General features: G+C 47.1%; 1 protein-coding gene across 1 annotated transcript; it reads right to left on the bottom strand.

The window, feature by feature from the left end:
- Positions 1–57,147: 57,147 nt before the first annotated feature.
- LOC309404107 (cystatin-like) lies at positions 57,148–59,542 on the bottom strand. The gene is made up of 3 exons (XM_081998486.1): positions 59,279–59,542; positions 58,616–58,729; positions 57,148–57,480 (listed from the first exon to the last, which is right to left on the bottom strand). The coding sequence occupies exons 1-3, from the start codon at positions 59,510–59,512 to the stop codon at positions 57,403–57,405; spliced, it is 426 nt and encodes a 141-aa protein (XP_081854612.1). The 5' UTR covers positions 59,513–59,542; the 3' UTR covers positions 57,148–57,402.
- Positions 59,543–71,809: the final 12,267 nt, after the last annotated feature.

Below are 71,809 nucleotides of genomic sequence, written 5' to 3'. Positions count from 1 at the left end.
GGCAAAACATTGGGCTGTCTGAGGAGTTCTCTTTCTGTCCTTTCAGTCTTTTATTTTTGGTTTATTTTGAGGCATTATTAAAATATCCTTCAGAAAGATCAGCAAAGGCAATCTCACACCAGAGGCTTGCTCTTCCCAAGAAAAACAGCAATTCCAGAGAAATAAAAATAATAATTAAAAAAAAAATAAAAAGAGTCTTCAGACACCTTTCAATGCCTTCATTGGAATTCTGCATGCTTCTATGTGGAGCTGCTCATTTGGAAAGTTGGAGAACAAAGTCTCCCCATTCATACTGCTTATCTCATGCGGTCTTCTTGTCATGGCCCCCGTGGGAACAAAGCAAGTGCAGAGGGAAGGGCTCATGAGAGTCCCAGCTAATATTTACAAGCCCCTGCAGGCCCAGCCTTAAAAAGCACCCTGGAATTTGCTCAACCATAAAGTACATGTTGTAATACGCTCTGAGAGGAGATGGTACAACCAACGCTGAACATGCATGCAGGGATGATAATCCAAGGCAGGAGTCCACATTTGAAAAAATCCCCTATCTGTTCCTCTCACCAAGCTTCAAGTCACATTGCAGAGTGGCTTCGGAAAAAACTCAGCAGTTTTTTCATACAAAACTGGACAGGAAGATGTGCTCCAGGAAAGTAGCTCATGGTGACAAAGGAGACGTCATTCTGTCAAGGACTTGAGCTCCTCAGTGCCAACCACTTCACACCATAGAACCAAAATCTTGTTTGCATCTTATTTCCTTCTTTTGTGAGGATTTTATTTTCATCAAGTCAGCCATCAAACATGAAAACAGAGGCTCAGAGACATAAGAAAATTCCATCTTGGAAATATTCAAAACTTGACCATATACAGCAATGACCAACCTGCTCATCTTGGCCTTGCTTTGAGCAGGGGGAGCAGACCAGAGTCCTCCAGAGGTCCCTTCCAGTCTAAATTATTCAGTGCTTCACTTGTTTGTGTTAGATATTAGAAATCCATTCTGCCTTGAAAAAGCCCCATAGTTGGTGTGTCTTAATGATGGCTCTCAAAACTTCATACCACACACAAGACCTACAGGATTTCTCCCTCTTCATTTCATCTTTGGTGTCCTTATGTGGGTGTTGGAAATCCAGACTCATCACTTCAGCACATTTAATTAACTTTAATTGCACGGTTCTCATATTCTCACCAGTCTCACTGGCCCCATAAATTGGCTTAATGCCTTCACTGGAAAGATGCTCAAGGCAGAACACTGTGTGTGCATGGAAAAATACTAGTAGGAACCCTGCCTGGATCACTTGTTTTTCCCCACTTTCTCCCCAGCTGTTAAAAGCTAGAGGGAACCTTTTTTCTTTTTTCTCTGTCTTCATAAAAGCTTGAAACAAGAATGGAAAGAGTGACTTCATGGTCAACCCAAAAGTGCGTCTGATCCAGTACCATCTCTGGCACTGGGAATACAGATGACTCAGAAAAAGTATAAAAATAGGACAAACATGCAGCAGTACTTCCCACGAACCCTCCAAAGCCAGAAGTGTCATCTTTGTGCTCAATCACCCTCGAGGGACCTTCCTTCCCTTCATTCATCCAACATCATTTCAAACCCATGTGTACTGCATTTTAGCCAGGACACCACCAGCCCCCAAAGCCCCATCCCAGAAGTTTTGCTTTTAGGCCCAGCCTTAGATTAGAGGGGGATTTCCAGAGCAACGCAAATAACTGAGGTTCTTAACATTTACTCATGCATTGTTGGCAATGCCTACACCTAAAATTAAGAGTATTCAGACTCCTCCCTAACCAAAATAGTCTTAATATATCAAACAAATACCGAAATGTTTCTTTAAGTTCAGTGAAACACTGAAGCAGTAGGGAACAAACATTTTGCATTGCACAATTATTTTTCTCAATTTTTGTAAACAATGTATGGGAGCAACCAAGGAAAGATGCTTGGAATTAATGTTTCATTTCAAAATACCAAGAGGGAAATTTTCTTCCTATCTTACTTGTTTTGCTTCTGATATGATTAACTTGGCAGAACTAAGAGGAGTTTACCAAGTATGGTGGCATTGATGAATTTACTTTTCACCCTAGGGGAAAAAAATTCCAGCTGCAAAACCGTGGCAGAGTTTCACTCCAAGAAGCCCTGCTGGCTTCTGTTGCCTGTGCTTTCTGCCCAGTTCCCCTGTCTCCCTCTACTTCATTTATAATCCACAGGACACTCCTTAAAAAGCTTCCCAGAGCGTCTTCTCACCAGTTGGTCATAAATCAGCCACTTCTTTATCTTCTCCTCAGTGTTCCCTGCTCCAGTGGGTCTCTCCTCCACCATTCTTTCCTTGTTCCTCTGCTCCTCCTTGGCTTGCCTTCAAGTCATTTTCCCTTCATCATCATCCAGTTTTCAGCCCTGTAGGAGAGAAGAGAAAGAAATACAAGGTAAAAAAAAAAAAAAAAAATCAATGAACTGAACAATTGTAAATATATTTGCCAGGCTAGACCAGGAATGAGTCGTTAATGAAAATGAGGGGTAAAATTGTAACAAATGCAGGGTACGTTTTGCTTTTTTTTGCAGTTGAAAGTCTGCCTAGCTTGAAGCTAAGAATAATCATTTCATTATTTCTGAAAAAACCGGCAGGAGTCCAGGCCCAGAATTTGATAAAGTGTTGAGGACTGAGGCAGGCATAAAAGAGTTATTTCTCTCTCAATGAGATTTGATGTTCCACTAGAAATCAGCAGATCCTCTGCTGGAGTTAATTGGTGTCCGAGAACTCTTTTCTCCTGGAGCATCTCAGAGAGACACCAGCAGAGAAACTGTTTTGCTCTATTTCCACAGTCCCCTTCCTTCCCTTCACTTCCCAAGAGGGGGAAAATATTCTTAATCATGAATAACAGATGAGAAGCCTGGAGTTTACCACTCCTGAACAGTTGTAGGGAGCCAGGTGAGAAGAAATTGTTACGAAGGTCCAAATTTGCAGGGCATTTAGGCATGTGCTTAAATGAAGCCTGTGCTTGTTCAAGCATTCCCTTTCCTGAACCGAGCCTGAAGTGTTCCCATCACCCCAGCTGATAAGCCCAGGGAGGGCACAAGCAACAGTGATTTTAAATGCTCCCTTGTAACGCGCACCTTGCTCAGAGATGTCTGGTGGGTGAAATGTTTTTCACGAGGCAGACAAAATGCCTGGTTTTTGCAGGGTGACTCATTACTACGACAACCGGTACACTTCCTCCCCTTCTCTCCCCCTGCAGCACCGGCGTAAGAGGTCAGAGAGAAAATTCAGCTGAGTCTGCACATCACTTTCCCCACAGCTGTAGTGGCCATGCAGGCAATCCTGAAAGTGAAGTTAAATGGAAAATCAATCAATCAACATGCCCCACAAAGCCAAACGTCTGGACAGCTTCGCTAATGAAGCATCCACTCTGCTGGCTAGTAACTAGGGAATGAGGAGGGACCAGAAGAGGGTTTTTCAGCTCTGCGTGACGATGGCAAACAGCTGGACTTTGACGCAAAGCCAGAGCCCAGCAATTACAGTGCACAGAAACAGGGGAAGTTTTGCAACAGCACCTTTTCAATTTGGGGAAAAGCAGAGAGTTTGAAAGCAAGAGGCTAAGCTTGGAGAAAGTCGTGTTCATCAGGCTGTGCAAGAGTTTAATTTGCCGTTCAAGAGAACGTAAGCTTCTGAGGAAAATCACTTGCTTTCATAGCTGCAAAAATACAATTTGATTTGTTTTTAAGGGAGAAAAGCGTGCTCTTCCTCATTTCCCGTTACTGCCTAACAATTGCCAGGCAAAGCAAACAGAAAGCAGAGAAATAGCTTCACTTCAGACAACCACAGCTACAGCAGTATTTCACTTTTGCAAAGGATGCTGCAGCCTTAAATGGCTCGTTTTCCCGCAAAAGCAGCCATAAAGGAACATTTCTCACCACGAGACTTTGCTTGCCCTTTCATCCTGATCTTACAGGGTTGATGTTTGTTGGTCCATCAGCAACTTCTGCATTTAGGGAAACACAGCAGCCCGGATGCCTGCTTGTTTTCTAAGGTTCACTTTGTGTGTATAGATAGTCCCTTTCCTCCCCATGAAACTTGCAATGTGATTGCCTCCCACAGATATTCCTCGTGCCTACCTTGGCACTACCTGTTTCCTTGCACGGCTTTCCCCCATCCCCAGAGACCTCTGAGATCCAGATCTCGAGTGCTGGTGATTTGTGAGGGCTCACATCAAGCTTCCCACGAGAAGCTTTTCTCTCCGTCACGGCCCTGACCATGAAACAAGATTTTGGGTGTCAGCTGGATTGTGCCAGGCAAAGCAGAAAGCATTTCCAAACTGGTGGCATCAGCATTCATCCCTGGGATTCCTTCATCCCCCAGAAATGAAACAGGGTGGCTCTTCCCTCCGTCTCCACAGTACATGTCCATGGGTGGCAGGGCACCTGGTGCACCTCATGTGCACTGCTAGACTCTTGCTCACCAGCTTATTTCTGTGCCAGTTCTTCAGGGCATGCAGAGGATGTGAGTGGGACACTGGTGAATGCCTCCCAGCAGTTCTGAGGCTTACAGATCTCTAGAAAACATCTAGATATCGTTTTCACTCTTTCACTCCTGTTTGTAACCCTTTCTGCACTGTCCTGCTCACAGAGCTGATGGGGGGCAAAAAGATGTTAGCTCTTGAAATTCCACCAGCTCTTCCTCCCGGACTTGATCAAAAACACATGGGCTGTTACACATTCACTGCTCCCTGACAACGCTATCCAACATCCACAATTAGTCTCAAGAGGAGCTAATTGCCCACAGAGATTTCATTCAATTAATGAAGCATCACTTCTTCCATGGACACCAGAGAAAGGCAACCGTACTGCAGGCATGGCACAGTCAGAGAGGACAGTGGGACATTCACAGGGCCAGATATCCTGCTATCAAAACGGTGACCCTGGCTAGTAGCCGTCACGGGTGACAAGCATGGTTAGCAGGGAGGAAAGGGACAACAGGATTAGCAGGAAAAGGACACTAGCTAGCTACACAGACCCAGCCATGGTGACATTGGATAAGAGAATATTTCACTGCTGGGAAGGTTGTTTGTGGTTCCCAGTGCATATGATTGAATTTCTCTTCTCTCTACCCACAATTAAACCTGACTTAACTCAATTTTTTCAATTAATTTTGTTTGAGTGTAATGAGTATAATTAAACCTCCCAGGTTTCAGGATAGGTGGGTGGGAGACAACTTGACAAAAACCCTGTGAAATGGGGACTGGGTGTTTCTGCTGCTAATTCAGGAGTTGAATCAGCTTGGTAAAAAGTCCAGGCTGGTAAAAGTGAACCGATCCCTTAGTGTGTGCTGTCTGTACCGAGATGCTGCAGGCAACACTTGGGCCATGTTTCTGCAGTGCCTGGCATATGTAAGAGCTGTCCTTCAGGGCAAGACCAGTGGTCCAGCCAGCACAGTGCTATCTCCAGCACTGAAAACAGGAGACCACGTGTGTCCAGCCTTCCTGTGATCCATTGCCAGTACTTTCCAGCATCTGCAGGCATGGGCTGGGCGATCCTTGGAGAAAGAGTCCTGCCTGTTCCCTTCAGCATCCATTAACAGACCTGTTGTCCATCTCTTTTTGAACCTGTTGGTACAACAAATTTCAATGTTTGCTACCTGCTGCGTATAAAAGTACTCTTTTTTATCAGTTTTAAGCTGATCTCCTGCCAGTTTTCCCCTCTCCCCTACCCAGTTCTTGCATTGGGACATTTACTGAGCAATAGTCCCTCCCTCAGCTTATGCATTTGCTTTCACATTATCATCTCCCCCGAAATCACCCATCCCGCAGTCTGTCTCCAGTTCTGACCACCGGTAAAGCTCGCACTGACGCTAATAAAGCCACAGTCCTGAGAAAATAAAGCCCTTGCACACCTCCTGTCTGTTCGTTTACAGAGTCCAGCTGGATCTCAGTGCTTAAACATAGACTTCATCTGTCCAGCATCAGCGAGGCCCATATGAGAAAGCACTTTTTCACAACTCTCAATTTTCTCAGAAAACATCTGGGATGATCCTTACAGTAAAATGTAACTTTCTTTCTCAAGTCTAACTGTACGTTTCCCTAAAATGGTGCCAGTGTATCGCACCACCCTGTGCGTGGGAGCAGCACTTCTGCAAGGAGGACTGTTGACATGGTGAAGCAGGTTTTTTTCTTCCTGTTGTGCTGGTCCTAGTCCAGCCTGACATCACGTACCTTCAGCAGGGTGGGGGTGGATAGGAGCTGCAGGGCTTTGCAATGAAAAAGCAGAGATTTCTGGCATTAGTCGGAAAGAGATGCAGCCCACTTCCACACTCTCATCAGGACTTTCAGAAGTTTCAGAACAGCGGCTGTGGCAGGAGGTGTGCTTCGGAGAGGCAGCCTGTTTGCAAGGCATTTTGGTTCTGCTGAGTGTGGGATGGGAGTGGGAGCGGGAACGTGCCTCGTGCCTCTCCCAGGGAAGCAATCCCCCTCCTCCAGCAGCACCCTGCATCCCACAGACCAGCTGTCCCCAGGCCTCTCCACTCCGCTTGCCGCCAGCACGGGCACGATAGGTCCCTAAGTCGGGTGAGAAGGGAGGGGAGGAGAAAAGTGAATGAAATTTCAGGCACGCTTACATCAAAGACGGGCAAGACTTGAGCCCAGCAACATCTCACTGACGTGCCTGGAAACCAGGCTGTGAAAAAGGAGAGCAAGAAAGAGGGTTTCTCCCCCATAGCATGATGGCAGAGCTGCAGAGTGATGCCTTGACCTGTAGAGGACAGACTGGCCCAGAGCCTGGCCTCCGCAACCAGCTGCAGGAAGGCATGGGGACGCAGCTCTGGGCAGATGCTGTCAGCATGAGCGCACCAGGGCAGGGACCTGAGACAGGATCCAGCCTGGAAATGCAGGCAGGGTGGCTCGGGCTTTCCTGGTTGGTAACCAGCCGTGTGAGCTCGGCTCTGCACTCACGCCTGGCTACCACACCTTGGCCCTCAGCAGGGCTTGCCGGCTTGTGGTAAGACAGCCAGGGTGCTCCCCCACCCCGCAGGCTCCGTCTGCACTGCGTCCCTCCAGGCTCTCGCCACAACTCACGACAGGCATTAGACTTCAGAAAGCAGGCGGCCGGGGTTGCACAAAACCATTAAGTCAGTTCTTAAGTTCGAGCTCACCGCAACCGGAGGACAAGATTGATCCTCTGCACGCTCTCCCTGCTTCATCCAACCTCGTCAAAAAACGGGAAGGGGTGATTTCAGCAAGCTCTGCACCGGATCAGCCTGCCTCCTCTCGGAGCGCACACGTGCCTCTCCCCGCCGCTGCACGCCCCGACTGCTTCAGCAGGACTGCGGTCCTGCTCCAGCCAGGCTGCGTTGGCTTGGCATCGCCAGGTGACTGGGTGTTGTCTAGTTATTAAAACCCAACCATGATGAGTGAGAAAACACGGTGCGAGGCCTGGGAAATCTTGCTTTTCAAATGCTGGAGCGTCACTGATTCGGTTGCAGTATTTTATCGCTTTCCCGGGACTTGCAGGCTTCTCGGAAAGAGGCAGCAAGGAACAGTTGGTTCGTTTGCTAATTCCCCCCGGGCGTCCCAGGTGAGGACTCTGCTTTTGCAAAAGAGGGAGAGGAATTCAGATCAGATGTGAAGAGCTGTGATTTTAGTTGTGCTGGACCATATCCACATCTGGCAGGTGTCAGCATGTCAGAATCAGTGGGACAATCCTAATTTCTATCCATCTGTCCATATGGCTCATCACACTTGAAATACTGCATAGAAATAGAGCAAAATCAAAACTCTTACGCTCAACAGCTGCATGCTCTGATGATTTCGGAAAAGGGAGGGAGGGGTGAAGCAGTCTGCCTTCATGTAGTCACTCTGCCTGTTTCTGCGGCTGTCTACATCTCTGCCACCTCCCTCTGGCTTTTGAACCCATCAGCTTAAGGCCTCAAGGCGCAAAGGTTGCGATGTCAAGTTGGGCGTCACTCGCTTTCCCCAGCCTCCTGGTGTGTCGATCAAGGCTATCGCAAGCACACCGTATACACCTTCGGACAGTGACACAGAGCATGGTTACAGCCCAGTCCCTGCATATCATTAGGGGCAAAGGGACCCTGACCCTCAGCATCCAACACCCCGATCAATACAAGCTGATTTGTCTCACGTCTGTTCAGGGGAACAGTGAAACCCCACCTGCGGTCTGGATCAATCCCTCCAGGGGCAAAGGGAGACTGTGTGCCAGCTGGGAATATAAGGTGTAAAATCACAGATAAATGGGAAATAAAGTTGGGGAAGGAAGGGGAAGGTCTCGGCTCTGAAAAATAAGAGAGCAGGAAATAATTTCAGCCCTGCTCTTTGTTCTCAAAACATGGGCTGTCTCACAGAAAATAATAGTGTTTGATTAGCAAACAAAAGCTGCAGCCTGGAAAATTTAATCTCCTGAGAGGCCCCAAACCTGGCACGTGCTAAATGCACCCTGACTTTGTGCAGGGTGACTTGCAACTGATCGGCCAGAGTTTGGCTATCGGAAGTACCACTAATGGCTACAATGTGGTAGGTGAACATGCCAGGCAGAAAGGACTAAGACACTTCCAGACAATAAAGCAGCTACTGTGGTGCTTCAGAGCTCCATTAATCTGATTAATCAGAGCAAGATTGACCGCTGGCCATTGCTATCTTGTATTCATAATGCAAATTCCCAACATGCTTCAATTCACTAGGAATCACTCAGGAATTAGGACTACTAGTAAAAAATCTTAAGGGTCACATCTATATATGCACCTTCCTTGGCTGCTCTTATGAGATTTTTAGCTGTTTCTTAAAAAAAAACCAAAACAAAACAGTCAATGCAATTGATGAAACGTCAATCTCTGAAAAGCAAAAGAGAGCACTCCTAGGGCTCACATTATGTTTGCTTGTTCGTTATATACTTATTAGTGGTGTTTAGATCTTGGGTAACACATGAAGGAGAAAGAGGCAGATGATGCTAATTATTATTTGCTTTACTTCCCTCTTTGCAGTCTCTGCTTTGCCATGACCCATGCAAAGAGCATGACAGTCACTCTTACAGCCCTGTCCCTCATGCACTTGCAGAGCAGCTCCACGGCTCCAGGTGCTCCAGATGCCAGCAGTCCTGAGAGTGGCCAGAGGCTCTAACTGGCCCAGGGCTTCCTCCAGAGCACCTGAAGAGAAGGGCACCAGGAGCTTCCTGCTGCGTGTGCAGCAACTCCCATGGCAATTCCCATGTGCAGCAATTCCCAAGGCACGGCAAATTGCCATGTGCATGTGACATCTCCTTCTCCCAAGTTCTAAGAGAGAAATATACGGAGGTGAGTGAGCAGTGGTCATCTTTCAGGGTCTGCAGGGAACCTGAAGAAGTGGCTGTGGAAGCATCCCATTTCACGTGGCTAACTTGTTCTCCTTGGTGTAGTTTTGTTCTCCTTGGTGCAGCTTTGTTCTCCTTGGTACAATCAACCTTTCAATCTCCTTGCAAGATATTACTGACTCCAGAAGGGAGAACAGAACTCAAGTAAGGGAGCAGTTGTTCCTACAAAAACAGGGTTATGAGCACCAAAGGGGATTGTCTCCGTGCCTGGTTTCTGCTGGACATGTGCTTTTTGTTGGAAAACAGTCCTCATTCAGGAGTGGACACTTATGCTCTCTCAGGTGAGTTCTCTTGTCTAAAAAGGACTGACTACCCACTTACAGATACAATTCCCAAGAGTGGAACAGATGCTCCCTATGTTATACATATTTTAAGAAACCCTGACCTGTGCCTGGCTCACCTTACTGCAACAGCAAAGAGAGAACCCCTCGCTGCTCCACCATCATCGCAGAGGCCAGCTGGCAGCAGGATTACGGGTCCCATGGAGCCCACAAACACAGCCTAGTTATACCTACAGCAGTATGCATTCAGTCCAGCCCATGATTCTCTCCATCAAAAGCCTTAAGCTCAGAAATACACCCCCAGTGATATTTAGCATCAGGCCCACTGGATACAGACCACCCTTGCGGGACACCAGCTCAGCCTGATGGAGCTCCGAAAGGGCTGAGGACAAAGGGCAAATGAAGCTCGGGGTGGGACGGCTGGTGAGGTTTTGTTCCCTTGCTCAAACACCACACTGCAAACCTCCTTGGCTCGACAGCCAACATGCTGGCGTGGGTGTCCGGGCAGCAGGGGCACACACCGTACAGCTGGTGTCCTGGCTTCGTCCCCACTCAGAGACGAAGCTTTTCAAGTAAGAGTGAGACTCTGCCAAGCCCCAGTCTCTGCTGTTCCTCTTTGATTCACTGGCTCAGACCTTTCTCCACTCCTGTCCTCCCATGACAGGTATCACCATGCTTTGATCTTCAGCTATAGAGAGGCAAGAGGAGAAACGTGTTTCAGGGACTAGTGTCTGGAAAACCCTTCCTTACCTCATCCCATGCTGGACTGCGCATTATAATGGAGTATGTGAAGAGCTTTACCATATTCCTGTGGAAGGTTTCACTGTTAGAGAGCCTTTGCTCTCTAGCAAGACAGTACTCGTAGACCACAGTAAGCATAAATCAGATCTGCATATGTTCAAAATCCTTACTGAGCATCAATTCGCTCTGCAGCAATGACCTCTGTTCTGCTCATGCCAACTGATCTGTGAAAAAACTGTGCTGGGGGCAGAGCTGGTTATACTGCATTTTCAGCCTCAAAACCCAAAGGGCAAATAAGAGGAACCCCTGATTTATCGTCTTTTACAAGAGAATTAGCTTTGTGTCCATCTTACGAATTCGGGGCATTGTCTCCTGCTCCTTGAACTGGCAAGCTTGGCAGTGCTATGGTAAAAGAAAGTACATTTTAAAAATTCAATGGTACAATCTCTTTGCAGCATCTGTCACTCATCCTTTCCCCAGAGAGCCAGGAAACTGAGATGAATGTCTCTGCTGGAGTCATCCCGCCTGGGTTAGTGAAGCGGGACTTCTCCCCTGCGTGCTGATTGACTTCGATTCACCCTGGCTCTGTTTCAATGAGCCTTGTCCAAAGGCAGCCACCAGCCATGCCGCTGGGAAGAAGGAGGGGTAATTAGCTGATGCTTTGGGAATAGTCTTGCAATGAAGGTACAAAGAATGAGCCAAGGGCAAGGAGACATGGTGCTCTAGTATGTGCATATTCGTGTGCCTGTGCTTTGGCACGCGAAGTTCAAACAGTGGCTACTGTCAGTGCTTTGCAAAAGAAGAAAGTCAACAGCAACAACAACCTCTAGGAAGCAGCTGTCTGACAATCTGTCTCCAGTTAAAGTTTCTTCCAGACCTGAGTCCAGCTCTGGACTTCCCAAAATGCAGGCTCCCCATCTGCCTAGCCTTGACTCTTAAATAACATCCAAAACACAGTAGGAGCTAGAAAAATATGTGGTTTCATTCAGACCCTGTAGCAATGAAGTGGCTGTGCTTTTTAAGGAGTTAAAAAAAAAGATTACTTAATTTGCTATCTGCCATCTCCTGCTTTTGCTCTCTGCCCATCGTTCCCATGCTCTGTGGGACAGGATAGCAGCCAGAGCTGATCCCCCACCTCCACCCCACCGGAAACTTTCAAACCCCGAGTCGTGTCTGCCTCTGAAATAAGAGCTTCCCATGCTTAGGGTTTTTTCTTTTTCATTATGGATGTCTCACTTGCAACTAAAAGCAGATGTTTACCTCTGCACAAGAGGTACCAGGATATATGTCTTCAAGCCCTGTGTGCAGCCAGATTTAAGAAGGGACAAAGAATTTGACCTTCTGAGCATTACTGGGCAAACTTGAGCTGAAGGTGATAACTGACAAGTAACGGTCCTCTCATGAAGGCTAAAAATGGACACTGTACATCACATGGGCCAGAGGATGCGATGAAACCTGAGGGGCTGCTGGAGCCCTGGCAGGAACTCTGGTGGCCAGCACTTCTTCAGCCAGGTGCCACCACCAGAGGGGCAAGGAAAGCAGTGGCAACGGGGCTATGCTCAGGAACTGGGGCAAAGCTCCACTCTGGAAAGGATGTCAAGGGAAAACCAACCCACCCTCCTCCTTCCAGCAGCCCCTTTAGCGACACGGAACCTCACCTCTCATCTCGAGGCCCCCACAGGCTCAGCTGAGCCAGTGCTAGGGCAGTGCAGGGTAGCACACAGAGGTGCTTTCCAGAGCCACGGCACATCGGGGGAAGTGCCAGTGCGCTGAACTCAATTTAATGAGCCACTGGGCAGAGCCCTGCAAAGTGTCCCGGCCAAGGGTCCGCGCATTCATCTACTGCTGGCAGAGAAATGACGGCTGATGGAAAAAACACCGGGTGAGAACAGTGCTGTTAGAGCCACGGTGGGGCTTGTAGAGAAGATGCAAAATCAAGTATCTCCGCACTCCTGGCACAAACAGATACATACACTCCTGCAGATCTTGCGGTCCGGTTCCCTGCCGCTTCGGCATCACAGTGCTCGGAGCAGCACACCAATGCCACACAGAGCAGGGGTGAACATCCCCAACCAAATCCAAATCACATCCAACTGGCATTCTACTTTCTCCACCACAACTCCATCAGACTTCATTTCTAAACTTCTTAATTCACTGCAGTTTGCTATTTAATTATCTCCATTTGAAAAATAACCTCCCAAACCTCCAGTTCATTAGGAACGCTAACGCAGAAAGATCCTCACCTGACTGCAACATCGGTCCACCTTTTATTCCTTGAAGTCCTGATATTCGTTTTCTTGTTCTTCTGCTCTAGGAGCCCTCCAGCGATCTATGGGATGTTTTTCCGCAGCACTCTGTAACAAAACCTGGGAGACAGGTAAATATTGCCTTATGTAATTTTGTTTGGCACCAGTTCTCTTCGGCATTTACTAGCTGGTTTTTCATATTACCCTTGTTCTTATGTACTTCTCTGCTGCATTTCAACTGCAAAAACAAGAATCACTTTCTTGCCGGAAGGTCTCCCAATGCAGAATTGAGAGGAACAAAATAGGGCTGGCTGGACAACTTTTATAAGACGCAGATATGTTTCCAGAGAGGATTTTGACATGGGAGCTGTCTGTATAATTTGGCATACCTCCCTAATGACAAGACCATATATCAGAACAAGGTTTATGGCTTTCCTTAAAGTCAGGGGAGACCTTGGGAGATTTACACAGCTAGCTCCTGTAACAGATGTCGGACCTGGCCATCAGACTCTGTAGTGCGGTGCTACTCCAGCACCACAAGCCGGGCGCAGCTTCCCAGGTCTGTGGGGGATTCTCACAAGGTCTGCCGAAATATGGCAGTGCTGATCTGGATTTCTGCAGCTGGTCACAGGATCAGCTACCAGCAGGGCAGTGATGTCTCCTTCTGCTCACACTGAAATCATGCACGAAATCCTGCTGTCAGTCACTGCAGACTGATCTGTCCTTAGGAGGACCCCAAATCAGACCCCTGATGCCCAGCTCAAAGTCTTTTCCCCAGCAGTACCAACCCTTACAGCAGCACTTCAAACCCAAAACTTTTGTGATAGAAAATGGAATTGTGAAAAAATGGGCTTTTTTGAGTTTAAACATTTCAGTAGTTTTCCTTGAAAATTTTCAAAGCTCTTTTGATTCTCTTCTAGCTTTTATTTCAATGGGTTGTGCTCATGGCACAAAATATTCTCTTCTGGTTTGCGTAAAAGGTTTTACTTGGCCCAAAATTGTTTCATTTGTGTGGGGGTACTTTTCAGTTTGCCAGATGCATTCAGGGAAATCAGGTTCATCTGAAACTCTCTCACCCCATGCCCATACTCAGTTCTTTATAGCAAAATTAATATCAACAAATAATGACCATACCAGACTTTGTATTTGAAAGTTGAAGAGATCCTCTTCGAAACTATTTCTTAAGGAAGTGCTTAATTTATGCTTGAAAACATGAATTCTTGGAATAATACAGTACAAAAAAGTTGAATACAACCAAGAGCAAACTGTGCAAATGAAGGTATTTCCACCAGGATCCAGGATCCACCACAGCTGAGACCCCATGGTGTCTCTATGAGTTGTCTGGGACATCCCTGGTCTCTCCAGTAGCCAGCTCCACCAGCCATCTCCCTGCCAGGGACGTGCACACCACCTGGCCTGCCTCCTCAATGTCCAGAGATAGCTCACACATTTTATACTGGAGGTAGAAAAAGCTATATGCCATGAATATTTCATGGCCTTCTTGGGTTGGGCTGCCTAACTTGTCCTGCCCAAATCATCTAGACATACCAAATGAGCACCATTTTGAAGACACGCTACAATTAATTGCAAGCAAGGGAGAAAGACATGTAAATCATTACAGTCTCCATGGTACAAGATTGAATAGAAGTTCAGTGTCTTGGCAAAACATCCCACAGATGCCTCCACCTGCCAAGACAGCAAAAAGGAGAAAAACGCAAACAAAATCATCAACTGATGTCAATACATTAACTCTTAAAGGCCCCATCGTCCCCCAGAAACCTGATTTGCAGCCCTAGGTTTCCTACAGTGGTTTTTTCCATTTTAGTCAGGGACCAGATTCTGCCTCTTTTCCCTATGTTGGCTACTTTTCTTGATGAAAATCAGTGCTAAAAATAAAATGGGAGATTATTAGATAACTATTAAACATCTAAAAATGAATGCATCTCAGAGGAACCCATGGCAGAATTTTGTTCCCTTTCTTGGTTCTGACCTCAGATGAACACTTAATTTATGAGTTTACATGGCATGAGGTGATCAGAAGCCAATGTCATTTTTATGCATTGCATTTGTGCGTTATATAAAGCGCTTTCAGGCAGGAGGAAAATGCTTATTCAAATGCAGCCTCTACAACATCAGAAAACCATCTGGACACCAATTAAATTGCACTGTGAGTCCAAGTCCTGCTTTTAGCTGGGGACAATCAGAGCAATGCCAGGATAAGGCATTCTGAAAGCACACAGCTTCTGGTTACAACTTGAGGCTTTCATTAGAAAAAGATTTCACTTGGCCTTTCATTAGTGATATTTTCAGCTTTTGCTGGAAATCCTTGAATCATTCTTTCTCCTGCCTAATACTTGGCGGCTCTTTTTAAAAACATGATTGATGGCCTATTGTCAATAGCCATCATGCTCCTGCTGGAGAAGTGTGAGATAGGAAATAATTTGGTTTTCAATAATTCAAATGATGTTGCTAAATTTGAAAAACAGGCACCGGGAGGAATGGGGACAAGACAGAACTTTTTTGGGGGAAAAAAAGAAGATGTTGTCACTGAGTTTTAATTTCAAAGTGCAGTGGCACCAATAGACTTGTACTCCAAGGTAACATTTCTCCACCACCAGTTTGAGTGTGGCAACTAATCACACAGGGAACGCATAACCTATTAAATTTGTTACCTTTTCCATAGGAGTTTTAGGCATGTTTAGTCCTCTAGTTCACTTCTGCTGTTCTTGAGTCCACCTGGGACTGGCAGGAGTAGAGCAGACACAGACATCTTACTTAGAACATCAGCCCATGAACATGTGAGATGAAGCAAGTGACCTGCCTTTGCCCACTCATGTCTGTCACTAGGTGACAGGTAAGTGTTAAACTCCCTAATCCAGCCCTAGGACCACTTAGATGGGAGGAACTCCCCCGTACCAAACCACAGCCAAGGTGGGGGAAAGACAGGAGTAGGAGCTGGCTGGCCTCCAGCCCTAGCTCTTACAGCTTGCTGCGGTCAGTAAGATGGGGATGCAAAGCTGGCTGCAACCCTGCCACAAGGCTCACTCCAGGATTGATTCACTCCCTGCACAGAGCCGTGCTTCTCTAGCTGAGGGGCAATGGAAACAGACTTCATGCTGCAATTCTCTTCCCTGTTCATCAGCAATATTTTACTTTCCAGCTGGTACCTGCTGAGTCCTGTGCTGCAGGGCCAAGTCCAGCATTTGAACAGACTGCTGATAGGTGTTTTAAAATCAGTGAAGATAGGAAATTAACTTTAACAGATGGAGAAAGACCCAAAAAAAAAATTATATCTTTCTCAGCTGGATTTAATAGTCTCTTAGCAGCTGACATTGTCTCTCCTGGAGGTAATTACACACTGTAATCAAGTCACTAATTGATTTCCTTGTGCACCATTCCTACCGGTCCTCAAGTAACACTGCTCCACGGCTCTCCCCTGCTCATCCTCTCCAAGGCTTCAGACTCTGCCCCCAATGGAGGGCATGGCACCATACCTGGAGCTAGCTACAGCTGAGCATGAAGGACCAGAAAGACAACCTCTCTTTGAGGTTTTGGGCATTTAGAGAACCTCTTTCTCCGTCTGAGACAGTCACATTTTTTAATGGGTGGAGCAAACAAGTACAGTCCCTGGTGTTCTATGTGTAATCTTTCTGTGGAAATCGGCTGCATCGAAGACCCCAGGCTGATTCACTCTGACAGAGTCATTCAGCTCATGCTTCTGCATTTAGACACTCAGTATTGCCACCGGCCCAAGACTTGGTGCACTCTTGTTCCTCTCTGCAGGGCTAGTGCTGTCTGGTGTCCTTGACTCTAAGGGTCTTCTCAAGGACTAATCAATACCACCACTATACTTGGAATGAGAATGCTCATTCAACAATGAGGCATTGTTGTCTAGGCACTTTCACAGCACCATCAATTTTATCCATGAGGAGCTAAAATTGGCAGATGAACCATGCTGCCACATAGCCCATTTCCCTCCATGAGTCAAGGAGACATGCTGGGCTAGATAGTTTCCGTGGAGGAAGCTATATGACAGATGTTGACCTCAAGGGACAGCATCACCAGGTGACAAGACATGAGTAAGGCTTCAGACACCTAACATTACTATTCCTGCCTATACAGCCCAAGCAGTCTAGCGATGGGGCTTGTCACATCAGTATTGCTGGGCCGATACTCTAGCACTGTGCTCAGAAAGGGCGGGAATGATTTGACTGATGATAGCCCTCATGCCACATCAGGTGTGCTGGAGCATTAGGGCATAATCAATATTCCTGTAGCCCAAATGCCCTCACATGAACATGTGGCATGCTACCTCCCATCATTTCTAATCTCACTTCCCTCTTCCAGAGCAAGACTGGTTCAGATTCTCTGACAAAGGCTGATGACTCTTGTTAGCTACTGACAAACAAAGGACAGCTTGGGCACCAGTTGCCTCGTCTCCATCAGCTCTGTGTATTGTTTCTACAGGCATCAGAAAGGCTGTATTGGAGAACCCACCATGGAGGTTTAACAGCTTTGGTTTCAAAGCTCCTTCCCGCAGATGCTTCTATAACAACTCTCCCTTGTGCAATATCTCTATTCCCCGTCACATGTTGCATCTTTTACTTCTGATAACGTTATCAGGATTACTCTTCTTTACCCTAATACCTTGAAACGCCCTACTATTTTGTCAAATTCTGATGAAATGAGGCTCAGAGTTACAGGGCTGAGACGGACAGCTCTGCTTATGTCACTATATACACACATCATCATGAGCTAACCCTCATTTCATAGGAAACTAAGCTAAAAAACTACTCACTGAAATGCTAGAGCTGAGTTCTGTCCTTGGAAGAGAGAGGCATACAAGCCTGGCCACAGTTTCATTAAGATTATATACACCTAGCTGATGTTCAGGTCTCTAAATGGATACCTTGGGAAAGGAACAAGCAATCTCCTGCTGACCCAACTGATGCAGGGTCACCTTAGCAAGGGGCAATACAAACAGCGACTGTATAATTGAAAGAAAGCTATCCTCATCTACCGGCTAGGAGCCAAAGCAGGTACAGGATACATTCTCCAATACAGGTCATGCTCACATATAAGAAAAAAAGAGGGAAAAAAAAGGAAAAAAGTCAATATAATAAATTCACTCTTCATGGTTCTCTGATCCCATTCCACTTTGATGATGGACAGAAGCATCAGCAGGAAAGTGACTGGAATTTTAAGTGGCAACAAGAAAATATAGCTAGGTGTCTCCTCTTCAGATACCTCTTGTCTCCCACCAATTCTATTCTACCTCAGTTTTAGAAGTACCCTTCCTAGGAGGGTACTTCTCAGGGGCTTGAGAGACCCTTAAGCTAGGGTGCAGCCTGCTGTGACACCCACAATGGAAGATCCTCCATGCACTCCCCTGGTGCAGTAACCCCCTTGCAAGCCAGACTGGCAGCATGAAGAGCTAACAGGACCTTCCAGGAGGGAAGCAGGACAGAGCTCAGTTTCAAGACACTCAGAAAAGCAAGTCTATACAACACCCTAAAGCACAGTGTAGAGACTGCTAATCCCTATACCCAGAACGTTTGTTAGATCAGTCCTGGCAATACGCATAAATAAGACATACCGCTTCCAAACCAAGCTGAACAGGACAGAGAGAGCTTGCAATTTGGTGTGCCACATGCCCCCTAACCTCTAACATCCAGGCAACTAAAAATTAAGCTAGCCCAATAACCTTCAGATGCATAAAGAAGATTACAAGATCAGGACAAATGTACTCAGACTCCCTGACTCGAAGAGACTCCCCTGACTGCCAGTGATTTTGGCTTCTGGAGAAGACCATCTCTATGTTTAATAGCCCAAAATTAACTTTTCTTCTCTCAAATTGTCTGAGCACTTTTTGAACCCAGGCACACATCTGTTGGCTACCACACCAAGCAGCAAGAGGTCCCACAGCATAACCATGCATGGTGCAGAAAACCCTCAGCACTTCATGTTTGGAGCCCAACTCCTTCAGTACTTCTGTCCATCTATGCAGCCACATTGTACCTGAGAACACTCAGGCATTTCCCTCACAGCAGAGGAGTGGTGTTGCTCTGAAGCAAGATATTCTCTGAAACAAACCCTAACAACCCCCCAAAAAATATACATACCTGATGTATTACCCCTCCTGCTGCAAATCGTAGAATCATTTGAGTTGGAAAAGACCTTTAAGATCATCAAATCCAACCATCAACCTAGCATTGCCAAGTCCACCACTAACCATGTTCCTAAGCACCACATCTACACATCTTTTGATGGTGACTCCACCATTTCCCTAGGCAGCCTCTTCCAATGCCTTTTAGTGAAGAAATTTTTCCTAATATCCAATCTAAACTTCTTCTGGTGCAACTTGAGGCCATTTCCTCTTGTTCTATTGCTTGTTACTTGGGAGAAGAGATCAACACTCACCTTGCTACAGACTCCTTTCAGGTAGTTGTAGAGAGCAATAAGATCTCCCCTGAGCTTCCTTCACCAGGCTAAACAACCCCAGTTCCCACAGACGACCCTTATAAGACTTCTAGACCCTTCACCAGTTTCGTTGCCCTTCTCTGGACATGCTCCAGCAGCTCAATGTCCTTCTTGTAGTGAGGGGCCCAAAACAGTATTGGAGGTAGCGACCTCACCAGTGCCGAGTACAGGGGCACGATCATTTCCCTACTCCTGCTGGCCACAATATTTCTGATACAGGCCAGGACGCTGTTGGCCTTCTTGGCCACCTGGGCACACCTGGGCTGGCTCATGTTCAGCCGGCTGTCAACCAGCACCCCCAGGTCCTTTTCCTCTGGGCAGCTCTCCAACCACTCTTCCCCAAACCTGTAGCGTTGCATGGGGTTGTTGTGACCCAGGTGCAGGATCCAGCACTTAGTCTTCTTGAATCTCATACAAGTGGCATGGGCCCATCGATCCAGCCCGTCCAGATCCCTCTGGAGAGCCTTCCTACCCTCAAGCAGATCAACACTCCTGTCCAACATGGTGCTGTCTGCAAACTTATTGAGGAAGCATTTGATCCCCTTGTCCAGATCATTGGTAAAGATATTAAACAGAACTGGCCCCAGTACTGAGCCCTGGGGAACACCGCTTGTGACTGGCTCCCAACTGGATTTAACTCCATTCATCACAACTCTTTGGGCCCTGCCATCCAGCCAGTTTTTTAGCCGGTGAAGAACACACCCATCCAAGCCATGAGCAGCCAGTTTCTCTAGGAGTATGCTATGGGAAACGGTGTCAAAGGCTTGCCTGAAGTCCAGATAGACAACATCCACAGCCTTTCCCTCATCCACTAAGTGGGTCATCTTGTCATAGAAGGAGATCAGGATAGTCAAGCAGGACCTGCCTTTCTTGAACCCATGCTGGCTGGGCCTGATCACCTGGTTGTCCTGTACGTGGCTGCGTGATGGCACTCAAGATGATCTGCTCCATAACCTTCCCCCACACCGAGGTCAGTCTGATCGGCCTGTAGCTCCCCAAACGAGCAACCTTTAATTTAACTCAACAGATTCCCCTGTTTTTCAGACTTCCTGCATCTTGCTAATCTCTCCTCTCCTTTGTTCAGCTTGCTTTCACTGCACAAACACCTACCTGAGCTCCCAAACAAGCTCTCCCTCCCTTTGTGTCTCCCATCTCCCACATCATTACTTTCAGCTCACACATTCCACCCCTGGCAGAGCTGCTCCTGCCTTGCAGGGGAGGCTGAATTAGCTTTACTTTTATGTACTATTGCTCCTAAAAAAACGGATTCCAGGAAAAAGGTGATTTTCAGACAATAGTGGCCATCAGGTGGTGCTTGGGAGTGACTGGCAAGAAAAAGTTCTGCACTTCCAGGCTCCTACAGCTGTCCATCAACAACATAAATTCTGCTTATCAGCGGGGCGGGGTGGGCTTGGGTGGCATTTAACCTGTGCTCACCAGTCTGAGGACATAATAATGCATTACTTAATAATGCATCAAGGTGGTGGACAACACCCCAGCAATCATTTCTGTTGCCAAAAGCAAAACAGACTTACTGAAGATGAGCAGCCTTAAAGGGTGATTTGAGATATAAGAAAGAATAGACCACGATGCTTGCAGAGCACAACCGTCCTCAACCTGCCCCAGGGGATGCTGCCGACTGGAAATTGGGAACACCCTGCCAGAAGGAAAGACCAAACCTTTAGAAATTTGTTTTCATTCCATTTTGGAGTGAAATTCTGAATGTAAATTCCATGACATGGAAAGTTCTGAATAAATTTCTTGTTTAAACTAGTTGTTAAATGTAATTTGCTTTGTCTGAGGAGGAAAAACTTCACTTTCATAGTGGTGTGTTTTAATCCTGCTCAATCTTCCACATATTATGGAGTTGATTCATTTTAATATCTGTGAAGGAGTCAAGGCCAGAATGTGTAGAATGAGCATGCTGCATTGTTTAAAGAAAAATGGTAAATTAACTGTAACTTTTTTCCCATTAAAGATATGATAAAAAACAATATGTTCTCATAAAAACATTTGCTTTCAAAAAAACACAGCAATTTTGATGGCAAAATCTGCTCTCTGGAAAGCTTCCTGTTTTGCTACAGCTGGAACGCACTGTGGGATACTGTGCTCTGCTTCTACTGACAGAAAATAACCTGGTATCTATCATCTGCTCCATTCTTCCCGTACACATAGTGTACTGATCTGTGTTTGACCTTTCAAGAACCATGGAATCCTTTAGGAGACAATCACACAGATTCCTGTGATGATTTTTTTTATTGATTTTGCAAAGTAAGGGAGGGGGCATCAGCTATTTATTCAAGAATAGTAGAAGAGGTATGTGATAATACAGTCAACACCGCTGAGCAGTTTTAGCAGGCACAGTAACAGTTAGACTGCAGAGTCAGTATTTTGCAGGAGAGGTTGGTGGAATACATGCTACTTTTCTCTGGCAAGTTCTCTGCTCAGACCTAAGGGGCAGAAGTATTACATAAAAATGTTCATGCTCCACTGTTCAGAGCATATGTAATTTCCCGTTGTGCTTGAACCAAAAATTTGCATTTCCTACTTTCCAGTTAAATTTGCCCCCAGGTGTGAAAACTGCAGATTTACCATGAATAATACAGGTGTTTGCTGGATCTTAAGGGACAATACTGTGCATTAAGGGATGTATTGAGATGCTAGACCTGTAGCCCCAGGGCATAAGCTGATGAATATTGCCCCAAATCACATTGGCACGAAGTATTACCAAACTGGTGGGATTTGTTGTAAGAGTTGCCTGTGTGTGTTCAGACACAAAATTTTCATGCTTCATTGATGGATATTCACCAAATAGGTCTTTTATCTTTTGACAGAAAAGAAAAATGGGAACATTCAGGATGGTTATCCCCGGGTAGGTGAGTTAGTTAACACAGATTTAATCAGCTCCCATCAGCTGAGCAGCACCACTTCTACCGGGGACACAAATGGTGCAGACTGCAGCATTTAAGCTTATTAAATAGTCTGGCTCGGCTTTCAGTAGGATTAGGATTAGTGGTGAGATTGTCAAAGACACCTAAATAATTTAGGAGCACAAATCATTAGGGATAAGAAATGTCCTTCTAGCAAACCTGAGGCACTTCTGAAAATCCCACTGAAGATTATTGAGTCTAATGTCCTGGCCAAAGGCAGGGTAGCTCTGCCGTGTACCATGAAGAACATCTTTTTTAAATCTGTATTCCTAAAGGCTATTCAGTAGTGCTGTCAAGTCACTTCTCCTTGACTGCCTGAATGAAGTATTACTATTTTCTTAACAAACCACCTGCTTTAATAACTGTGCACTGCTCCCTAAACATGGTCATATGTGCATAAATGCTGGTATGTCCACAAATGCTGTAATTGGTCAGGAGATGTTTTCTAACACATGAACATGCAGCAGCGTTGAAATGAGAGCTCCCTAAACCATCCCACCAACCACTGGGAGCCATGGGATGATGGACATATTTTCCTCAGGCTGCCCAGAGGACAGAACAAGAGCACTGACAAAGAGATGCTAGATCCAGGATCTTCATCCTCTTCTCTTTCAGGGCTCCTAATTTACAGGCAACAAGGCACCACCCTTTTGCTGTCAGTGATGGGGTTTCAGGCAGAAAGGAAAGGAAATTTTCCGGCTATAGGCAACCAAGTGTCTCGTATAGCTAATTGACTTTTGCTGTGTTCTTGGGTGCTGCTCGGTCCCCTGCTGGTGCCGATACAGGAAAAGCTCCAGGAAGAATCAATCAGCTGCTTAGCTGAGCATAAAAATAGATGTTAGTGTGGCCTCAGGGATGTGGAGGAAAATAAACTGAGAAAGTAATTGCTGCAAAGGAAGCAATTCTGCCTGGGCTAAAAAAGCCCTAGTACTAGAGAGGGGTCTTGCTCCATTCAGGGACACTTGAATTTCTTCTGGGGGAGCTGATATTTCCAGGTGTCCCACAGCAGCGGTAAGAGATGGAAGAAGCAATCTGTGCCTAGCAGAATTATTTCCTTCCTGCTTGCTTTGCCAAGGCATAAAACTCTTCCCTATTCCTTGGGGTATGGTTCTCCTCATCGAAGCAGGGAGCCCTTCGATTCAACAGCAACATCCATTTACTCTTCGTTTCCCTCTGCCCAATGCCGCAGGAAGCAGACTCAGCCGGAAGCCGCAGCCGGCAGGTCCCTGCTCCAGCAGCAGTCCCAGGCCACGGCAAGCTCCTTGTGTCTGCAGTCCCCTCTTCATGTCAGAGGTTTGGGATGCTGCCTGTTCTAAAGGTGATGACTGCCTTTCCCCTGTATCACCTCCCTTCATCAAGCTGCAGGGCTGCTCATCCAACAGAGGACAGCAGCAAGTGATGACCAGTTTGGCGTCTCCACAAAGCACTGCGAGAAGAGGGAAAGCTGTAAGTCACATCCCCCTAGACCCTCACTTCTCCTGCCTTCTCTCCACCCTGTTCTCCAGCCCCTCTACCTCCTTCGGCAAACCCTGCCTCCACCTACACCTACCTCCGACGGTGAATCATTCCCCCATAGGAAGACGGGGTACAACCCCTGCCAATGTCCAAGGAAAAAGCAGTGTCCCTGGCAGTGACAGCCTCTTTCCTCAGCCTGTCCTCTAGGGCCTGGAAATATCATCTGGTTTATGGCCTCTCCGTGACCAGGGGTAACCTCTCCCTCCCCATAGCCACCAGCCTGGTGGGTGATTCATTCTCTGGAGGTTTGGTTCAGTCCAGCCAAGCCAAAGAGACAAAAATAAAATTCCTGTGCTGGAGTACTGCTAGGCAGAGAAATCAGTGGTCATGAGGTAGCGACCTGCAAATTTTGCAGAGTTTGCAAGCTGGAGTCCCCCATACTAACAGCACCAGAGGGGCCAATGAACTCTTTTTTGTTGCTGGATCAGCCAGTTGGTAAATCCAGTGACAGCCAAAACTTATTAGATAGCAGAGTCCTTTATGAATAAGTAATGCTGAAGAGACAAGGCTGGATTCTCAACTGATAAAGCTGTATTGATCTTCAGTTTTCAGGGAGGTGGTCTGCAGAGCCAGTGTTTGCTTGCCAAGGTGTGGGGGGGCAAAGCATCCCCACCCCGCAGCTGCAGTTCTGCATCTTCACTTTGGGATTGCTCTTCAGACAGCTCCATATGTCCTTTTCTGTACAAATACCTGCAAAACCCCTGAAAACCTTTGTATAACTGTTTTTGAAAAGGTAAATAAACATAAGATTTATGCAGCTTACATTACAGAGTGTTTTCTAACAGTAAAGAAGGTTTAAGTTCCTTGGGACAGTGCTTAGTAGCCATCACCACTGGCTTTTAAGAGAGAGCTAGCTGGAACGGATGAGAGAGAGCTGGTGGTGCCCAGAGGCAGGTGGACAGTGAGTGACCTCCTGGATTCCTGCCAGCCCTGCTTTCTGTGATTTATCTGCTACTGGTAATCAGTGCCAATATTAACAGTCATCTGCACAACAGTGATCTACCTGGGCATGAAAGGGACAGGCAGGGGAAAGAAAAGGCAAGGAAAGAAAAGTCATGGTTAAATTGCCACAGGGTCCTTCTTCGTACTTCTCTACAAGTGTGGGCACAGAAGGGTTTGCCAGAAAAAGTCCTGCCAGGAAGGTCCTTGGCAGATGGGACTGTGAACATGGGAAGGGATTATCTACAGCCCAGAGGACCTAGATCTTAGGTAGACCTGGTCTCCTTCTTGAGACGCTTCTCTGTCCCCGTTGACTGCCAAGGTAGCCCACTGCTATCCTTCTCCAAGTGTCGCCAGCGTAGCTCAGTGTCCCAGCTTGCAGGGCTCAGAGAGGTGCAGCTCTGAGGGGATTAAAACCACCACAAGCTGATGGTTTCTGTCCCAGGCCTGGTTTGGTCCTGGCTGTCCAGGAACACCATCAGTGAGCTGCAGTGGTGGAAACTGAGCACCTTCCCAGTCCAGAAGCCCTTCTTCCATGTGGAGCAAAGGCAGCAATTGAATTCATTTATAATTTCCTTCAGTAAGTCCCCTGGGAACTGCTCCTGTTTTCCAGCCTCCTGACTTCTCACATTTAAAGTGATGAAAGGAAATTAGATCACCGTTGATCACCCCACCACAGCACAAGCCACCAGGAGCACGTTCATCACCTTTCAACAGACCCTTTGTTTTTTAAGACCTGGGGGAGAATGGAAGGTAAGTCTGCCACAGCAATAGTCCCAACCCATGCAAAGGATGGGGACCTCTGGTCCCAGAGGCAGAGTCCCCTCCTCCACATTTCCCATTTCTGAGTACAGGGCAATTGTCATTTATGAAAGGTGCAAGAACCACCAGTTGCCCATATTACAGGCTTTGCAATAAAGGCAGGGCACTTCTTTTTTAATTTCAGCACCTGGACTCACTGGTTTTCCAGTGAAGGTTAAATTATATTGCTGTCTGAGAAGGGCTTTTCAAATTATCTGAAAGACGCCAACAAAATATGGAGAAGCAAATCCTCCTTTCCCTCCTGCCCTTTTTTTTTTTTTTTAGCATTTCCAAGTTTGAGTGCATGCCTTCCTCATACAACTGTATTAGGGGCCTTAGTTGCCTGCAGGGTGAAATCAGCTCCTCTTTTTATAAAAACTTCTAGATTTGCTTTGCAAATAGTTCCAAAGTCATAATGCAGTGAGAGAGGTTTTGCTGCTTGTCCTCTTCCCCAGTGATGCACTGATTGATCATCCTATTCATAAACTTATTTCTTGCTTCAAATGAAGTGAAATAACATGGGAAATAAGCTAGGATCTATAGATTGTTCATAATTGATTTGATGCAAATATTTGATAGTTCTGAAACTCAGTCATTTCAGCAGATTGCAGAATATTTCTCAGTACTCACCCAGAAACTGTTGGGTTTTCTTTTTTTCTCCTACAAAATTGCCTCTCTCTCGAGCCTTTACTCCAAAAGTTCCAGCAAGTGGACACAAAACTTTCAGGAAGTAAATTGGCTGCATTTTTTTCATCTAGACTGTCTTTCAAGACTTCTTATTTAATGGTTTGGTGCTTTTGCCAAGATGTACTTTCCAAATAAGTGTTGTTCGTTTGCTCTGTTGAAAAAGTTTGTTGTTGTTTTGGGGGGGGGGGGGGAGAACTATATTAAATTAGGACTACAAAAGAAATATTTTTGCCAATGGTTCCCCATTAGAAATGATATGACAAGGGAGTCTGACTTATATGGGAAATGAGATGTATTCTCCAAACGACAGATCACATGTGCCACACCGCCAGTTTCACCAACTAATTATACTTCCATATCCTACCACAAAAATAAAATAAAAATTTTAATTTTACCAACATTCTCCATTTCTGGACAACCTTCATTCTGACAGTTTCCATTAAAAAAAAATCATCACTTTCTGTCGGCAAGGTAAAAAAGTAATTTTTGACCAGTCCCTGAGCAACACAGCTGACATGCAAGAAAGTCATGTGAAATCCTCCTGTGACAGGCAGGAGTAGTTATTAGCTCCACGGACCTCCAGGCAGGAAGTAGCCACCTTCTTATTGTTTAAGTCAAACAGAGAAATGATGTCTCTTTGGGCGAACTCAGTCCCCAGTGACCACGTAAATTTCTAGAGTTACAACAATCTGTTAAAAAGAATAATATATATGTATGGTAAAAGAACAATATGTGTATATATATAAAAATCTTGAAGCTAACTCTGTTGCTGGGAGCTTTCTTCAAATGAGGCACAGCTAACAATTTATACACACAGTCAGCACTGTGTGTATTACTTCACAGCCTGGGGTGGCTAGTAGTTGTTGTGAAGCTATGAGAGATGTTTCATGCTCCAAAGACCTTACAGGCAAACAGGGGATTGAACTAGGAATATTGTATGAAGTGTCATCACCATTGAGAGATGAGAAACCTCAATAGAAGCAGATGAAGTGATGTGACCAGGAGCACATCAAAAGTCAGTGGCAGAGCAGTGACCCTGGGCCAGAGACAAACTCCTACTTGCCGTAATCACAACCTGGGTGTTGTCAGGACTCGTGATGTGACAGGTCAGATTCAGTTATGGGAAACAGCTCCTTGGGTCTTTAAAGACATTGGAAAATTCAGCAAAGTCCAGCAGAGCCTCTGGACAATTTAAACAAGAAAACACCCTGCCTCATCAGGGTCAGCTTAATTATAGTGGGCCAGAGCAGGAGGATAAAACTGGTAGTCTGGGGATAATACTTACAATTCACTCTTTCCCTTCAAAGAGTATATTCACGGTTTTCCATCTCAGTGTGGGGGCAGGCAGCTTTGCCCAGCGTACATCTAAGCCTGCCTTCCCACAAGAGCAGCTCTTCGGCCCGTCTGGAAACTTGCTGTAGCAAAAGGCGGGGAGGAACGGGTCCCCAAGCACTGTAGATGACCTGCTCTCCTGCCCTGTAGCACCAGACCAGACAGCCTCCCTATCCAGATTGATGAATAACCCTTCCGATCTGTAAATGAGAGTTGCAGCACCTCTGGCGAGCTCTGGAGCAGTCCTCCTCCCTCCCAGCCAGAGGACAATGGACGGATAGCGGTGCTCTCGCGTACAGAAGCCATAGGAACACATAATTATTGTGGCATGGTGTGATGCTAGGGCACTATTTTTTTCGGCAATGTGGAGGAGAAAAGGGAATCACAGCTGAGTGAGGGCAGACTAGAGGTATGCATGCTCGGAGCAGGGCTGGTCAGTGTATTCAGGAATGTCCTGGAAAGGACATTAGGCAGCAAGGTGACAAGGTTTGCTGGCGATTCTGTTTTTCAGTGTAGTCATACTGAGAAGAGCAGCAGAAGGGCCCTTGAGACTGAAAGAGCAGTAGAAAAACCCCATTTAAGGCCAGAGCAGAGACTTAGACTGTCACCATGGTCCAATCCCCTGCACAACTCGGGCTGAGACACCCCACCCTATTACCTTTCTCCTGAGCCCACAAGCTGTCTTGGTAAAGACTGTGATGCCCAGCATAACCCAGCCCTCAGGATGAACATGGAGATACTGAGATGAGTCTAACGTTTCACTGATGGTTTACTCCAGCTGGAGACCCATGTCCACTTGTGAGGACAAGCAGCAGCAGCTGAGGTGGGCTTCCTGAGGTGACCCTCAGACACACTTAAATATCTCTCCTAAAATATTTTGGATGTTTGGCATTTGTGTCTAAAATTAGACCTCGTTGCTGCCAGGAAATAAAAATTGAGTAAGAGTCTGGGCTCCTCCTCGGTGTGTACCGGCAGAGGGTGTGAGAGGCTCATGTCCACAGGTTCGTGCCAAGCTTCGGTCAGCTTGCTTATACGCGTGCACAGGACCGTCCTTCATTGCTGCTTGCACGGCAGGGGACTGGAGTGGATGCCCCATCCTGTGCTCACCCTGTGCCTTGGAAAGGGGTGGCTTTTTCAAGGATCTGTGCCGAGGGTTGGAAGTGTTTCGCCCTCACCCAAGCCCTTTCTTAAAACATGATGCCTTTTTGTTTCTTACAGTCTCCCTCAGGCATAAGGTAAGTTAGGGGTGTAAATGAGGAAATTAAGACTCTAGAGGAACAGTTCTGAATTACAAACTGAGTGGCAAAACACGAAGAAAGAGGCAGCTGCCCTAGGAGAGGAAGCTGAAGACATTCAGGAGCAGATCCTCACCCCACCAAGATGCTGACTTCCTGAGCCCTAGCTCAGCCTGTACCAGCTGAGGGAGCTGTTAAGTATTGGGGTGAAAACCCCATGTGGCCATTGCTTTCGCTGCTAATAGACTCCCACCGACTTTGACCTCAGTGCAGAGAGGCCAAGCACTTGCCATAGATCTCGTTCCTCCAGCCTTCAGGCAGGAGGGATGCTTTCTGTCAGGCTTTCCTCCAGGCTCAGTTTTCCTGTTCCCCTCTATCACCTGTCGACAATTCGCAGTCAAATTTGACCCCTCTTCTTCAAGAAATGAGATGTGTTAGTAATCCTGTCTCTGGATCTCGGAGGTCTTTTGGGTGTTTCTTGCCTGTTGAGCTGTTTGAGCTCACTTCCGCAGAGGAGTAGCAGTCCTCACGATGCTGAACTCCTAAATGTTTCATAGAGAGAGGTGGCTGAGGAGAGGAGACAGAAACCTGAATTAGTGCACCCACAGACAGAGAAGCTTCTGCCTGTCATGAAACACTAGGGAGACGGCCAGGGAGAGAGACCATATGTGTAAAATCCATGGGAAATCTGATTGCGTAAGCCTAGCAGCTCACAGTTTTGCTTGGGTTTTGTCACTTTTTACAATTTACAAACGCATTAATACACACACCTGTGTTTAAGAATTAAATTATTGAACTTCACTCAAGCCAACGCATCTGGAACAAAAAAGGTGTGGTAAAAAGAAAGGTCACCAAAAGCCACCGTATCTGTGATAACTGAATATATATTTCAGAGCCCAACTCTGCACTTTGTGTGCTGTGCCTGATGATTGCTGAAGGTGCAGAGAGTCCAGAAGTTAGTCTGTGAATGGCTAACACGGGTTATAAAGAAAATAAGGGAAATATAAAGAAAATAACTGGAAAAATAAATGTTTAGGAATAGCTGAGATAGATAGGGTACAGGGGCTTTCAACTGCACCAGAACCAAGCACTAGGAAGCCCACCATCCTGCCTCCATCAGTGCCCTGACTTGGGTGCAGGAGAAAGGCAGGAGAGGCTCAGCAGGTAGCTTCTATGTAGTAACTGTCATGCAGAGAGCACAGGTTCCCAGAGCTGGCATTATGCCAATAGCCGAGGTGGCGTGTATCCCTACTTTATCTGCTGGCTTTGAAACTAAGAAATTTTTCTGGAGAGTGTAATCAGCATTCTGGGTGTCAGTGCACAACTACCTGTGGGATTTATCATCCTCAAAAGGAAGACTTTGCCTCCAATACCATGGGGGGAAAAAAAAGAAAAAATTGCCATTCTCCCTGGGGCAAAGTTTAAAAAGAAATTGTAAGACAGACAGCTTCCTCTCCTATTTTCTAGTACTTCTGAGAAATAGGAAAACAGGGTAATTTGTATGTTTAAAATCCTCAGCGTATGCTAACACCAGTTCTGTCTGACTCTATTTCTGTTTATGTATTTAGTGCCAGCTATTGGGAGCAAGAGAAGCAGTACCAATCCACCTGTACGGATATTGGTAGTACCCGCACGCAGCATGGCTGCAATGCACATGCGTGCAATTACATGCCATACTGGCCCTTTTCAAAATGCATTTATTGGTACTTGTCACAAATCAATTACGTTGCATAACGACTTTCAGCCATTACGTCCACACATGCACAAAGCAAATAATCTTGGGTTAGTTTTTCTCACAAATCAGCTCTTAAATCTTTCATGAACACCTGGCACACCATTATTGTTGACCTATGGAGGTGAGAAAAGTCCGGCTGGATTTACCAGAGGATGGGCTCAGAAAGGAACTGCAGGAAGTTTAAATATTTGCAGAAGGATTAAATTAAATGGAGTTCAAGAAATGTATCCACTTCTGATTGATAGAGTTTAAGAATATTAAGTTTAAGCAAAAAAAACCCTCTTCTTGCCTAACCCTTAGGGAAAGCAGGAATGAATGAGTTGTTGATTTCCCCATATTTCTTCCTCTTAGAAAATCTCATATTATCTAAAAAGCACCAAACAAATTATAGAATCATAAAACCATAGAACAGTCCAGGTTGGAAGGAGCCTTGAAAGATAATCTGGTCCAATCTCTTGTGGGAAAAGCAGCCTAGATGAGATTACCCAGCACCTTGTCCAATTGCATCTTGAAAACCTCCAGCAACAGGTACTCTACCACGTCCCTGGGGCGGTTGTTCCAGTGAATGATTGTTCTTACTGTAAAAAATTACTTTCTTATGTAGAGATGTCTTTTCCTCCTTTATCACTGAGCCATCTGAAGTTGAGTTATACTTAGTTATACCTCTACTTTAGACCTTCCTGCCTCAACTCTCCACCATATGAAATCTAATTTCTTCCCAAAATAATTTTTAAAAATTCCTAGCCCAGACTCATCCTGCTGGGGCTGTATCTGGTTGCACAGTCCACTCTATTATAACACTACAGAGGGAAATGAAGGTATGATGGGTTACTTGCCAACTCTGTGTCCAGCTGTCGAAAACCATGCAACAATTCAGCAGCCGGACCAAGCAAAAAGGTGTGGTTTGCTGCCGTCCATGCCTTCCCATCAATGCTTGTGCTGTGCCTCAAAAAATCTTGCTGGCATCAAGACACAGAGACCCCAAAAACATCAGCAATCAGTGACCTAGAAAGGAAAACGTAGGGAAACCCAGTAGAGCAGCAAGAATGTATGCCAAAGCAAACGTGCGTCACTAGGAGAGTCAAAGAGTTCAACCCCAACCAAACCTGCAGCAAATTTGCAGCAAAGAGTTTCTGACTGTGTTTTCCTCCAGACATCAAGATTGTCTGGGACTGGAGCACTTGCCCTAGAAGGATACACTGAAGGAGCTGGGTTTGTTCAACCTGGTGGAGAGATGGCTGAAGGGTACCTGACAGCATGCCCCCAAGTACCTGGAGGATGTTGAGGATGTTGAGGAGGCAGAGACCAACTTCATGCTAGTCCGTGGAGGCAATGGGAATAAGTTGAAATGATAGGTTCCAGCTGGAATTAAGGAAAAAGACTTTACTATAAGGATAGTCAAGCACTGTAATGGCTTGCCCAGAGAGGTGATTGAGTCTCCGTCCATGGAGAATTTCAAAATCCAACAGGACAAAGCCCAAAGCACCCTGGTCTGAATTCACTGTTGACCCATCCTGGACTACAGACCTCCAGTGGTCTCTGCCAGTCTGAATGACCCTCTAATCTTCTGCAATATGCTAACATCACTGCTTTCCTGGATAGAAAGGTTTTTTCCCATTTTTACTTCTGTCCATGCTCTTCTCTCTGCCCGTAGTCTGGCTCCTAGAGGGTGAGCACTACAGGCCAAGACCTGGTCTGACTGCTCTGTTCAGAAAGAAGAAATATTTGCTTATTGTTGCTGTACCTGAAATCATATGAGAACATGCTTTATCTCATTGCTAATTTAAGAAGTGGGGATTCTGCACCAGGTATATAAAGTTCTGAGCTGGTGGGCAAGTTGCCGTTAAATGGGTTTGCACCATCAGGACTCAAATCCTCCAGGTACCTGCTGCTGAGTGGCACAGTGCTGTTTAAAAGTTACATCACTTTAAAAGACATCACTCCAAAGTCAAGCAGAGAAAATACCAATTTTAAAGTGTTGGAGGAATTTGTGTTGGACTATGCTTGTAAATCCAGATAGGAACACTCCTGAGTCATAGCAGTAACTGCTTATTTCCCCCTAATAAAGTAGTTATGGTTGTGATTGATGAGTTGATGAATTCTGCTTATAAAACTGGGACAGCTTTTACTAACTATGTGCATCACAGGCATCTCATCAGCCTATACGTTGTCCAGTGTGCTATAAGCTGCAGCAAAGGGAAGTTTTGTGTGTGCTTGACTGGCTTGAAGCCAGGAAACTGGAAAAGAGGGAAAAGAATGTTCATTCTACTGGGACAAAACCAAAGAGGAGAGGTAGGAAAAGGCATCCCTTAATCATGAGTCTAACAGGAGGGGATGATGCCAGAGAGGTTCAGGGTGGGTTTGGCTGAAGGTGCCATGTTAAAGACATGTCCATGTATTTTGGGGTGAGGGGACTTTGCCACTCTTCATCCCAGGCAGCGTGCCCAGGGGGACTGCTCAGCCAAGCTCTGCAGGGACCAGGACATACCCAGGAGGGGAGAAGTTGCCCTCGGAGGGCACTTGGGCACATCGGGACAAGCTCTGCTCTCTCCAGGCTCCCTACAGCCCACACTGAGCACCTCCCTGCCCCAGCATGGAGGTCCTGCTGCCACTGACAGCAGCGAGGAGCAGCCCCAGAGCCATGCTCCTCGGTGCTCATCACCCCTCGCAGGCAGGCAAGCACAGGAGAAGCCTCCCGGGGCCGAGAGCGTCACAGGGGACATAATAAAGTCAACTTGATGGGAACACTTCCCGTGATAAAAGTCACCTCTCTGTACCAAGAGTGAAACAGCGCTGGGAAGGCGTCTCCATCCTGAATTGTCTGCAAAGCATCTTTAGCGACGCATCCTTCGGCAGCCGGCTCCCACCTGCCGCTCCGAGAGCGGACGCTGCTCCCCGACCGGTGAGGTGCAATTTCCCAGCACAGCGTACACCGTGAACCTTGCAATCAAACAGAATCCCTCGCAACCAGCTTCCTATGACATAGTCGCGCTTCAACTGGCTTTTCATGAGCACTCAGCCCAGCGCGCTGGCGGCTTTGGCAGGAAGTGAGCGAACAACGACTGCTGCTGACGCGTTCAAATGAAATCCAGCTTTTGCGCTTTGAGCATTTGCAGGAAGAAAGCCGAGGAGGCCAGGCTGCTGGGGAGCACTTTGGCTGCTTGAATCCAGCCCCCACGGTCCGGTGTCAAAGGGAGCTGGCAATGAAAGGGCGTCAGGGCAGGACTAAGCGGGTCTGTATAACTGCAGCCGTGGGAATAGCTGTAACCGCGTGGATCAGCAACGCTCACCCATCCACGGGGAACAAGACCTTTCCCATCACCTGCTGATGGGGAAAATCTACCTTTCGCCACGCAAAGCTGGTGGCTGCTGAAAGATTTTAACCACCGCAGATGGGAAGTAGCATCCTGTTTCCCATTGCAGCGCCTGGTTTCGGTGCTACACGCGTTAGACAGTGTGAAGAAGGGTAATGCTGTACGTATGGAAATAGGAATATGTCAGGAGCACATGGCAGAGTCAGCTGTGGGAGGTGGGTTTATGATTCAAAGACCCTGGGTAGCCGAGGCTACAAAATACCTAGGTTTCATTTTTTTTCCAATATAATCTTAATGCCTTTTTAGACGTGCTTCATGGATCCTTTCCAAAATAAGGAAAAAAACATCTTTATCTTCACAGAGGACAGCTGCACGACAAAGGGGCTGCTGCAAGACTGAGTTTGGGGCTGAGAGAGAGAGATAAGCTGTATTCCCTCAGGAGAGGACCTGTGTTACTCACGGTTTTTCTATCTGCATCGTCAATCCTTCCCCTCCTTCTCCAGCCTTGGGGCTTTCCTGATGAGCTCTCCAGGAGGAAAAGCTCAGTTTTGAGTGTTGTTGTTACTGCCCCATTTCCCCCTTGGGAGGAGACAGACATGGACATTTCTGGCCTGGCTTTTGGACTTCTCCTTACGGCAAGGTCAACAGAAGCCACGTCGCACCCCATTTACCAGTGCTGCAGGACGGACACGCCCCGGAGGCACCCGTGGACGCAAGGGGTGGAAAAAGCATCCAGCTGCGAACGTTGCATGGGGATGGGAACCACAGGGCTGGAGGGAGGGACGTGAGGGGAGAGACGTGAGCAAGCAACAGGAGAGGGGCAAGGGGACACACAAAGTCACGGTGCAGTCGCTCGGCCGTGGGCGCACAGCCGAAGGAAGCTCAGGGCCGTATGGGGAGCTGCAAGAGCGGAACAGCTCATGCCTTCGCTCGGCTGTGGAAGGTCCCTGCGCACATGCGCGCCCGTGGCCTGCTCGGCGAGAGGCTGAGTGATACAATTTGCCGTGAGAATGTAATTCATTAAATGTAGGAAGAAAAAAGGATGCATAATAACTTCGCTGGAAATAATGTAGTTTTGAAGGTGCTGACATGAATCACAAATTGCCTGAAATTTGTTCGATAGAAATGAGTGGCTCAGAGTAGTTGAGATGTTTCATTTCACCTTTTTTTTCATGCGTATGCTTTCCATTCTTCTTTTTGAAAAGAGACCTTTATTTCATTTTCATATTTTTAAAGGAATAATAGAAAGAGTTAAATAACCTGAAAGTTAAATGAAGTATTTTATCACAAGACAGATGTTGCAAAAAGAGAGAAGCAGGATTTTCTTTCCTTATGGCTGTTAATTTTACCTCTGAACATGGGCACCTTTTCAAACCCATATATCCTTCAGCTGAGGATACCCTTAGCACTGCAGGGCTGACTTCTGCTGGACTCTACAGGCCCAACTGAGGCAAGTCAGCAGCATGCCTACAAATGACAAAGGCTAGTTATTACCAAGAGAAAACCAGGGGGTCCAAGGTATAATGATCCCCTGAAGAGGCATATTGCTTGTCTATGGTCTCCTTTACACTGTGTGCCCTCAAGGAACAGCTACGATGGCTGCAAAGTTGATGAAAATTGTGTTTTCCACTAGAAAGGAAGGACTTCAAGCAATTAAGTCCTCTTGAAACACCACAGTAGGAAGAGAAAATAATCTTTTAGGAGGTCAATGGCAGTCCTTTCACAGGGGCACCCAAGAAGCCAAAACCGTTGCAAAAATATAAAGCACTTATTTAACCCCAGCAGTGACCCCAGCACACCGGGTTCCCCGCAGCAACATGGAACATAGACGTTCGGGGCTATGCGCTGCAAAAAAAATGTCCTGGCTTGTGCCGACAAAATGTGAGCATTGATGCGTGAAGCTTGCAGAGATGGAGCAAAAAGTCCTTGGAAGGACGAACGTTACACGACTACCAGGCGCAAGGCAAAACCTCATTCCCTGTTCATCGGTGTGGGACTATGTTACATGAGCTAATGCTGGCTGAGGTAACAAGGGGCGCGGGAAGGACAGCAAAGCCAAGGCACCATGGGGAGTGGAGCGCTGTGTTGTATTCAGCCTCATACCCTTCCTGTAGCCCAGCGCTCAGGTGTGGAAGCCCAAGACTGACTTTGGGAAAATGGCCTCCTATTTTGTGAGCGTAATTTATAGTCACAGAGGGCTGAAACTGAGGGAACCTTTGACTTCGCGCCCAAATATCATAACCAAAGCCAGTTATTTGTCCCAGGGGTGTATTAGCCATATGGTACCTCCATATCCTCTGGATCTGAATTGCAAATTCTCACACACATATCCCCTCCCTGAATCAGTGCACGGCGTTAAACTGAGCATCATCTGCTGCACCCTGCTCTGTGCTCGTGGGGCTATCACCTAGTGAGAGCAATCCTGGCCCTTCTGTATGGGGCTTTTCTTTTTTTAAATGGAATAACTTTGGGGCTTTCAGTAGAGGTACTTTTCCCTCCACTCTCATCCTTAGAAACGTTTTAAAAGGAGTTTTTCCCCTCAATACTCAGCACATATAAGGGCTGAAAAGTTACAGCCCAGGACAATAATGGAAGTGAACAATTGCAGCAGCTATTCTCTGAAAACATTAGCAGCAGAGGTTATTGCTTCCTCAATCTTAATTGACGTAACTATGCAAATGTGATTTTACTCCCTCCTGCCTCTTCCTCTCCTTCCCAAAATAAAAAAGTTTATGAATTATGGGATATCAGTTTGCAACAAAAGTGACATCTTACGTTTGTGATCATCTGAAACCAGTATTATGAAGGACAACAAAATTTTTATTTTAAAATCTAATTCAACAGGAAACATTTTTCATTGCAAATCATTTATTTGCAATTAAAACATTGAAGATATTTTTCATCTCGGTGTCTCACTTCAGTTCAGAACAAAAAGCAATTGCAAACCAACTGCCTTCTGCTCGCAAGCTCTTGGAAATAACTCCCCAAGGCCCCGAGGAACAACGTTTTCAAACCCATCTCAGCTGACACCCTGACTACCCTCTGCACTGGGGAGACTTAAGAACACCACAATCCAAAGGCTCATCACTTTTATTAAGACGAAAAATTAAATAATGTGAAATCTGTACTGTGCTGTCAAACTTCTGCGTCCTAGACTTCTGCCAGATCCAACCTACAGCTGGATGGGCATCCACTCGTCAAGCACGCTTGCGCTCAACCGTACTGCGGCATTTCTCACATCAGTGCCAGAGACAACCTTCCTGCAAGAGATACAGGGAAATACACGGGAGCAGTGATCTTTCCCTCCACGGCACTGCCAACGCTCCTGGACTGACCCCAACCTGCCCTCTCCCCCAGCTCCCTCCTCGGGGATGCGGGAGACTCAAGGGCCGGTCCCCCGCACGGGTATGGCGTTCACGAATTCCCTTCCTGAGCAACAGGAGAGGAATGTCGAGGTTTTCCCCAAGCCAGTAATCCACGATCAGACCTTTCCTGCTGGAGCTGCTCTGCTGCACGGGGGTGACATGGAGCCTAACGGGGAGCTGAGAGGAGAAAGCAGGAGGTGGGCAAGCTGAAAGCTCCTGCTGCCATCTGCCACCCTGCGAGGATGCGGGAGCACGGCCCGGCCACGTTTTCCAGGAGTCCCGATGGAAAGGTCATTTCTCCCCAAGAGCAGGAAGTAGAGCTGCCGTGCCAAGAAGGACGTGTTCAGGGGGAAAAGGCAACGTCAGAGAGTGGTGAACCACACTGCCATTTTTCAACAGCTTCGTTGTTCGATAGTCTCCGGTGTCAATCAGAAAAAACATTTCAACTACAGCTCTCCTCTGCACAACCATCTTTAAGACTTCTGCCAACCGCCATGGCATGTCTGGCTCGCCAAGGAGAAGCAGGAAAACTTCTAAGCAAAGAGATCAAGCGATCCAATCCCCCAAACTTTTAACTTCTCTGATGAAACAGTCGAGGCTGAGGCTCTGCAGGTTCATTCATGCTCGGGTGAAGCCGCCTGCTAAACCCCCGGCGTTTCTGCAGGCCGTCGGGGAGGTGTCACTCCCAGCCTGCCGTGGTTGCCAGCATTTGGTGCCGACCAAAGGAATGAATAATGCATTCTTTGAAAAGCAAGGCAGAAAACGATCGTCAGCTGGGGAGGAAACGACACGCTGGCAGCAGCTTGTCCTCTTTACCTAGCTGCATGGGGCTGCGAAAAAATGGGGGTAGAGCGATGCTCGCTTTGCTGTAAGGGGATAGCCAGCCCCACCGAGCAGCGGGAAATAGGTCAGCAGGTCAGAGCTCTTGGCTTTCCCTGATCTTCGCTCCTGCTCTTCCATCCCCAATGCATCCAGGCTCATGGCCTTCGCTGCCACCACCCCCGGTCCCTTTGCTAGGCCGCAGCCTTAAACCCCAAACCCCTGGCTCGCCTCAGCTCTGCAGCAGAGAGCTGGCCGGCACCCCGGGCCAAGGTGTTTTGCCACATCTGAGCCACACCCGTCCCCGTGACGGCCTGCACGCTCGCACCTTGCTCTGCCTCGAAACACGTGCGTGTGTGCGTTTTGCACAGCCCGTCTGTACCTGTCTGCCCTCCTCAGGCACCTGTGTGCCCTGGCAGCCCTGGCCAGCCTGGGTGTGCCCGGCACCCCTTGACGCTGCTGCCGAGCGTACGTGATCCAAAACACCCGCACACAGAGCAAAGCCAGTCTGGCCAAGCCTTCCTTTGCTATCTTATACCCCCCCAACAGCACCTCCTCGCTGGAGGGACACCCCCCCACCGGAATCGTACTAGCATCCTACTCAGAATCAAGAGGCAGGTGACTCCTCACTACCTCTTATCGCTTCCTCAGCATTCAAACCTCTTTACAGAAGGTTTTCAGAAGCACAGACCTGCTTCAGGTAATTAATTGCACGGTCTTATACGCACAGCAGATGTTGGTAACTTGTTCAGTGGAAAACTTTGAAACAAAACAAAACTGCAATACAAAAAAATGTTTACATTCTTGCATCAGTTTATGGGAAATTAAGACCTTGCCCTGCCTGAAATTATTCTTTTCCTTTAAGGGGAATGAATAAAGCATATCTTCTAATCATTTTTTAATTCACTGAGAATTGGGAAAGCTTGAACAGGAAAATAAGGCAAACACCTCAGCAATTTATAGTCAAATATTCATTGAAAATTTTCCAGGCATCAGCAGCACTATATAACAAAAACGATCCTAAAATTTCAACTCTACAGGTGGGTTTGCTTCAGGGAAACTTATTATCATTATGTTTCAATGTTTCTTTCCAGAACTTCATACATAATCATAGCATTTTGTACACTGGCATGAAAGTGCATAAGCAGAAAGACACTGATGCTGTAGAACACAATTAATTTCTCCAAGTAGTAAATTGACCCATGTGTCATGAAGGTCAGCTTGAGAGAGTTAGAAAACGTTCCTCTGCAAAAATTGAAAATTGCTTGTATTATTATGAGGCTGTTTGTTTATTCTGCGGGTGCCAGAACATATTAAAAATTACCCCATATTGAGAAAATGGCCCCAACAAATCAGAGCTCAGCTCCTGTGTAACCACAGCCGTCAATGCTTATATCTACTCAAATGGGTTTGGACCTTTTTTGTCTGGAGGGAGGGTAAGGAGCACCTCACTATCAATCAATCATCACCGTTTTACAGACGGGGAAACTAAGGCACGGAAAGATGAAGCAACTTGCCCGAGACCACCCAAAAAGCCAGCAGCAGAGCCAGAAAGTGAAACTGAGTCTCTTAAGATCCAGCCCTGGGCTCTGGGACACGCTGTCCCCTGGGAAGCAATTTGGCTCCCTATCACCTCCACCAAGGCTCTCTGCCAAGCTGAGAACCACCCACAGGCCAACCTGGCCAACGTGCAGACCTCAGCACCGACAAAGGACCTTGTAAAACCTGCAGTGGACCTGCCTGTTCCCTGCAGCAGACGGAGGTACACGGACCTGCATGCTTGCTTTTGGGTGAATGTGGAGAAGTCAAACATTAGCAACCACAATATCATCCTGAAGGTCACCAACTCTGAACAGGGTGTCCTCCACCCTCTAAGACTCTGGGGTAGCAGAAGAGCACAGCAGTGGCACAACAGCCTGAAGCTATGCAACGCGTACTGCATATGGACCTACTGCTACCGTTCTCAAATGGGACAAAACATAGACCTCGCCCTGCAAGAGGGCCAGAAAAGCCAGAGCACCAAAGATCATATCCGTGGAAATGTGGCATTCACAACTGGAGTCACAGATTAATGCAGGCTAGCAGAGATCTGGTCATGGGATCATGCAATGGGAGATCTCTGGTCCCATGCAATGCTGAGAGCAGGGCCAGCTCGAGCAGGTTGCTCATGGACCTGCCTCGTCAGGTTTTGAACATCTCCAAGGATGGAGACATCAGAGCCTCTCCGTTGCACTGCTTGGCTGTGGCAGTGCTTGGCTGACCTCATGGGGAAATCTTGTTTCGGTCTATGCCTGCTCGCTCTCATCTTCACACTATGCACCGCTGTGAAGAGCCCAGACCCTTCTAGATGACCTCTTTGTAGTACTGGGAATCCACTCGTACCAGTGCATCCCTTCTCCATGCTGAATCTCACGCTACAAGCGCTCCAGCCCAACTACCTCGCTGGCACGCGTGACCTGGGGCCACACCACAGAAACGTGCAGAAGACAAAAATCTTCCCCTGTGCAAAAGGGGTGGGCCAGGATTCGGATTCGTCCTGCTCCATGAACATCACCGTGCACGCAATCCATTTTCTCCTGATTCATCTACCACCCCACCGCCCCAGTTACTCTGCAAGAAGCCAGATGAACGTGGAACACTTTTCCCTGTAGGATCGGCCATTGATCTTTCGTTGGCAGCCCCCCGGCTCCCGACAAAACAGTCTGTTCAGGCCTGCAGGGCTGGAAGTCTGGAGAGATTTTACTCCAGCTCCAGCACAGCCCAGTAAATGTGATTTGTGCCATTGCGAGTAAAAGGCCGTGAGCTTTCTACTGCCCGGACAGTGCAGGATCTCAGGGCGTGCCTTGGTCCAAGCTAATTTTGCCTTTGTTTAGCTGTGACACTAGGTGTGAGGCCAAGTGCATGCAAGAGTGAGACCTGAGGTCCCAGTCCACAAACACAACCCACGGTGGTCAAAGAGCAGTCGCTACGCAACCTCGTGGACAGGGCACGCCACCTGCCGAGATGGTTTTCTGTCGAGACAGAAAAACTGTGAACGTGGAGAGCAATGCAAAGAAAGAGCATGTAAGCAAATAATGTTAAGAAAATATAAAAAAGTAAACCCAAGAGGATGCAAAACCAAGGAGGAATGGACCTCCACCACTACTCTCAGACTCCTGCATGCCAAGATCTCAGAGTAACTCCCTGTGGACACCTAGTTTCTCCATGTGACTCCGACTTAAGTCCCAATCGAAGGACCCAGGTGTGGAAGGGTGAATGTGACTACCACAAAAAGGGATAGATACTGAGAAGCTTTTGCATACAATGTTAACCATTTAATTGATGAAGAATTTCTGCTTGAGTTAGAGCAAAGCCCATTAATACTAGCGGAAGTGCACTAATAATACCTTTTTGTGATATTTGGGTCATTAGGGTTTTATGAAGGGCTACAAATAAACACAGTTCAGGCAACACTGACTTGGGCATCCTTACAGGAGTGGTGGCAAGCGGTCAGGGAGAAAAAGTGGCACTGCCACCCCCATTCTAACCTCTGCCAAATTTGGATGTGTAAACATCCCCAAAACCCTGCTGCCTCCTTTTCCATCCCTCACAGCACAACAGCAGTCACCCATGGTGGCTGGGAGCATGCCAGTTTGCAAGAACAAATCCTCACGTAAGGTACCGTCTGAAATCCCCCTCCAGATAAGGTGTTATTTTAATACCCAGAGAGCTTCTGCCTTGGAAACCACTGGTACCTGCGTGGGGCTCAGCTGTGCAAGGTAAAGTTAAGAGCTTAGGAGAACCGAGTAAGCAGAAACCATCCTTGGACATCTTTCATTCTCAGAATAATTTGTTTCTGGTGCATTCTGGAGGTCCCACTTTTTAATGGTACTTTATAATAATAAATATATCATGTTATATAATAATTTGTATTATTAATATATTGATAATATATTGTGTTTTGTATAATTATATATTAATATAATAATATTATAATTGATTGTATTATAAATAATGCAAAATTATATCATATTAAAACCAGAACATACCAGCAAAACTGACCTATGAAAACATTAAACTCATTAAGAGCAAAACAGATTATTAAAGCCAAGGTACTTATGAGATCAACTCAAATGAGTGAATTAAGTGTTGTCTCAGATCTCCAAATCCTCAGAAAAACAGCAGCTGGCAATCAAATCCAAAAGGGCACAAAAATCTCTATTTGCTGCTCCAGTCTTGGTCTTCAGATGGGTGTGAAAAGACCCTCTGCTCTGGCAGTGGCCTCAGACTACAGCGTTAGCTTTGACCAAGTGTTGAGCCATGCAGGTCCTCAAGCAAGAGTTGCCCATGCCAGGCACAAAACAAGCTTGGTTACTAAGCACAGAAGCCAAAAGGTTTCCTTCAATCTCACTGTATTGTTCTCTCCTTAAATCAAGGAGTATCTAAAATAATCATCGGTCTGACTGCTCTTACTGAAGCTTTCTTGCCAAACCCAGTAACTTAGGGTTGAGATGCAGCCGACAACAGGACAACCCTCAATATAAGCTTTCAGTAGCTGTTTTACTTCCAGGGAGGTAAGCGATGTAGCCTTCCACCTGCCCAAGCAGGTGTCAAAAAGAGCAGGACCTTGTGTCAGAGCTCCCTAGGGACTCTAAAAATGCAAATACTTTTCCCAAATGACCAAGGAAGGGCTCAGAGGGGACATCCTGGCTCCCCTAGACACTCGGGGCTCTCCTAGCACCGCAGCCGGTGCGGTGTCGTGCTACCAAGCGTCCCCTGTCCCTTACTCAGCATCTTGCGTTCTCTCACATACCACCTCATTAAACTCTGGCTCGCTGTCAGTGGAAAACGAAGAATTTAGCCATGCCTGACCTGGGCACAGCCAGAACCATCCCCAGGACTCTGAGCCAAGCACTCCCAATTAATTTTTCTATCTTCACAATCTTTTCCATTTGATAGAAGACAATTTGCAGTTTTCCCAGTCTCGCCTCAAACAGGGTGTGTCACTCTCACAGGGAAGAAATAAGCTCCTCACTGATGGCACAATATCCCCGGAGCAAGAAAGCAAGCAGCAAGCAAATAAAAAATGATCCTGATTTTCATTTATTCTGCACAATGATCCCAATTATACCATATATCACGTCATTTGCATTGCCACAACACAGCCTCTTATATCTGCTTGAGTTGCAAGCCATTTAATCTCAGCCTACCTTTAAAAAAAGGCTTGTAGAAAATTAGACACTAGCTTTATGCTGATGCAGTTAAGGGAGCTAATTTCAATTCCAAAGCAAACAAGATTTATGCAAGTTAATAGCCCAAGGGGTCCAGGAGCCAACTGGAGTAAGGCTCTTGTTGTTCGCTTTTAATAATCCATGGGACAATCCCAGGTATTTACATAAATTGAAACCTCCAGATCTCATCTAATTTTCAGGCGATAATTTTCTAGGGAGGAGGATATTTACCACCGATTTCAGAAGTGTGCCTATGACTTTTGCTGTCTTTGCACGTGGCCCTGAAACGTATTTGGGGGCAGCATAAAGACAGTTTCCCACCTGGCGCTTCTTTGCCAGGATTAAACACCACCAGCATCAACAAAGGTGGTTTCAGTGCCTGCGAAGTCAATGGTTCATGCCCCCCGTCGCAGGGTCTGCCCGTACAAGAAGCTGGTATTCAGCAGCGCCAGTATTTACAAGCAACACAGTGACCTGTGTCAGCGCCTGTTCTGGGAAAACGATGCAAAGTTCTACAGAAGTGTAACAGACTGCATTTCAATTAAGCCAGAGGTCCGAAGAGTCACCAGATCAATTTAATCTGTCATTAATATAACTCCTGCAGTTTATTGATCATGCTGGAGAAACATCCAGTTTCTGCCTCTTTTCTTAGGGCAACATACTGAAAAACAGACAATTATTTCACCGACAGAAGGGAATATTTTCTTATGCAGAGCCTGCTTTTCCTGAGGAGCTAATCGCAATGAGAGACCCCTGTTGTAAGGTTTTTAGCAGAACTCGGGAAAGCTCACAGCCCTTCCCCACAAACGGTTATGTGGGTATCTGCATAAAGTCTGTGACAGCCCCAAATGCAATTTGTCAGTCTTCGTGTTTGCTTCTCTGAGCACCTGCCAGGTGCGAGGGCAGTGAAGGCTCTGTGGCCGAAGATGCACCTCTTTCAGCATCCCCGTTCTCACGCTTGTTTACACAGCCTCAGGACCTGTGCAGGCACAACCGAAGCTCTGCGACTACGCTCGTCATACCTGGGCTGTCTAGCAAAACGCTTTTTCTACTGCAAAACGAACAGAAGTCACAAAGCAAAAAAAAAAAAAAAGAAAAAGAAAAATAACCAAACCCATGTTTAACACAACCACCAGGCACCAAAAAACGAGCGCACGGGGAGGCGCAGGACAAGGCGCTTCCCTGCCCCATGTCCCACCTCTCTGTCGAATCCAGCCGCAGTGTCGGCGTAACAAGGGCAGCGCACGGCACACAGCCCTTTGCCCAGAGCAGGCTCCAGATGCTGCCACAACCATAGGTGCCACTGAAGCCACCGGAGGGCTTTTGGCAGAACAGGGAGGCCCTGTGGTTGCTCCTGGGCTGCTTCTGCAGTCTTAATGCACACCAGAGGAGGAGTTTGCTGGCTGCGTTGGCATTTTTGATGTCCCTCAGATAAATCACACCTCTGAGCTGGCAAGCGTGGCTGATTGCACCTGCCTGGAGTGTAGGTGGGAAGATGTCTCCTGCTCCCTCCAGTCTGCGTGGACGAACAAGAACATGCTTACAACACAACATCCGTTTCTGAGGGCTGCCGAGTGCTCAGCCCCAGATTAGACGTGCAAGAACATGTTTTGGGGCATATATAGCGTCAGCTGTGGAGGACAAGCATGTTCCTATCAGCATTCCTCAAAAGGTGGGGAGAAAACTCAGAAGCACTTGAAGACTCAAGAAGCATCTTGATCTCAAGGAACGTGATAAACGCTCTTCCCCACCTAGGGGCAGATACATTTGGCTTTGCCCTTCGCACTTACACAAACAACTTAAGTATCCTCAGAAGCAGGACAAGAACGTGGTGTGAAATTACAATAATTTACTTCAGTTTTAGGACCACCTTGAAACAAGAGAGGTATCCGTTGGCAACAGAAATATCCAGGCGAAGAGCTGCAAAAATGGGGTGATGATCCTGCAGAGATCTGCAGGATCTGTTTGGGGCATCCAGGATTTTGAGGGCATTGACTGAGGCCGCATCTTGTGCCTTTGTGCCTGGGTGATCACAGCAAGAAGGAACACCAGCAGGCTTATCAGACATTCCTCCAGGAGGCACCTGCAAGGAGGTGGCGACGTACCTGCTGGGATAAGGGACAAGGTTGTGGCAGATGCCGGGCTCTGCCTTGCTTGTACTAAGGGTAAGAAACTAGCCTTCCTTGCGACCCCAGGTCCTGCATCCCCTGTGAGATGCTGACCCCATGTGGAAATTTTTTAGGTTACACGTACGAGGCTGCAAGAGGTGAGAGTATTAGCTCAGCACTGGGGAAAGGAAGGGTTTACTTAGCCCCAGGCATCTGGGGCCATTTTTCCCTACTGGAATTCATCCATTACTTTCATTTGCCCAGCTCCTCCTTGCTAATCGTGCCTTGTCACCTTTCTGAAGATCAGTAGAGACACAAGAGCCGGAAAGCATCACCTTCCACTCACCATCGGTCCCAAACAAGTCCCATCCCAGGCTCCCCGCAGCCAGCACTTGGCAACCTCAGCAACCCGATGTCAAGCACATCTGAGCAATAACCAAGGGGGAAAGTCATGTACAGCCCAACCCAGGGGGTTGCAGCCCTCTGTCCCAATGCCACTCCCCAAAAACAGAGACTGGGGGTGTTTCCCAAAGGGCATGAGCAAAGGGAAACTACCTCCCTGAAGCTGACCATCCAGGGTCAACAACTCTGCAAGCAAGATATTGCCACGCTGCACCTGCATGAGGCAGCATCCCACCCCAAAACAGGAGGAAGCACAGAGGGCCCTGCAGCCCTGGTGCACAGTAGAGCCCGGGCTGGACCACAAAAAGGCACGAGTGGTGTCTCCCCCAGCCTTTGTGCAGCAGCAGCGCCTTTTTCTCTCTTCTAGTCCTGGGAGACACAAGTGCAATAATCAGACATCATCAGTCTTTCATGAGGGCTTGTGAGATGGCATCTTCCACGAAATGACACAGATGGCCTAGGAAAACATGCATGGTGATGATCAAGCCCAGGAAAAAGCAACACAAATGTCAGCAGATGTTCTGGTCACATCTGCAGCTTGCAGGCTGGTTTCAGCCCCTATCACACAGCACCGTTCCCAAGGATAGATATTCCCTCAGCACCTCAGTCACTTCACCCATAAAATAAAATTTTTAAAAAGTAAAAATAAAAAACTTGCTTGCCTGTGTCAGTATTTCAGACACAGGTCCAGCTTATACCTCTCTTTTGGCTAAAGCAGGATTTCTGCACTGCCCTGCTCCCCTTGCAGCAAGTACTTTGGCACCACATTGCTTGAACAACCAAAGTACTCAGAGGCATCACATCAGGTGACGTACAGCCCCTCATACGGGGCATTGCCTGGCCCAGTGGTACATACCAAACACAAGATTTAATGAAAAGCTATCACCAAGAAACTCTCTGTGACTTCAGAGGGATTTGGGACCCCATCTCAGTGCGAGACCTTTAGCTGCCTGCACTGTGAGTGCCAAGCACTGGAAGCCCCAGTGAACAGCAACGCATCCTGCCACAGCTCTTGTGTTGGCTGAGTGTGCTTCGGGCAGTGTTGGCATGAAGGAGCAGACGCCAACCCCACAACCGCTCACTGGGTTCACTGACAGGAGTCATCCTCAGGCACAGGCCCCTGCTCTCCAGCTCGGCTGGGTCAGCACGGCTGCATTGACACCAGGAGGAGAGAGGATGCTCACCGAGCGCTGCAGCCCTTCCACGAGTCTCCTCTCAGCAGTGCCCGGGAAGCACGTCTCCTTTTACATGCTTGAAGGACAACTGAAGTGCTAAAGATTTCTCCAATCCCCTTTAAAAAATAAGAAAAATAACATTAAGTCTGTCAGGCTATAAGCTGCACAGGCCCAGAGGCAGGCTCGTTTCCAAGCGAGTCACTTACTTTGGTGCACAGTATTGCTTTAGATCAAGAATTGTCTTCCCATCCAGGCTCCACCACGAGCATCACCCCCAGGATGCTCAAAGATGCTGGGGACTGCATCCGAGGTTTGCACCAGCCCAGCACTCTCCATCCTGTTCCTGCACAGCTCAGCTAGCACCGGTCCCGACGGGAAGCTCTTCAGCTAGCCAACATATGGGGAGGCAACGTCGTGATCTTCCTTTCTCCCCTCCTAGCCCCAGATGCGGTGAAGCACTGAGCGCTTTTCCCCTTCCGAGGACAAACAGGCTAATTTCAGTGCACTCAGTATGCTGTTTTACCGCGGTAAAATGTGGTAGGTATCTGAAATGTGACCAAAACATGTCACTCTGGGGCCAGTGTTTAATTTCTCACTCACTACTCCCTACTCACTCTCACTCCTTCCCAATCGAATTGCCTCTGTTGATAGCCAGAGGGTGCTGGGGTCCTCCTAATTGTCAGCGCCGCAGACTCAGCGGAGGGTCTGAAAACCTGTCAGGTGGTGTCCCTCCCGCCTTCCCCCCCCCACGACTGGGGGGACAAGCTCTGCAGTAAGTACTGAGCCGAAGATCTTTGTGATGAGGCGGAAAAAAATTGGTGTACAGCAACTGCGGCTCTTCCCTGGCAAATCCTACCCCACCAGACCCAAGCACAGACCAGCCCTCTCTCCTTTGAGTCCTGCCCACACATCAGCCCGTCCCACAGTGTGCACAAACCATGCGGGCTCCCCCGACGCAGCTTCAGGCACGGCAGGTCCCAACGACATCTGCTTGGGGGATTAAATATCTGGCTCTACCCTCCTGTGCTGCAGATTGGGTTTCTCTGCAGCAGCTGCTTCCCCCAGTGAGTGCAGGCTTCGGGCTTTCTTTAGTCCCATTAGAGGTGGTAATCAAGGGGTCAAAATGAGATTTTTCTGAGAGCTCCTGATTTGTGCTGGATTGCTGAAAGCGTGTCTGTGCTCCTTTTCCTCTAACATCCGAACTCCGCTGCTTCTTGCTTCCCTAGCACAAGCATCTGCAAGAAGCGTTTGCTATATTTGAGAGAGAGTTGCTTAAAATGGCACAAAGCAAAAAAGTCTCTTGACAGTTCTCCAACTTCCTATCAAACTGAGATCCCAGAGCCAGTTTTGTTCTGAAGCCTCTGAGCAAGCCAGCTGGGAAAAAAAGCATGTCAGAGCTGCGGAAACATTACATTTCGTTATTCTCTCAATGTTTTGCAGAAGAAATTATTTTCACTGAACCACCTGGGGTGTGCAGGAGATGGACAAAGTGTCAGACATTTCCAGCTATGTTATCTGGCTAACACAGAAGGCAGTGAAAAGACCTACTATTCAGGGACGAAAAACAGATAATTAAAAATCTGTAGTCATCTTAACAAGTCTCACGAGTTTTAACTAGGGAAGGTCAGTGTAACTAGCCAAGCTGCCCAGCCAAGCCATGCCCAGAGGTCCAAAGCTAATTTCATTTTATAGGCTACTGCGCTTTCTTGAGGGGAGCTTGATCCTGAAGAGGTCCCAGACATCCCTTCTGGGACCAGCCCTGTGACCCCCAAGTTCACCAAATCACACCTCTGCACAACTGGAGCTTGGTATATCCAGCTTCACCCAGACAAGCTGCAAAATGGTATGCAAAGAGCATCTTTTCAAATGGCTCTGGTGCCCCCTCTCCTCCAGAGAAGATATGCTCAGAACTAGCATGGCTGCATTTCCAAACCAAAGTCACGCAAAAAGCCCAGCCAAACTTTTCTCCAGTGTTTCCCTCATCAACATAGTTGGTTTTATTCAGTTTGTTTGGCCATCAACAAGCTAACACCAGGCTCACTAACCACAGAAGTCTCCTGATGCTCCTGTGTGGGGGAAAATCATAGAATCATAGAATATAACCTTTGGGTTGGAAGGGACCTTTAAAGGCCATCTAGTCCAACCTCCCTGCAATGAGCAGGGACATCTTCAACTAGATCAGGTTGCTCAGAGCCCCATCCAACTTGACCTTGAATCTTTCCAGGGACGGGGCATCTACCACCTCTCTGGGCAACCTGTGCCAGTGTTTCACCACCCTCATTGCCAAAAATTTCTTCCTTAGATCTAGTCTAAATCTACTCTCTTTTAGTTTAAAACCATTACCCCTTGTCCTATTGCTACAGGCCCTGCTAAAAAGTCTGTCCCCAACTTTCTTATAAGCCCCCTTTAAGTACAGGAAGGCCACAATAAGGTCTCCCTGGAGCCTTCTCTTCTCCAGGCTGAATAACCCCAAATCCCTCAGGCTGTCCTCATAGGAGAGATGTTCCATCCCTCTGGTCATTTTGGTGGCCCTCCTCTGGACCTGCTCCAGCAGCTCCATGTCTTTCCTGTGCTGAGGGCTCCAGAGCTGGATGCAGGACTCCAGGTCGGGTCTCACCAGAGTGGAGCAGAGGGGCAGAATCACCTCCCTCGACCTGCTGGCCATGCTGCTTTTGATGCAGCCCAGGATATGGTTGGCCTTCAGGGTTACAAGCACACATTGCTGGCTCATGCCCAGCTTTTCATCCACCAGTACCCAGAAGTCCCTTTCGGCAGGGCTGCCCTCAATCCCTTTGTCCCCCAGCCTGTACTGATACCAGGGGCTGCCCTGACCCAGGTGCAGGACCCTGCACTTGACTTTGTTGAATCTCATGAGCTTCACACAGGCCCATTCCTTGAGCTTGTCCAGGTCCCACTGGATGGCATCCCATCCGCAGGTGTGTCAACCACACCACTCAGCTTGGTGTCATCTGCAAACTTGCTGAGGGTGCACTTGATCCCACTATGTCACTGATGAAGATACTAAACAGTACTGGTCCCAGTATAGAACCCTGAGGGACACCACTCATCACCGATCTCCAGCTGGATATTGAGCCATTGACCACTACCCTCTGGATGCGACCATCCAACCAATTCCTCATCCACCCAACAGTCCACCCACCAAATCCATCTCTCGCCAATTTAGAGAGAAGGATGTTGTGGGGGACCATGTCAAAGGCCTTACAGAAGTCCAGATAGATGACATCCGTAGCTCTTCCTTTGTCCACTGATGGACACTCCATCACAGAAGGCTGCTAGGTTGGTCAGTGTTGTAGTTTAACCCAGCAGGCAGCTAAATACCATACAGCCGTTCGTTCATCCCCCTGGCAGGATGGGGGAGAGAATAGGGAAAAAAAAAAAAGTAAAATTTGTGGGTTGAGATAAAGACAGGTTAATAGGACAGAAAAGGAAAGTAAAAAAATTATAAAAGAATGTACAAAACAAGTGATGCACAATGCAATTGCTCACCACCCGCCGACTGATGCCCAGCCACGTCCTGAGCAGCGGCCCTTCCCCAGCCAACCTCCCAGTTTATGTATTGAGCCTGACGTCGTATGGTATGGAACATCCCCTTGGCCAGCCTGGGTCAGCTGTCCCGGCTGTGCCCCCTCCCAGCTCCCCGTGCACCCCTCGCCTGCTCGCTGGCCGGGCAGCGTGAGGAGCTGGACAGCCCCTGACTGCTTAGCAACAACTAAAAACATCAGCATGTTATCAACATTTTTTCACCCCAAATCCAAAACACAGCACTCTACCAGCTACCAGGAAGAAAATTAACTCCATCCCAGCTGAAACCAGGACAGTAAGGCAGGACTTGCCCTTGGGGAAGCCATGCTGGCTGTCTTGAGTCACCTCCCTGCCCTCCATGTGCCTTCACATAGCTTCTAGGAGGATCTGCTCCATGATCTTTCCAGGCACAGAGGTGAGGCTGACAGGTCGGGAGTTGCCAGGGTTCCCCTTTCTACCCTTTTTAAAAATGGGTGCAATGCTTCCCTTTTTCCAGTCTCCAGGGACTTCACCTGACTGCCAGGACTTTTCAAATCTCAGGGAGAGTGGCTTGGCAACTACATCAGCCAATTCCCTCAGGACTCTGGGATGCATCTCGTCACATCCCATAGAGTTGTGCATGTTCACGTTCCTCAGGTGGTCTCAAACCTGATCTTCTTCTATGGTGGGAAGAACTTTGCTTCTCCAGTCCCCATCTTGCTGTCCATCCCCTTGAGAGATGTGGGAAGAGACACTACCAGTGAAGGCTGAGGCAAAGAAGTCATTGAGTACCTCAGTCTTCTCCTTGTTCATTGTTACCAGTTTGCCAGTCTTACTCATCATGGAGGGTATGCTTGCTTTGACCTTCCTTTTCTGTCTGACATACCTATAATAGCCCTTCTTATTATTCTTTGCATCCCTTGCCAAGTTCAGCTCCAGCCATGCCCTGGGCTTCCTGACCTCATCCCTACACAACCAGGAGTACAAATCCCTGTACTCTTCCCAGGACACCTGTCCCTGCCTCCACTGCCGGTGCATTTCCTTCTTGCCCTTTAGTTTGACCAGCAGGTCTCCACTCAGCCATGCCAGCCTCTTGCCTTCCTTTCCTGACTTCTTACACCTGGGGAGCAAGAGCTCTTGGGCTCTGTGGAAAGTGTCCTTAAAGATCTGCCAGCTCTGTTCTGCTTCCTTGTCCCTGAGGGCAGTTTCCCAAGGTCCTATTGACTAACTCCCTGAAGAGCTGGAAGGTTGCTTTCCTAAAATTCAGGATCCTGACTTTACTCTTTGCCTGCCCCATATCCCTCAGGACTGGGAACTCTGCCAGTGCATGATCACTGCAGCCCCAGCTGCCTCCAGTCGTGATGTCACCAATTAGCTCCAGTATGGGATCCATTAGGTCCAGTATGACATCCCCTCTGGTAGGGGGTCTGTTACCTGGCACAGGAAGTTATCATCCATGTTCTCCAGGAGTCTCCTGGATTGCCTCCAGCTCGCTGTGCTACTTTTCCAGCAGATGTTGGGGTGGTTGAAGTCCCCCAGCAGGACGAGAGCCAGTGCAAATCATTGTGCTTTGGGCCTTCGGTACCCAGAGGTAGGAACTTCCCTGGGCAGATAGGGAAAGATAGGACGGGTCCTGGCCCAACTTGCCTTGCACCTTGGTCAACCCAACAACTACAACAGTGATGGAACAAGCAGTGAGTGAAGAGAGATGGTCACCAGCCCTGCAGCCATCGTGGTTGCCCTGTGATAGAGGGTGGCATTTCATTTTCCTCTCTGTCATGTAGCAATTCGCAGCCTGGCAGAATTCATCACTGCAGTAATTCAATCAGGAGACAATAGAGGGTTGAAGATGTTCAGAAATAAGTGGTCCATGCTTCCTTCCCTCATCTCTAGTGAGGGCAGGATGTCTCTGCATGGGACGCCTTCGATGGTGACAGCAGTAACCTCACCCCCCACAGTCAAGGGTGGGCAACGCCACTGGGAATGAGAAGGATTCAGGCTTCACTGATGTTAATGCCACAGGTTTTAAGCCGTCCTTAGCCACTTCTGGTGCTTGGAGATGGTAACTTTTCTCCAGGGATGTCAGGGCTTCCCTCCTTGGCCCCATAAGGAGGGGAGAAAACCACTGCTCACCTGTACAGATGGGGGACTTAACCTAGGACAAGGGAGAGGTATATGCTTAGTGTAAATATCACTGCTTCACCTGAAACCACTCTTTTCTTGCTAACTTTTATATTCAAAATACAAAATTAACTCCCTGGCCAGGCCTGAGTCACAGTTTCTTCTGCAGCTGGGAGAAGTGCCCTTTGTGGCAGGTTTGGCCTGCTGGGTCCTGCAGGGTTTGGCTTGTCTATGGGATCATCTTGCAGCTGAGTACATGCACACGCTTACTTCAGAAGACTCCCTTAGGGAGAAAGTTTCACTTTTTAGCACTCACATTCGTTCCTATCTGCTCACATGATTTTTTTTTTAATTTATATAATGTTTACACACCTAGATTTTATTTTAAGCTTTTGGTTTTTTCCCCCCGGTCACTGTCCAGGTTAAGGGGAGAGGATGAAGTGATGTTGCCACACAGTGTCTCCTACAGACTATTCCCTGGACAGCCAGGATGCCTGTTGTGGCAGGAGCCACCTCTAGAGCTACCGCCTGCAGACATGGGCCAGGAGGTAAGTACAGGGAGGAGATGCCTTTGCTTGCTGATGATGGCCTTACCCCAGCTACAGCCAGATCACCCCAGGGTCCTTAAAAGAAAAGGGGTGGAGATGGCATGACACAAGGTATGACCTTTCTCAGCTGATGGGGAAGATGGGACAGTGCCTCCCAGCAAGGCATGGTACAATGAGGGCACCGTGAGTCACTGGTGGTTCTTCTCCAGCTAGAAGCTGAGAAAGGTTTCCCCATCATCAGCCCTATGCACATACATACCCTACATACCCACACCTTCCTCCGGCAAGGTCAGAAATAGCACCCAGCACACACACTCAGGCACGGCTTATCATGGAGATGACTGGCTGAGCTTCTCCTTTTCTTCCCTGTTGCAAAATCATACAGCTATGAGCTTATCAACTCACAGAGGTTAAGCAATGCCATGCAAGTGAGTGACGACGCAGGAGAGGCTTTAGCATCACCAAGATGTCTCCATGCCTTAGGCTATGCAATATTGTACATCCCAAGTACATGCACATTAGCAACAGCAGTGGTCAGGCCAGCCCTAGGGCTGCAGGGTGACCTGGATCTCACATGGTCATTTGCTTTCAAAATTGCAGGAAATTGCAATTTAGTCTGTGTGCAGATGGAAGTGTCCGTACCTGGCAGGAGTGCTGATATAGCTTCAAGGATCTCAGAAAGAACCTGCAGGGCCATGTCCCAGGGAGCAGCACGAGGAGGGGATGAGCCAAGAGCCGAGGGGAGCTGGGGAGGATCGCAGCACTGGCCATGCCCTCTCCAGCAGGTCACAGTCCCATGTCTCAGCATGGCGGGTACAGCCAAGGGTGGGACAGGTCCATCAACCCTGAACCACAACCAGGATCCCTCCAGGGAGCCTGGTCTGGAGGAGGAGAAGGGGCTGGAGACAAAGCTACAAGGCAGGTCCAAGATCCACACAGCAGCCAGGGCTGGAGGTAAGGACATATCTAATGCAGCTCAGACAGGGACAGGGGACCCAGACTTAAACTTGAATGAAGTCTTGGGCCACGGACAGAGGAGGTGTGTGGGTAAGGGTCCTAGATAAGGTAAAAAAGCCAAAAGCAACCTGTACTGGACTTCTCAACACTGACCCGGCTCTTCAGTTCTCATGATAAAGCTGCTTTTTAATCACAGACTCTCACATATGTAAGATGCCCTTCAAAAAAGCCAGATAGGCTAGATGCTGCCAGCCTGGTCAGGTGGGATCAATACTTCTGCTTGTTCATGCTAATGAGGATATAGCCCTGCTGACTTCAACTGAGCATGTCGTAGTTGTAGCACACGGTAATGCCCACAGGCTCCAAAAACACCATGACTTTCACAGCTCTGTGTCTCAGCTGTGCTTTGCAGAGCTGGGAGCTACAAGTCCATGTGAGTATGGTGCAGGCACTGCTAAGGAGAGCTACACTTCTCAGCCCTAAATCTTTCCCTCAGTTCCAGAGCCAGGAATAAGCTTTGCGTTCGTGAGCTGTGGCAGCAGCAAAGCTCTGACCCCCCTAAGTTTAAGGAAAAGCATGATTCCAGAATTGATCTGTCAGGTGCAAGCAAAGCATAACAAGAGACAACATGAAATAAGCACATCCCTGGTCACTTGTTCACGTCTGTCAATGACATTTGAAAAAGTCAGGCAGCAACCGCAGCTAAAAACGAGGGCTCAGTGTTCAGCTGACCGAGCTACTGCCAGCCAGCCAAGCAAAATGCCCTTGGCAGGGGAACTTCCACTAATGCTCTTAGCCTGATGCAAATGCAAAGTAACACAGCCCACAATGGAAGGTGCTTATATTAGGTCAGGCTTTTTTGGCATTTGCTCTGAGTGGAGAGCACATAGGGACAATCACCAAGGCTGACACTCAGCAGCTCGTGAAGATGGGGTAATCTGTGCCATTCCTTCATGCCCTTAGTCACCGGCATTTCAACACGAAAATGCAATACCTTTGAATTCAGGAGCTTGTAACACTCAAAACTCACTTTCTCTGGTACAGACCCTTTTTCCTGCATGCTGTTCAGAGCTGCTGGCTAATAAATACAGCTAAAGTGGTGGAAGTGCCTGGTTACATCCATCTGCATCCTCATTTCTTGCCTAGTCTTCTTACTGAGGAGGCCAGTGCAATTACCCATCCAGGCCTCAAGCCACAATGATAAAATGGAAACACAGGCAAACCCCCCAGAAGCATGATGGAGCCCCTTCACCACTGCCTAGTGCTTGTATAGATAGACCGGAAAATGGGGAATAAGCATGCACAAATGGAGTCATTAGAAAAACAGCAAGTGAGGGCACCTGAGCGGCTCAGCACCAGGATTTCCTCGGTCAAATGGGTTATTGACCCCACAATGCAGCAGATAGACACCTGCACAGTCACTGACCTGTCTGGCAAAAGAAACAGGCCATCTTCATGCACGGCCCTCAGAGAGAATGGGGCAATGATGGTGGGGAAGCAGAGGGAATAATTCCTATCGGATCTGAGCACATCCTGGAGAACCTTGGTGTTGGGCAACCAGCTCATCCCCCTGACCAACATGAATCAAGATCTGGCCTTGCGCTCACCCCAAGCTCATCAAACCCCAGCAACAACGGGAAGTGGCATTCCCCTTGGGAGAAAGGGCAACCCACAGAAGATGCACTCAGGAGCTGTATTTCCTACCAGGAGTTTGTTTTCTGGTTACTCTCTTGTTTTGTTCTCCTTCACTAGATCCGAGCCCCCCCATGCCCAAAGATGTGGCTGCATTAACTCTCATCAAGATACCATTTTTTGGGCAAAGAGCAGCAGCATCCTTACACTTCTCACCTCAAGCTGCTTTCTCCAGCCATCAGATCACTTCTGCAGCTCTTCTCTGCACCCCACCCACCCCCTTCCTTTCAGAACAGGACCACCAGACCTGGACAGAGGATCCTGGGCTTGAATATTAACATAAGTTAACATAAGGCATGACAGAACACTGGACTCAATCCCTGGGTGAGATTTAGACCAAAAGGAATAGGTTTACTTCAAAACACAGAAAGGCAAAGACAATAAGATGAAGCAAGAAATGCACTATTAGGACTATGCAAAACAAGAAGCATCCCCATTGTTCACCTCAGCACCTTAACCCACTCCCAAGACTCTTTCTCTTGACCTGGCCCCTTCCACTATTACCTGAAAGTGCAATTTCTTTCAAGGGGATCCTGCTCCTTCCTTCCAGTCTTCACCCAGGAGTAAAAAACAAAAGGCCCACCCTATGCACGATCCCAAGTTCCAGTCTCACTTGCCTTCTGCTCGAGGAAGCTTCCTTGTCTCTTTTGCTTGGGTTCTGGGACATGACATCACAAGATATTAAAAAGCTACTTTTTTTTGGTAGATCTGGAGCTATCTTTCCCCATGATGCTCACACCAACCCCACACACAGTGACATACTTTCTGAAAATAACAGTAATGCGCTTGACTGAGTGCAAGACCCCACGAGGGTTCTGCATGGATTTAGAGCGTTGCTTCCAGGAACATTCGCACTCACAGCACAAAGCCAGGTTTTGTCTACAGTACTTATTTGCTATAGGAGTACGCTGACTAGTAACATTAGTACCAGTTATCCAACATTATCAGTTCAGTCTCCCCCCAAGACAGGCTTGTCACTGACCCACTTCAGGCATTTCTGCACCCATCTCTGCTTGTAAACAGAAGCAGACATGCCAAAGAAGCCCGTTCCTCCAGCTCCACCAGTCACAGTTTAGGCTGTGAATAGTTTAGGCTATAAATGAAGTGAGCCGTGCTACCGCTTGGACAGGAAAGAAAGCCCTGGGGCTTTCCGCTCTGAGAAAGCTAAAGATAGAACCTACCACAGGAAGCAAATATTCCCCAAACACCCCAAAGGCAGTGTAGGAAGACACTGGCATGGTTACTTCTCACACAGCACAGCTGCATAGATACATGCAGCCTTGCAACAGAACAGTATAGCAACCACACCCCGAAATGATCACAGCCTTAGTACAAGCTTTGGCTAATCCTCCTAAAACCAAGTGTTGTGTACTGCAGTGTTTTCAAAAGCAGAGTGCTTCTTCAGTGAAAACAGCTAAAGGACTTCCATCTCTTACTCAAAACCAGAGGCCAAGTTAAGGGACTAGGCAGCATGGTTTATCTCCCCTGTGATCAGGGCCCCACATTCCTTCTCACCCCATTCTCCAGGTCACAAATAAAAGCAAACCCTCCCTCCAAGACAGCGGAAGCTCCAAGAAAACCACACATCACCACAATCAAGTTACATTTGTAGCAGCCACTTAACAGGGATATCAAGTTTTTTTAAATCAGAATTCTGATGTTGGAGTTACTTTATTGGGAAAGCTGTAGGAAGACCAAAACAGCTGCTCTAAAATGTAATTACAAAGAAGAAAAACAAAGTTGACATCATACTGTGCTTTAAAGTAAAGTTACAGGGTTTAACTTGCATAGCACAAGCATACATAAGTAGTTAACAGGCATTTGTAAAGCCCATCTTAATTTGTTATTGCTTTTTTCTTTTAAAACTGAGCAACTGGTTGCTGGTCTCTGCTGGAACCAAGGTAGGCTTATTGGCAGCTACTGTCCAGTAGTTTGATTTGGTTTAGCCAAGGAATAGTGTACACTACGAAGTTGCAAATGGTGCGCTAAGGAGAGAAAAAAAAGCAGTTATCAGATTAAGAGAATAAAAGTGTCATTGACCATTGTTCTACATTGATTTACTACCCCACATGATCCAGAATATATGCCACTTCCGTGGCTCTCTAAATTTGTGCTGTCCTGAGAGGTATTCCAGAACACCACTCCTGTTTGTTGGAGAAATGATTCATTCTGAGCAGGTACTCAAACAAACACTAACAGAGAAATTGAACAGTCAGCACTGCTGAAAATCCAGTTACCTCCATTACCCATTCACACACAGGAAAGCTTTCAGCATGGATAATACCCAAACATAAATTCTCAGGCACATGTAAGCACACCTGCACAGCTAATCTGTATGTACACATGCCAAACCATTGCAGCTGTCATAACTGCTTCTATTCAAACACAAGCTTCTAGCTAGGTGCTTAATGGATCACTCGTGTGCAGTTACACTTCTCATGCATGCCGGCAGAAAGGGCACATACACAGAGAACCTAAGCCTATCACTGTGATTAACAGAAGTGATGAAGTACCAAGGAATAACTAGACCCAGGCCAGATCAAGGCAGACTTATTTGGTGCCCTCATCTGAAAAGCTAATATACTCTTTAAAGAGGATTGCTATTAGACAAAACTCCTGTGTAACAGCTTGGTAGGCACAAAGAACAGGGGTAATCTGCCTCTTGTGATCAGTGCTTAGCCCAAAGCACTATTCACAGTAATGCAAGTCCCCCAGGAAAGCATGTCAAGTCAAGCATGTTTAGTTCACTGCAGGACAAGAGGAGCCAAGAACGGTATGGGCACTCCAGACACGGGACTGAGAGCCAGGCTTGACAGACTTTCCTCCACATATCCTTGGGATCCAGAAAACAAGCATTTTTTAAGAGGACTGAGACACACACTCCATGCACTACTCCCTTAGGTCCCCACCTAAACAGTCTAAAAGGCCCTACCTTCTCTGTCACCATCGTCTGGTAAGACAAGTTCTGCAAGGGTAGTATCTTGTTAAGTGTAAAGGCATGAGGTCTCTGATCTCAGCTGAGACAGACAGGGAACACTGCCCATACCTCTCTGTACTAAGCCAGCCAGAGGGGAAGGGGTTGGAAATCCAGGGGCTGGCACACTGTGCTCTGGAGCCTACCTTAGCCATCTGCGGTGCATCATGGAAAGCGCAGCTCTGGAGATCAGTTGCTGGTTTTGGACAAGTTGTCCGGCCAACCTCAACTTTCATTATGTACTTGATTCCAGACACAATCTGCAACAAGACAAGTTAGGAGAAGCAGCTTTATTTGCAGCACGTACAGAAGGGTTCTCTGACAAAAGAAACCCAGCAGAAAGGCAGGCAGTTTTCTGTTTACATGATGGAAAAGAGAATCCAAAAGTACAGAGGGGATTTGTGTGTGGCTACCTCCACAGAAAAGGCACTTGGCACCCTTTCAAAAACAGGAAACAAAATCCAAGTAAACAAGTGTCACAGTGCAGCTTCCTTAGTCAGTAAACAGAGACTTGTGTTAGCAGCAGCGTAAGAAAGTTACTATCTTCAATATCACACAGCACTCAAGGGCTTTCAGATCGACAAGGTCCAAACTGTAAAAACAAAACGCCTTTATCCACCTTCTGTGAAAAAAAAAAAGCTTGAACAACCCCCCCAATCTGGACGCCTCCTCTTTTCTCCAAAGAAATCCAACAGGCCTCATTTTCAGCTGCTCCCCGGAGTGTACCAGGGACAGCCCTAGCCCTAACGCCCCCGTCCCCGGCCTGCGGCCCACCCGGCCGCCGCTTACAAGCCCGTCCCGGCACCCACCTGCCTCTTGGCGTTGATGATCCGCACCACCCGGCTGGAGTACATGTCGTTGCTGGCCTTGTTGTACTCCGCCATGGCGAACTGCAGGGCCCGCTGTAGGCCCTCATCGTTGTCGGCGTTGGCGATGTCCACCGGGGCCCCTATGAGCCGCGGGCGGTCCTCACCGCCCAGCACGACACCGACGAACAGCAGGACAGCGGCCGACAGCACCAGAGACACCCTCACTCCCGCCATGGCTGCGCACTCTGCCACCACCCCGCCTGCCGCCGCCATTTTAAGGCCGGCAAGGCGGGGCGGGCCGCGGCCTCGGCCCAAAACGCCCCGCCCCGCCCCCTCCCTCCCTCCCTCCTGGAGCCCTCCGGTAGCAGTAGCGCTGCCCGCCGCTCGGCGGCCGCGTGCTGTGGGGGTGGGCAGCGTCAGCCTCTAGGCCCCAGGCCTGTGCACCGCCAGGCTGCCTGACGCAAGGCTTCCCTGTGAGGGGACGCGGGGTGCCCTGGGATAGGCCTTATAGTCGGGCAAGGTGGCTGACCAGAAGCTCCCCTCGAAGTCCCTCTTGGTGCCACTCCCTTTTCAGCGAGGTGAGGAGGAGAAGGTTTCAGTAACCCCTGAAATCCCTCTGTCCTGGGGAAAGGCCTGTGCCCTAAAGCCATCTTGATTGTGGAAACACACCAGTGTCCCCTGCCCCTCGGGGAGGGGACAGGGGGATGTGGTGAGGTGGGTGTTGGTCTCTTCTCCCAAGTAACTAGCGATAGAACAAGAGGAAATGGCTGCAAGTTGCGCCGGGGAGATTTAGATTGGATATTAGGAAAAAATTCTTTCATACTGAGAGAGTGGTTAAGCATTGGAACAGGCCACCCAGGGAGGTGGTGGAGTCACCATCACTGGAGGTGTTCAAAAAGTGTGTGGACGTGGCACTTCAGGACATGGTTTAGTGGGCATGGTGGTGTCGGGTTGATGGTTGGACTTGATGATCTTAAAGGTCTTTTCTAACCTTAATGATTCTGTGGTTCTGTGTGAGTCTGTAGATGAGGACGTGGCACTGGCATCACGCCCACGGTCCTCCACAGGGGTTCGGGTGGAGGAGGATGTTTTCCCACACGGGTCCGGGAAGCTGGAGACTTTTACCAGGCTCTGCCTCCTCGTGGGTTATTCTCACATTTATTTCCCTCTACTGTGGAGGGAAAATAAAAACCACAGAGCATTTTAAGCTACAAATGTGGCTCCCAGCACAAAACACCATGTGTCATTTCCTATATCTGCCTCCACAGCATTTGTGTTACCTCATCTACCCTAATTGCTCTGGCGGTCAGAGGGGCATCTGAGGCAGGGGTGGCTTCCCAGGCAGATTGCTTAACTTCCAGTCTCCTCTCATAACCACAGAACTATCACCCCCATCCCATCAGGAATCCTAACTTTGGAAAGACAGGACCTCATACAGCATGAGGGAGCTAGTTCCAGTGAGATTTAAGGCCTTGCAGAGTTGTTAGGCTAAGAAAGGGTGATGTTTTGCACTTGAATATCCGCAGCATGCCTTATAATGAAAAGGAAGGGGCTTGTGTGCTGACTGGAAAGGCTGCCTGCATGCTAGCAATATCCAGCATGAGAGTTACCACTGTAAAAATCCCCACGGCTGGCAACAAGCTGTGCGACTAATTCAACAGCGATGCAACACTGGGGTAGTTTTTACAGCTAGAGAAAAGCATGAGCACCACCGAAAGCACCAGAGAGGGGACCGGGATGTGGGTATTGGGATGTGAGCCAAAGCTGCTAGAGGCTTCAGGAGTCTGTCTCCAGTTATCTTTTTGCTAATTGGCCTTGGATCCAGACTGGACCAGTCTAAAACTCAAGGTTAGAGCTGTCCTAGTGTCTTCAGAGGCGAAGGATCTCTTTTGCACTGTCAGTGACTGCCGCCAGTGGGAACAGCTGCCTCTGGCCTAAATCAGTCACTGCACCTCCAGTGTACCTGCCAGGTCTCTTCCCACCGCTCTGTGCTGACCCTGCCACCTCAGGCCTCCATTGAGCAGTGCCCCAGCTTCCAGCCGCTGGAGATGCTCACCAGCCCCACTCACTACATGCAGGGATCTGTGCCTCACACTACTGCACAAGGGAAGTGTCATGAGAGGGAAAAACAGTGCCTTTGGGATTCAGGGAGCATTGACCTTGCAGGCAATCAAGCAAGCAGTCTTAACCCTGCTTGGGTCACCTCATTGGAGTTAAGGTATCCAGTGTGGCTTAAACTCACACCGGCAGGCAGTAAGTCAGCTCTCAGTACAGTCCTGGTGATCTCATGGTTATTTCTGCAAGTGGACATCATGCAAGGTACAGGATGACACAGCTGTGTGCCCTCGTGCCTCTGCTTCGACACCACAGCATGCCCATTCAGCCGTCCCTGTTCAGCTCCTGCCCTCACCCAGGGTTTCAGTTTCTTCTTACATGCCAATCTGTCACTGGGCCAATAAATAATTGGTGCCACAAAGCCCATCCAGCAGAAAAGACTGAGGAAGCAGAGACTTGCTTCAGTAATGTGAGGGGTTGTGACACCTTTTGGGAGGAAAAGTTTCATCCCCCTCCTTAGGCATGTAATCATTCACACAGTATAGCAGAGGCTCAACACAGAGAGGGACCATCCTCTCCAAAGACAGGGACCCCCCAGAGAGGTGACAGCCTGGGCACAGATGTGGAAAAGTTCCCATCTTGAGTTTTATGAAGGAGAGCCTTCAACCTGGGTTTCTTTTCTCCATGGGAAGTGCCCTATATACTGGCTCCTCACAGATGGGGAAGTGTCTCTATGCAGTTTCAACTAAAACTTTCCTCATCATCAAACCATGGCCTACAGCTTCCCCAAGCTGCAGCTGAGGCAAAAGAATGTTTTCAAAGGAATAATTCCCAACCCCTTCCCGCACGCTGCAGACAGGCTTTCCAGAAATACTCTCTGCCCTCCTGCTTACACCACAAACTTTTGAACCTAGAGGCAAAGTTTACATTCGGTTTGAGAGAGGGGGAGAGGTCTCAAAGACTGCAGCTCGCTGGCCACATGCACTGCATGGCAGGGGAGAGCAATCCCATTGCCAGTAGCAGCAGCAGTGCCCAGCCTGCCACACCCTGCTTTTTCAAAAAAAAAAGTACACTGCGCACTTTGACATTCCATCACTGTGACACTTAAGGTCACTGATAATCCCCACTTAGTTTCCTCCCCAGGTAAGCAAAGGAGTCTGATGGACTTAGAAGTCAGCTTGGCCCCTTTCTGCCAAAGGACTTGGCAAGATGCTAGATGTCCTGAGCACCAATGGTCCTCAAGCATCAGTATCAAAATTTCCTGTTCACTCCCCTGGTCCTTCTGTGTTCCTGCTCCCTTCCACAGAAAACAGGCATATCTGGAGACCTGGTGGATGCCTGACAGCTTTTTTTAATGTCTGAAAGGAGTTGCATATTGGTCAATGTCACATTGTCCTCTTCCTTGGTCAGCAACATGTCACTCAGTTGAACACATATAACTGCAGAAAGCAGAGCTGGCCTATGCTCAGCAGTGTCAGACCCTGTAGTTTCTTTGGTGCCAGGATTTCTCTTTGTCTTTCCTAACAGATGCACCAACATTTATTCTGCGAAAGGGTGGCTGACAGACTCCCTTTTTGACAGGGTTCATGCCTTGCTCTGCTGTGCAGAATGGCTAAAAAGGTAAACTTGCCCTTCGGAGTTCCTGGTTCTCCAGCTTGGGCAGTGCCAGATGGACCCTGCAGACCCACAATGAAAACAGAAGCAAGCTGCATTTGTTGACTATTGCCAGTCCAAATCTCACAAAATCAGGACTTGAAACAAAGCAATTTTGAGGAAAAAAAGGCTTGGCAAAAAAATGATGCTCTACAACCAACGAATAAAGGGGACCTGGTTCACAAAATAAAACTGCATTTTGTCCTTTTGTTTCTGAAGGGTGCAACCATTTTTCTCTATCAATCAGAAGTGGTTTTTTTTTAATATAAATAAAACAAAAATTCTCAAATAACCAGATGACCAATGAAACCAGTAATTTAAGGAATATACCAAGCAGCAGGAGACTCATGATAACATTGCAAAAGTTTGTAATACTGTGTGCTATCAGTATAACCAGAAAAATAGAGTTTTAGTGTCTCCTTACATGGTTGGTTCAACATCATTTGTGCAACATCCAATATATTTTCACCTATCTTTTTGTCTATGTTTCAGTTTCACTGGGGACTTGTGAGCTTTTTATGTTACCAGGCATACTTGTTTCTCCAGATAACTGCTACGTTCCTTGCCCTTGCTGTTGACATCCCTCATCTCTCTTTTAACACCGAAAGAAACAATTATAGATGTCTCTACTCAGTAGCTAACTGAAAAGCTCTGGAATACTGTAACATGTCTTTCAAAGTACAATTAGACAAGGATGTTTGAAAAAGCAGCTAGTTCTGTAATCAAGAATAATAGTTTTTCCACAGAGCTGAACTCTGAATGACCCTCAAGAGAGAGTAATTACTGTGATAGAGTCAGGAACAATGGGAAAAGCATGATCGAACACTAAAAATCTGGTTTTAATTTCTCTTAACTGAGGGACGTCAGGCCAAATCTATGCTGGGTCAGTGCTTTGCATCCCGCTAAGTCAATGTAGAGCAGCAAAGGGTGGGGTGCTGACATGGTTTCCCCTTCTCCTCCCACCACACCACATAACTAACACAAAGTGATGGAAGGAAGGCGTTTCGTAAAAGGATTGCTTTCGAAGGCTGAAAGCCTCTTGAGCAAGATAGTCAGCAGTTTATGAGATGGGGCTGAGTGATTCAATACCAAAGGCAAAGCTGTTTCACTGCTGTCGAAGAGTGCCCTCTGCTTATGGAAATGAACCCATCCCACACCAGCTTATATTCAGTTATGGTGGGAGAAGTAGGGAGCCTCTGCCTGCCTTCGAGACTCATGGCCACCTCTGTCCACTCCCTGCTCTGGCAGGCAGAGGCATTTTTTTTCAAGAAAGGAATGGAGGCAGTGCTGTGACTTGTCCGCACAAGGAAAATGAGGGCCCTATCTTCACTCTCAGCTTCAAAAGTGGGGTCTCTGAAATCTAGGCAGCTGATTTGAAAGTCCCCAGGGAACCAGGACCACAGTTACATCTCTTCTGCATGTACACACGCCTTCACATGCTGGCAAGCTGTCACCACAAGCAGCCAGGGGTGGCTTTTCTGGGCAGGCTGCAAGGCGATTCTTCAGCTGAAAAACACTATGTGTCAGTGATGTTGGAAAGATAGAGTTAAAAAAACCAAACTTTCAGGTAAAAAATTTTAGGCTGAATAAGTGTATAATGAACTGGTCTGAAATCAGGATAACAAGAATGGAAGGCCTGTAAGATTAAAGGATGGAATGACCATGGAGGTTAAAATTACCAGAAACAAAACACAGTAATTAAGAGCAATATGTAAAGACAGTAAAATTCTGTTGACCCTTGTAGGTAATGCCTTGTTATATTTTCTTTACATAAACCAGAGAGAGATTTAGACAAAGATCAACAATACAAGGTCTCTGCTACATAACATATGGTGATTTTTATACTCAAAAACACACCGCTACGAGATTTTAAATTTAAATGTAGTATCACCTTAGTATAATGTATTAGGTAATTGATGGAGCATGCGTACAAAGATTTCTGTGATGTAAAATCATGTAATCAACCATATATTGTTTCTTTGTTATTTGTACTGTATGTAAACTGCTGCTGTTTGATCTAATGGTGTGCTGGATTTGCTATTTATTGCCTGGCACCCTTTTCTCCAGAACTGAAGCAAATATCTTGACTCTGTATGTCAATTGGCATTGCAGACCAGGTGAAGAACCTCATTTTAGGGGCAACACCAGGACAGGCTTCAAAAGCACCAAAGGGCTGCTCTGAAGATATTTCAGTCCTGGCACAACCACCAGATTAGTAAAGACCCTCCCTCCAGTCCCTCCGAGACACAACCATCCTTCCTTTGCTCTTCACAGTAGCCTGGAAGGAGCTAATGACCTACTTTAAGTAAGTTTAGCACTTAGTTCTGAGTGTACCTTTCAGGCAATTCAGTGGGAACAGAGCTGTTAGGAAACACAGGCCCTTAATCTAGGTGTTGAGCTCTCTTGAAAGCACAGCCCTGGATTTCTTGGGAACAGGAGAAAAAAAGCCAACAGGAAGCAAGCACAAGTAGCACTGAGCACTGTTCAGTCACTGGCAGTCACTTTTAGGAATTAAATGGCAACAACTCTCAGGACTGACCTCAATAAGGTCAGCGATTATCTCCCTGCAGAGAGTGATTCCTGTGAGATGGAGGTGAGGTATGGGGAGCTACCCAGCTTGCTCTGCTGAGTCCCATGCTGCTCACATCACTTGTGGGATGACAGCATCACCCGATTGGAATCCCTTTCCCTTACACCAATGCAGAAGATAATCTGCCTCCAAGAAATGGGTATTCACATACAAACATCTGCTTTAGTAATTACTAATGTTAATCTGCCTTTGCACCCACAAAGGGAGGCATTATTGTTTTACAGGCAAGCAGTGAATACAGTAATTGCCAGCAGAAAAGCTGCATTTCAAATAACTGCAAGCAATCCGTTATGGTCAGATTGTGCAACCGAAGCAATGAAGCCATGGTATTGACAGTGAATGCTAATTTCAGTGAAGTACTGGTGCACTTGGGATGTTAGCAAAGAAAACCCCCACACTAGCATCCTTTTTTGCTCTGAGAAATATAAATGCTGGCACAGCAATAGCATATATTCAAAATTATCACCAAAGATTTGAATATGCAATCTGGTGCCTTTGCTGCATTAGCTTGTGTTTACAAAGAATAATTTGGCCATTCCCTTTTCTTCTGTATTCTTCTTATGTTCGCCTCAGTCTGCAGGAGAAATAGCTTTACTGCTTAAGAATTGTATTAATTAGTTTTTACTAGATGGTTTTTTTCTTCCCAAAGAATTGTTTGGTTCAGGGCTGACAAGAGAATGAGTTCTGTCCTCGGTCTCCAACCCAATCAGAAGCATAAAGCGCATGTTTAAGCTTAGCTTCTAAGAATACCAGCGACTTCACACGGCTAAAAATAAGCCTAAAATTAAGTGTATGTTTGTGTGCTGTGCTGAAACTGGCCCTCCAGCAGCCTGCTGGGGTACTGTCCATTCCTGTCTCTTTCAGCAACAAGCTCTGAAGTTGGAGTGAAATGGTCAGATGTTTCAACAGAAGTTTGCTTAGTAGAGAAGAAAAGCCAGGATGTAAAGAAGGAGTATTTCTTCAAGTTTGGGCTACAGTCTGCACGCAGCAGAGAAACGAAGTGTAGCAGAGAAGTCTGCAAAGACTAGAGCTCATGCTCTGAGGCTTCACAGGTCCCAGGAAGTCAGGAGGAGAAAAAGTTTCCTCTACAGTAGTAGCATGGTGTCTGTGCAGAGTTCCCCCAAGCTCCCCAGGAGAAGGTGGTTCACTAGCCGCACCACTTTTGTCCTCTCTATGAATCACATCACTCTTGTCCTGCCTTGACAACAGCTTGTAGCCATAACTTCACTACTACGAAGTCCAAGGGCTTTAGGACATAGCACAAATTTGGGTGTTGACTAAGCATGATCTCACCCCTTAACTATACATATACATATTTATGATGAAGGCTCTTTGTGGGGAGCAAGACTACAAATCCCTAATGCTTGCAAGAACCCACAATTAAAGGGCCATCCAGAACCTCAAGTTTTTGTCGGTTGAAGTGAGATCCTCCACTATATTCCCAGCAGAGCCAAGCCAGCTGGTAGCCAGATGCCAGACTGCTTTGGGTTGCATGGCATTGCGCAGGCAGACACAACAGTCACAACTATTTTTTGGGTTTTGAGTGTTTCTTTTTTTTAAGAGACAGCTGTTGTGCTGTCAAGTAATTGCATTGATTTCTTATTGGAAAACGAACCAATGGTGCACAGCCTGTATGCATCCACAATCTCCATATAGGTACAATGTACAACCTCTGTGCTAGGTTTTGAAGTGGTTACGGTTTCTGTCTGCTCAGCATTTCAGAACAGCAAATTCTGCCTGGTTAAGGCTTATTTTGGTATGGGGAAAGCAAAACTCTGGTCTATGAAACATCTGAGTGCAAAGAACAGCCTGTTCTCAAGGGTTTGACTTGCCAGCATGATTCCTGGCTGCTTCTCATTAGAAAGGACTCAAGTTCTTTTCTACATTGTGCTTGTGGGATTTGAAGCATTGGGAAGGGGCAGGGACATTTATTACGTTTAACAACTGCAAGAGAGAAATCCTTAGGAAGTCAAGGTAGTTTGCAAACAAAAACAGACAGTCACCCATACCAGCCAAACTGGGATACTTGGCCGCTGAGATTTTCCTCTCAAGAGGGAAGTAAAATCGTGAACAACCCCAAAATTCACCCATCCAGCTGTTCACACGCTGCTGTACACATGTACATTCAGCAAAAAAGACTGTCCCACTCCAAAACATCAAAGGTCCTTTCAGAAGAGTACATATTGTTATGCATAAATAAGAGTATCACATCTACTATCATTAATTAAACTAATACACAGAAAGTCCCCACAGTTAATCCCTAGGCCATGCTACATCCCACATTTATAGCTAGCCATTCTTCAGGTTTCAGTAAGCTCAAGCGCACAAGCAAAGACTCACTTTTAGAGCATTACTTTTACTCAAACAAGAATATGGTTATTTGTGAGTGAGCAAGACTCCTTCATATCCAGTGCCTGGCAATCAGTTCGCTCCAGTTCAAAAGTTTCAGTCATCCAAGTGGGGAGATGGAAAGCCAGATCACAGCACACAATGCAGCTGATGACACAAAGCTGTAAAACGCCACCAGCACACACCTTAAAGAGGAACCTTAGAAAGGTGCAGGGAATAACAAAGAATGGGTCTCAGCACCTAGGAGGCCAACATTTATCTGTGAAGTTGTTCACAAACAAAAACTTGCACAACCTTTTCACAGCAATCTGCATAACACTTCTGTAAAAAACGGACCAAACACACTTGGCTGGCTAGCTTACAAGAATTCGAGCGAGAAGAATTAAATTGTGTGAACATAGCCCTTCTCAGTTTGCCAGCTGGATAATAATTAGGCTTTTATGAACATGACAGCAGGGCAGGGACAAGGAAGATTTAGTTTCATTGCAAGTTATTGGGGGGTCAAGTGCCTGGCTCCTGTAGGAAGAGCTGCATGGATCAGGCCTTTCACTGAAAATCTGAATTGCTCAGCCACAATGCTATGGTGTTGGTAGACCCCAGTTCTACCCTGGTTGGCTATTTTGGCCTCCTCCCAAACCTCAGTGCACAGACTTGACATGGTCGTGGTTCTTTGTTCAGCAAATGCCTTCTACTGAAATAACTAAGATCAGGATTTAAGGAGCTTTGGCATAGCTTTGCAAGGAAACGTGCAGAGACCCACTGTGCGATCCCCTCCATCATCTCTGGTATGCTGCTGGGTTTATGAGCATGAAGTTTTTCACAAGCATTCAGTAATAAATTAGGTAACATTTTCTTCATTCCCTACCACTCAAAAAATACATTTCTCAAACATGAAAGCTTTTCTTTTACAAGTCTAGCTATTAGAATATGTTCGTATTTGCAGAAAATTCTTCAAATAAATATCGTTTATCCTCTAGCCAAAGTCTCTTGCCATCTGTATGGGCACAGAGAATCCTGTGAAATACAGTCAGCCAGACCATTTTCCAGTTAGATAGTTATATGGGCAGCTCTGTCTCAGTTGGACTGGAAGATAAAATCCCCAGTTTAATTCAACAGTAAAATTCATAGGATCAAGCTCATGGACAATAGAAATAGCAGGTGAAAGTACGCTGGCAGACATCAATGGTAGTGCTGCTGTGGGCCCTGTTCACAAGTTTGCTTTCACGGTATGAAAACAAACATGGGGCATATATTCTTTTGGAAAATAATGTATTTAAGTGTGCAAGATTTTGTCATCTGCTCCCAGCTTTGGTGATTCCTAATGTGTACGCAGACCTATTCTCTGGGCACGGAGTTTCAGGGTTTGGCTGCACTTCCTGGAATACTTGCCATTACTGCAGTCCCTTGCATGTTATCTAAGTAGCTCCACTCCAGGCCCGCTATCTGCATTTGCCTAAAGTTAATTACATTTAGCACAGCCCTGCACTGATTCCTGCAGGGCTGGAAAGCCAGGCTGCAAAGCTCTAATCTCGTCACGGCACTCAGGACGGAAACCAGAGCCTGCAAGAGGGGCAGCAGTTTTTGCCCATCACTAAGCAACGAGATAGCAAACCTCATTTGTTGAAGAATGAGTAATCATGCTCCGTAAAGCTAGGAGATTACCTTTGAAATATCTCAAAACCAATACAACCTAAATGCTTTTTTTAATCTGCTTTTTTATTCATCTTTTAAATATGTCAATCATAAATCGGGGTTAGATTTCACAGTTTTCATCTGCCAAACTGGCAGGGTTTGCATATGTTCACCTAAGTCCAGAGGCTGGAACCTGAAAAAAAAAATCTGCAAATTACTGCAAGATCTCTGAGAGGAAACCAAATCCATAAGGGTTAGCAGGGCTGTGATGACACATCACTGCACCAGCCCAGCAGCAACATGTAGTACTCAGAGGTATTTATTAGGCAAAAGATGTTTCTTACAAGACCAAGAATAAACTAACAAAACCACGCACATTCGAACACACACACGGACACCTTTCCAATAAACAAATAACTACCTGAATAACTGAGAGCAGCAAGAAGAACAAAAATGATGCATGAGCCTATATTCTTGAGAGATCACTGGTTTTAAAAGCTAAATTGCTGCTCATACGTTTGAACGGTTATTTCCCAATCAGGCAGGCAGTCTCATTTGGAGAATGCACTGACATTATGCATTCAACCCTTCCTCTTTTCAAATGCCAGGGATCTCCAAAATCAGTGGGGGCAGAATAAAGAGAAGGTAGGCAGCTGGATGTGGAATTAATTAACCACACTGACACTTGATATTTTCTTTCCAGTTATTCTGAATCATTTCATGTCAGGTCAAAGTATTCCACCAGGCACTTAGATACTGGCCGTTAAACTTAAGGACTTCAGCCGAACAGTTTTTTACCTAGTAGAAAATCACTCGGCAACAAAAAGGCCTTATTTGCCATGGCTGCACTTCACTACAAAAATAGAGAGCAACTGAGCGTGCCTTGAGGCAGTCATTACACGTATGCCATGGGCACTTCAGCGTCAAGCAGCAGTATCTACCTAGAAGTCCCACTGTGCTGAACAAAGCAAGCACAATCCCACTGTTCTGAGTCTGTACAAAGCAAGAAGCCTGGAGGGTTTACTGTCCAGCACTCCAATTCTGGGCTTGAAAACACACAGGCAACCAAATAATGTCAGTCTGCCAGGTGGAGTAATGCTTTCTTGATGCAAACGGCAGAAGCAGGACTAACGCCTTAGCTATCCCTAGCTTTCAAAGATGAGGACATGTCTCCTGAACCCTTTCTTGGCTTCCCAAGGAAAAACTCAGTTCCCTCTAAAAGTATTAATCTAAACTACTCCTAAAACCACCTTCTCTTTTTCCTTCAAATTCCAGGATAAAACTTTGCTTTGATGAGAAAAAAAAATAAAGCAGTGGACAGGAAGGTAGTGCATTAAAGCCCTGTCTTTCTGTTGCTTGCCACTGTGTCCCACTGCCTAGACCTCACTATTCACATTACACCGTAATTTGAAGTTCTGAGTGGTAAGAGCTGCTTCCTTCTCCTATGCTGGTACAGCATCTGCAGATGCAAGCAAGAAGGTCAGTGCCACAATACCACAAATCCTTTGGAGTTCACTGGACTGAAGTCAGCTTGCACTGGGTGAAGACCTGTCCTGTATGATCTTGCTGCATTTTTCTTGAAGAATTAAATTGTGAATTTGGGGAGCTGTCAATATGACTATTAACTGAACTTCTAGTACAACGGATGGCTTGCAAAACCAGCACAAGCAAGGTTATTGCTCAAGAACAGACAACATAGCTGAATACATAGAATCAAGGCTCAGAACCAGGAGAGGGAGGTCGAAAGCATGCCTTAATACCTCTTATTTAATTGCATTATTATTTCTTTCTTTCTTCCCTCAGCATATTTCCTTTCAACTATAGGGGGAAAGTCCCTCCAGGAGGTCATTGTTAATAAAGAAAAAGGCATATTCCTTGTACTTCTGATTGACTAACATTAATGACTCATTGCATGCCACACAGTAATCCACCTTCACACATAATTAACAATGTCAACTTTAATAATGTCAGGAATGCAGGCTCTCTTCCCCCCACTCCAAAGGATTTTGGCTGTACAAGGGTCCAGTATTTCAAGGTCACCCCAGCAGCCTCTGTATTGGCTGTAATTTACCCCTTTGCTTATCCAGACTTGCACAAGGAAGATGGGTGGCTCTAACTTAGGTCAAAACCAGGACATCCTCTCCCCACTGCCAGATGAAGGCACCTGCTAGGGCCTTAGTTTCCAGAATGACAGAAGAAACTAAAACAGCCTCACTTTTTCTATTATAAATGCTCGTTTGCAGGCTGCTGTA

Source organism: Phaethon aethereus, assembly GCF_964289735.1.
Source record: "Phaethon aethereus genome assembly, chromosome: 3".
Classification (NCBI taxonomy): Eukaryota; Metazoa; Chordata; class Aves; order Phaethontiformes; family Phaethontidae; genus Phaethon; species Phaethon aethereus.
Note: the sequence above shows the minus strand (reverse complement) of the source record. Positions and strands in the feature narration are given on the sequence as shown.

Excerpts from the sequence above, each read along its gene's own strand:
- LOC309404107 (XM_081998486.1), bottom strand. The coding sequence starts at position 59,512 with ATGGCGGGAGTGAGGGTGTCTCTGGTGCTGTCGGCCGCTGTCCTGCTG. Across the intron at positions 58,730-59,278 it reads TCATCAACGCCAAGAGGCAG|ATTGTGTCTGGAATCAAGTA; the intron begins GTGGGTGCCGGG and ends GTCTTGTTGCAG. Across the intron at positions 57,481-58,615 it reads ATGCACCGCAGATGGCTAAG|CGCACCATTTGCAACTTCGT; the intron begins GTAGGCTCCAGA and ends TTCTCTCCTTAG.